This window comes from Glycine max, chromosome 12, assembly GCF_000004515.6.
Source record: "Glycine max cultivar Williams 82 chromosome 12, Glycine_max_v4.0, whole genome shotgun sequence".
Classification (NCBI taxonomy): Eukaryota; Viridiplantae; Streptophyta; class Magnoliopsida; order Fabales; family Fabaceae; genus Glycine; species Glycine max.
In genome coordinates, this window is record NC_038248.2 from 13,593,747 (window position 1) to 13,665,835 (window position 72,089).

Sequence of the window (72,089 nt, forward strand, 5' to 3'; positions counted from 1 at the left end):
GTATCAATCTCTGAATTTTAGAGTGAAATGCATAAATGTGGATATGATGAAGGCCATTATTGTTTTGAAAGCAATTTGACCAAAAAGCTTACCTGTTGATCAATGATAGTATCATTTGCACCCATCTGTGAACTGAATTGGAATTGTCAAATTGAACCTTAAGCTTTGAAATTGTCATCTCCATTTACCTTGCTTAGGTTTTATGAGAGCACATTGGGTTAAGACAATTTTGCTCCAAATTTGGGGGAGTTTGTTATATGGATAATTTAAAAGGTAAGAAACATTAGCACACACAGCAAATTAATAAAATGTTTTATGTGTTAAAAAAACAGAAATTCAAATAAGTGTGTGCTGTTAAAACAAAGTCAAGTGAAAGGCTAGTGAATGGGATAAGTGGATTGAAAAGACAAACTGGGTTAGTCTAGGATTTGTGCTCTCTTAGAACTCAAGCTTTTGCATCCTAGAAAACCAATATTTTTTTAGCCCAGCCTCATTACAAGCCAATAAAAGTCCTTCTGATTCAATTTGTGTATTTCTGACTTTATGGCATGAGATGATGTACAAAGATTGGACCTCTTGTTAGTTGTTATTGGTAAATAACTTAAACACTTATGCGTGAGTGATATAGTGGCCGTGAGAATTTGGTTAAATATCTTTCCATGAAATCTGTCTCTTGCCTAGCTTCATTTAGTTGTGTTGTTGACTAACATGTTCTTTTCTCTGAAAAACTGCATGTCTTGTGAAAAGCAATTGATAAAAGCATTTTTGTTTCATTTGTTATCATGTAATTAAAATTTTGTGAATCACACACCTTTGTACATAATCACTGCATGCTTTTCACTTGAGGAATAGTGAGTTGTTCTGTATTTGCTTGAGGACAAGCAAAACTGTAAATTTGGGGGAGTTTGTTAGTCGATAAAGACAACTAACTTTTGTGTAAGAAATTGTTGTAAATTGTATATGACTTCTCCCATTTATAGTTGTTTTTGGTAGTATTGTAATTACTTTTTGTTAATTTAAGTAATAGGTACTCAGTATCCCAATTTTGTATATTTAATGATCATTCCTTTTCAATTTCAAGCAAAATGGGCAAGATTGGTGAAGTGCAGAATTTATGAACTCGTTGAGCCAGGTCACGTGCTGGGCGAGCCATCCGCTAAGCGTACCATCCTCTGGCTAAGCGCACAGAAGAATCTGGAAGAAGGATGAGCGGCACAGAGGCGCTGAGCGAGTGTGAACTCGCTAAGCGCACCACCTTTAACCCTTAGCCTAAGCGAGAAGACTGGCGCTAAGCCAGAAGTCACTTACGTGCGCTAAGCGAGCTCATCTTCCGCTAAGTGTGCGCCCACCGACAGGAATGCCTATTTAAAGCTGAAATCTCGATTTTGGAGGGGTTGTTGAGTTTTTTGAGAGTTTTTGACTATGGAGAGACTGAGAGAGAGTTAAGCTGGATGAGGAAGCCATCTTGTGGAGCTTTGGATGAGATTTTGAGAGATTGTGAGGTTTCTAGAGGTGGAGGAGACATCCCCACTACTTGTATTTCTTATATCTTTCATCTTTTCTTCTCATTGTTGTAAAGGAAGCTTCCCTGCTATGGAGAGCTAAATCCTCAGTTGGTTCTTCCTATGGGGTACTTGATGTAAATATTTGTATATCTATCTAATGATGTTTTATGTGTTCACTGTGCTATCAGTACTTAATTCTAGTGTGTCTTTGCCTTGATCACGCAATTGCATGCTTAGTTAGGGTCACTCAACATTGGGAAATGGTTTGATCCTTAGAACCTGATAGGATAGGGCTAGCTTATCGTATTTTCACGAGACATCGGGGTACGATAACCTAGTTTTTGTTATGTTATGTCTTAATGCAGTTCTGGTTAAGTTTAGTGCAACAAGAGAAATCTGAGGACGATGCTTGATTAGGATTAGGCTAAACATGCACGAGACATCGGGGTTTAGTAGCCCAGGAGACAACATAGAACACATGAACATTGTTTTGTAGAGAACATCCTCAATAACATCAGTCACCCAGTACGAAGACCAACACGTTGTCTATCTGTCTTTACACACCACTACTCACGTGATTTGCTTTTGAATAGTTTAGTTTACATATTTGTCCATACCACACACCAAACTTTCATCCGAAGACACTCATTTATTGAACCATAGCTTACAAAGTAAAAAAAGTTTCCCGAGAGTTTGATACTCGGTATTCACTTACCGTTTTATACTACGTGCGCGATTCGGTGCACTTGTCGGCCGTCGAACACAGGGTTGCAATAGTTTTTCTTTATGTAGGCCATTTTAATAATAGGGCTTAGTGACTCATAGGTTAAGGTGTCAGAAACGACCCCCTGAGCATCAGACAATGCTGTGATCAACATTGGGAAATGAAGCTGCCCAAGTCCATGTCCATGTCCATCTTCATGAATAAGCCATAAATCAATCTTGCCCAGTCAACATTAAGATCAAAAGTGTGAGAGGTAGGGGCAAGGTTAAAATAAGAAAGTACGCTCCATATTTGATCGAGTGTAGTAAGATCCTTCCATAGATTCCATGGGGCCCCGTCGGCATTCAGGAAGAACCCTCTTCCGGGTGTGCATAAGGTTACCGCAATCGCTTGGTGGTCTGGGTATGTGTGCAAGTACTAGGAGTATGCCAAATGTTCCTCTCTGTCAACAAGGACGACCAGGGTGTTCAAGAAATCATTAATGGTCTCTGCATTGAACTTGATCACATGCCCCCGCACCTTGCAATATTTTGGAGCTCCATCCTCTGGGTCATAGATGTTTGAGTAGAATTCTTTGACCAGAGCGATGTCTATTTGCTTTTCCGAGAGTCTGGTGAGTACTCGGTGCCACTGCCTCTATTGTAGCTCTCTGTAAAATTCATCAAACATGCCCGTAGAGAGCTCAATGTTCCTCTCCAATAAAATGTTCTGGAGGTGAACATTGTCTTGATATATGTGACAAGTTGTCTCTGAAGTGAAGCTTGGCGTTTCCGTGAGGCCATTTGGAAAAAATAAAAACAAGACTGGGTTTAGTAAAAGTAAAAGTGCAAATAGTAAAAAAAATTAAATAACTAAATTAAATTAAAATGTCAGGCGCCAAGCCACCAGTGCGCGCTTAGCACCCAGTCTTGAGCTGGTGGGCTTAGCGCTGTAGTTTCGCTTAGCGCGAGCTACACGTTAAACTTGTTCTTCTATGTTCATGAGCGCGCTTAGCACGTAGTGGGGTGCTTAGCGAGCTCGTTATTCTTCATGGGTGCATTGAGCGCATGTTTGCTCACATAGAGCGCCTGACCAGGTTCATCAGTTGCTAAGAACTCACTCAGCATGCTATGTCGCGCTTAGCAAGTTCATTCCAAACCATCCATTTTTCCCATCCAAATTGCTCGTTCTTGCTAAGCCTAATGCGAGGCTTAGTGAGTTGGTACCTGCGAAGAAGACTATAGTGAACACAGAACAAAAGAAATTAGTGTACCTTAAAATAGCAAGGTTTGCGGATTTGAGTGAGAGAGGAGAAAAGAATGAGATTGGATTAAGGAAAATGAAAATGAAAATGAAAAATGAGTAAATAAGAGTAGCTAGAAGTTGGAGGGGTTGGGCAGTTTCGAAAACCATCAGTAGTTATGACACTTGCGCTTAGCGAGCAGTGGCCTCTAAGCGCGCCAAGGGCAACGTCCCTTGGTATTCCCTCCACAATTTCAAATTACCTACGTGCTTAGCGAGGATGTCTCACTTAGCGTAGGTCTCGCCAGATACGGGCTGAGCGCACAGATGGGTGCTTAGCGCTTTGCAAAGTCAGCCCAACATCTTTTTTACTTCCTGCACCCTTGAAATCAATATATAGAACTATTGGACTATTTTTTTATGAAGAGAAAAAAATTAACAAAAATGTTGGGTTGTCTCCAGTAAGCGCTTATTTTATCATCTTTAGCTAGACATCGTTCTTTATTTTATGGATCATTTAGGTAGACAACACTTGTTAATCATTCTAACTAGCCTCCATTGTAAATTTTTAAGCGTTGTCCGTTGACGATCCATCTTTTCTCCGGGGTGCTTGTTGTAGGGTCCACCAATTCCACAACTTCAAAGTCCAATCCTTTCTTGATGATGCGACGGTTTTATCAAGGATTCGCTTTAGCTCTCTATTTGAAACTTCTTGTTGACCATTTGTTTGGGGATGATAAGGTGTGGCTACCTTATGTCTGACATTGTAATGCTCCAGAACTTTCTTTAATAGTGAATTACAAAAGTGTGTTCCCCCATCACTAATTAGGGCTCGTGGTACTCCAAAATAGGAAAAAATGTTTTTCTTTAAGCATTTTATCACTACCCTCACATCATTCTTGGGAGTGGCTATGGCTTCCACCCACTTAGACACATAATCAACATATAACAGGATATACATATTCTTGTATGAAGATGGGAGAGACCCCGTAAATTCAATCCCCCATCAGTAAAAGATTTCTACCTTTATTATGTTTTTTCAGAGGCATCTCGTTCCTTTTGGAAATTCCCCCTGTTTTCTGGCATTTGTCACAGCGATGCACATAATCATGAGCATCTTTGAAGATTGTGGGCCAAAAGAAACCTGCTTGTAGCACCTTTGCTGTTGTTCTGTCTCTGCTATGGTGACTGCCATATGGTGAACTATGGCACTACCAAAGAATGCTTTGTGCTTCCTAACTTAAAATAGACGTGGATCATCCAATATATAGAAGCGGGCATCATGTAGAAATTTCTTCTGCTGATTCCAGTTAAGCTCTTCGGAAATTATTCTTGTGGCTTTGTAGTTGGCCACATCAGCAAACCAAGGTCTTGTGGTGGCTTGTAAGAGGAACTCATCTAGAAATTCTCCCTTTATCTCCGATTCTTCTTTAGTTACTTTTTCATTCTTCAACCGGGAAAGGTAGTCAGCCACCATATTCTTGGATCCCTTCTTGTCCTTGATGACTATATCAAATTCTTGTATGAGCAGGATCCATCTAATCAACCTTGGTTTTGAATCTGCCTTGGTGAGAAAGTGTTTGATGATAGCATGATCAGTGAAAATCACTACCTTTGACCCACCAAGTATTGCCTGAATTTTTCTAAGGCAAATACAATGGCTAACATCTCCTTCTCCGTAGTGGCATAATTCATTTGTGCTTCATTGAGAACTTTGCTAGCGTAATAAATGGCGTGGAATGTCTTGTCTTGCCTTTGTCCTAGGACTGCGCCCACTACATAATCACTAGCATCGCACATTAATTCAAACTCTTTACTCCAGTTAGGTGCGATCATCACTGGGGTAGTCTTGAGCTTGTCTTTCAGCGTCTGGAAGGCCGCTGAACATTCTTCATCAAATTTGAACACAACATCTTTCTTCAGCAGATTGCTCAACGGTCTTGCAATTTTGGAGAAGTCTTTGATGAATATCCTGTAAAACCTTGCATGTCCTAGGAAGCTACTGATGCCTTTAACATTTGATGGTAGTGGAAACTTCTAAATGACATCAATCTTGGCCCGGTCTACCTCAATCCCTCAGGCTGAAATTTTGTGGCCCAAGACTATGCCTTCTCAAACCATGAAATGACACTTCTCCTAGTTCAGAACTAGGTTTGTTTCCATGCATCTTTGTAGCACCATCTCCAAGTTCTTCAAGTAGCATTCAAATAAGGACCCAAATATCGTGAAGTTGTCCATGAATACATCAATACTTTTCTCCACCATATCTACAAAAAAGGCCAACATGCACGTCTGAAATGTGGTAGGTGCATCACATAACCCAAATGGCATTCGTCTATAGGAAAAGACACCAAAAGGGCATGTGAAGGCCGTCCTTTCCTGATCCTTGGGGTCCACAACAATTTGATTGTACCCAGAGTATCCATTCAAGAAGCAGTAATAAGCCTATCTCGCAAGCCTCTCCAACATCTGGTCCATGAACGGCAAAGGAAAATGATCTTTCCTTGTGGCTTCATTAAGCTTGCGGTAATTAATACACATTCTCCAGCCAATAATAGTCCTTGTTGGGATTAGGTCATTCTTTTCATTCCAAATGACTGTTATGCCCCATTTCTTTGGTACCACCTCGACTGGGCTTACCCAAGAACTGTCAGAAATGGGGTAGATAAGCCCAACCTCTAGAAGCTAAAGCACCTCTTGTTGGATTAAGTGGCCTCAGAATAATTAAGAAGGGGGGGGGGTTGAATTAATTATTCCTAAACCTTTACTAATTAAAAAATTACTCTTCTAAGGCTTTTACTAAATTGTTAAGAGAATGAGGAGTAGAAGAGAAACTTAACAGAAAGTAAAAGCGGAAATTAAATGCACAGCGGAAAGTAAAAGAGTAGGGAAGAAGGATACAAACACACGAGTTTTTATACTGGTTCGGCAACAACCCGTGCCTACATCCAGTCCCCAAGCGACCTGCGGTCCTTGAGATTTCTTTCAACCTTGTAAAAATCCTTTTACAAGCAAAGATCCACAAGGGATGTGCCCTCCCTTGTTCTCTTTGAAACCCTAGTGGATGTACCCTCCACTAGAACTGATCCAGAATAGATGTACCCTCTCTTGTTCTCAGTCAAACCCAAGTAGATGTACTCTCTACTTGTACCACAAAGGATGTATCCTCCAATGTGTTAAGACAAAGATCTCAGGCAGTTAAACCTTTGATACTTTGTGAATGGGGATACAAAAGAATTCTCAGGCGGTTAGTCCTTTGAACACTTTTGTATTAGGGAAAGGGAAGAATCAAAAGAATTCTCAGATTGTGTCATTTTGAATTCTTTGACAAGGGAGAAGGGAGACACAAAAGAATTCAGGCGGTTAGTCCTTCGTTCTTTTGGAAAAGGGAGAAGAGAGACACAAAAAGAATTCAGGCGGTTAGTCCTTGGCGAATTCTTTTTGGCAAAGGGAGAAGAGATGAAAAGAATGAATAACACAAGTTTCCAAGGTTTAGAAAACCAAAAAACTTTGGAAAGCTTTTTGCACAAAGAAGAAGAAGAAATTCAAAGAGATTCAAGGCTTGTAAAGGATTGTATAAGATTGATTGGAAAAGTGTATTGAAAAGCAAATCAAAGCCTTGCTTTTGTAGACTCTTCATGTCTGGCCAAAAGGACCATTTAGAAGAGTTATAACTTTTAGAAAAACTTAAAACCAATTTGAAAAGGTCAAAAACCATTTGAAGAGTTACATCTTTTGATTTATTCAGAAACAATCACTGGTAATCGATTACCAAATCAATGTAATCGATTACACAAAGCTTTTATGTGAAAGGATGTGACTCTTCACATTTGAATTTGAATTTCAACGTTCAAAAGCACTGGTAATCGATTACCAAAACATTGTAACCAATTACAGCTTTTTGAAATCAATTGGAATGTTGTAAATTCATTTGAAAACTTTTTTCAAATCCATTTTGCTACTAGTAATCGATTACAACAATCTGGTAGTCGATTACCAGAGAGTAAAAACTCTTTGGTAAACATGTTTTGAGAAAAATCCATGTGCTACTCAGTTTTTGAAAAAACCTTTTCATACTTATCTTGATTAAGCCTTTTCTTGATTCTTGAATCTTGAGTCTTGAATCTTGATCTCTTGAATCTTGATCCTTGATTCTTGAAATCAACTTTCCTCTTGAATCTTGAAGTGTTCTTGATTCTATCTTGAATATCTTGAACTCATTCTTTGATTGACCTTTGAGATTTTTGTCATCACCTTTGTCATCATATTTTGTTATCATCTTTGTTATCATCAAAACATCTTTGAATTAAATCAATCTTGATTCATCATGAAGCTTTGCTTCTACACCTCTTTCCCCATTTCTTCCTTAATTGATGGGTTGAGCCTTCTCTGGGGCTGCCTGACTGGTCTATAATCTTCTTCCATCATTATATTGTGCATGTAGTAAGCAGGGCTGATCCCTTTAAGATCTGATATGTAACACCCAATTTCTTCCATGTGTCTCTTGAGGACCTCTACTAACCTGTTCTCTTCTTCTACTGTTAGCTCACTGCTGATCACCATAGGCTTGGTCTCATTCTCCTCCAAGAACACATACTTCAGGTGGTTGGGTAGGATCTTTAGCTCTAACTTGGTTTTCTCGAATGGACTCCCGCTTTTTAATTCTTCAAAACTGGTCCCCTTGCATTAATGTTTTCTTCATCATCTAAGTCTTCCAAGCAAGCCCTTAGATCCTTCTCCTCTTCACTGGTTAGACAATCCACAACATAGATCAAAGCTTTCTCAAGTGAAGTTTGTGTGGTTTAGAGAGCACTGATGTCTTCTTTATTGACGCTCATTTCCAGATTACCATTCCTAATATCTATGATGCAGTTGGCAGTCAGCATGAAGGGTTTGCCTAGGACAAGAGGAATCTCTACATCTTCTTCTATGTCCATGATGAAAAAATCCACCGGGAAAGTAAAGTGACAGACTTTGACTAGGACATCTTCCACTACCCCGTACAGTCTTGTGATTGATTAGTCTGGGAGCTGGAGCGTCATCTTGGTAAGGTATGTCTTCTGGTTTCCAATGCCTCTACACATTGACAGGGGCGTCAAGTTCATGCTTGCCCCTAAGTCAATGAGAGCCTTCCCTATTGACTCATTCCCTATGGTGCAAGGGATTGTCACGCTCCCGGGGTCTTTTGAATTTCTTGGGCAACTTCCTTTGTATCACTGCACTGTTGTTGCCTCCCACCATAATGCTTTCATTGTCAATGTACTTTTCCTTCTTGGTAAGGATGTTCTTCATGAATTTGGTGTAGAGCGACATCTACTGCAAGGCTTCCCCAAATGGCATGGTTATCTCTAGCCCCTTGAATATCTCCAAGAAATGCTTGAAGTAGCACTCCTTATTCTTCTTTGATGGCACTAAAGGATATGGGAACTCCTTTAGAGGGGGTAGTGGCTCTTCTTTCCTAGCCTCTCGGGCTAGCTGACTTTTGTTCTTAGAAGTCAAGACCTTCTTCTCTTCCTCTTTCTCTTATTTCTTCTTCTCTTCTTCCTCTTTCTGTCCTTCTTTGTCTGCCCTTCCTTCCTCAAACTGGTTTTCTTCAACTTTCTCTTCTTCTCCTTGTGCTCTCCTCTAGCTTCTAGTCAACATTGCCTTGCTAATGGCGCTCTTCTTCTCTGTGTTGGCTCCAAAGCTGCTAGTGGGTCTTTCAGCCATTTGTTTGGCTAATTTTCCCACTTGTATCTCCAGGTTCTTGATGGATGACTCCGTGCTCTTGTAGTTGGACATGGATATCTGCATAAATTGAGACAGCGTCTCCTCAAGCTTGTTGGTCTTCTCATAAAGATCAATCCCTTGGTTGGAATTCTGGCCAGGTTGACTTCTTTGCTCATTGTTGAATTGGTTCCCCGGATGATTCCTCCAATTTGAGCCTTCTACGAAATTCCTCCCTTGGTTGAATCTCGGCGGTCCTCTTTGGTTGTATCCTTGGAATCCATGGCAATTATGAGCTCCCATGTAGTTCACCTCCCTAGAAGAATCTTCTTCGGCTATGCATTGCCCTGGCTTGTGTGCTCCACTGTAGATATGGCATCCCCTTATTTGCATCTTGAGCTGTGAGTTCTAGAAGACTCATTTTTGTTGGCGTGTATGCTCGATCATGAAGAATGGCATGATCACTGGCTGCCATGTTCTCTATCAGCTCCATTGCCTCCTCTGGTGTCTTCATCTTGATTTTACCCCCTGCGGATGCGTCATGAAGTTGCTTTGACTATGGTCACAGGCCATCTATGAAGATGTTTAGTTGCACCGGTTCGCTGTACCCATGTGTAGGCATCTTCCTGAGTAGTTCGAGGAAACGGTCGAGCGCCTCGCTAAGTGATTCATCGGAGAATTGATGGAATGAGGATATTTCCATCTTCCCCTCGGCAGTCTTTGACTCCGGGAAGTATTTCTTTAAGAATTTTTCTACAACTTCCCAGGTCTGCAAGCTATTGCCCTTGAATGAGTGTAGCCATCATTTTGCTTCCCTTGCCAAAGAAAAAGAGAAAAGATTGAGGCGTATGGCATTCTCATGAACACCAACTATCTTTACCGTGTTACAAATTTCTATGTAGGTGGCAAGATGAGTGTAAGGATCCTCATTCGGTAGACCGTGGAAGAGGTTTCCTTGTATCAGTTGTATGAGAGAGTGAGGATAAGATATGTTGGTTGCTTGAACCTTTGGCCTTGCAATACTGGGGAAAAACTATGGGGTAGTTGTACTAGAGTAGTCCTTTAGTGTCACTCATCGTGCATGCTCCTCTTCCTTTTGATAGTAGTTTTGTGGAGAGGGTGGAGGTGAGGGTTGACTGCTTCCTTGTATTTCTTGCTCTCTTCTTCTTCCTGCAGCATTGTTTCACCTACAAGTGGCTTCAATTTCTGAATTTAGTGGAGCTAAATCTTCGGTTACAGTTCTACCTCGCATACACAGAAACATGCAAAATTGAAAATATGTGGCAACCAAGTATGAAGAACAAAATCCCAAGCAATGGCGCCAAAAACTTGTTAACAGTTTGGCAAGTGTACCAAATGTCCAAGTAGTAAAGACTCGAAAGTCCGAGTGTCGATTTCCACAGGGACTTTGTTTTTTACTTGTGTTGGATAATTTCTAATTTATAAAGAAAGAAGATGAGATGAGGTATAAAAGATGAGTTTAAAAGAATAGGATATAAAATAATAGCTATTAATAAAAGACAAAAGAAATAATAGGGAATTCAATGAGATGAGAATGTTAAGACCTAGCATGCCTTATTTGCATAAGATGCATTATTTTATATTTTTCTCTACCACTTAGGCGAATTTTCTCTACCGACATCTATTAGAATAGTTGCCCTGGATGTCTCATAATGACAAGCCTATTTTACCTATCTATCACCCAAATGTCTTTGCAAAGACTCAATAAATAAAATGCATGAAGTTTTAATTTTAGATGCTTCATTTGATGCATGGACATAATGCAATCATTCCATGTCTAGCAATGATTTTATTAAGATACCCCTTTCTTTTAGTTCTATTAGGAATTACCCTTTGTCGAGCGACTAATCCCTAAAATTGATGCATGTAAGACCTTCCTTTTATTTCCATTAGGAATTACCCTTTGTCGAGCACCTAACCCCTAAAGATGATGCAAGGATGAATGATACATGAAATTAAAATAAGAAAGGATAATAGGAAAGCAAATACCTATTTGCATTGATAGATATGAAGCATACAATACATCTTTTGGCTTTTTAGGCCTATCAGGCCCTAACTAAGGGTTTAACCTCTCATAGCCATAAGGGGCCTTACACTTGAAAAGGGATATAGGAACTAATGGAGGAGAAGGGATGGAAAAAGGGAATAGAAAATAATGGAAGAGAAGAAAATATTCCCTAAGGGAGAGTTCTCAGGCTTTAGGTGTGTATTAGAGTGTTGTAAGACTCGGTGTGTCCTTTCTCTTTGGCTTGATCCTCTTTTTATAGTTGCTGGAGTGGACTTGGGCCTGCGCTAAGCTTGTGCTGCTCGCTTAGCGTGGGTGCTTGTTTTCACGCTTAGCGCGACTTTGCTCGCTTAGTGCCAATGCGTGTTTTCGTCGTGAGCATGTGATGCGCATTGAGCACGTCTTGGGCTGGGCCTTTTTGCTATTTTTTGCATCTTTTTGACTTTTTATTCCTCTTTTTCATATCTACAAGCCATGAATAAGAAAAACATCAATTCTTAACTTTTAAGCATAAATAATTGCTAAATAATTATTTTTAAGGTTATTTCCATTATATTTTTATCATAAAAAACAACTCATATTTAGCAATTATCAGTGATGCAGTGGGGAATATAGCAAAGATATGTTGGTGGGTGCCCAAGAAACCAACCTAATCTAATGCTATACCTCAAGCACCTGCAGCCCTCAATCACCTTAGACAACAATTGTTGAAACAAAGTGGACCTCCGACAATGGAGCCTCTAATCACATGATAAGTAAAACTAGTATGTTGAGTAACATTCAAGAATATTCAAGTACAAATTGTAAAGCATAATCCTAAGTTTGCCTTAATCACCATGCCGTGTGAAGACATCCTACGCAACCCACATAACATTCGCTTTGTATTATCACATCCTGGATGGAAGGCTGTCATGTGTGAAGAACTTGAGGCCCTACATAAGAATCAAACTTGGGAACTTGCCCCTTGCACCGTTAACTTGCATGTTATTGGCTCTAAATGGGTTTTCAAAACTCAAACCTGATGGGTCCATGGATCATCTCAAAGCTCACCTTGTTGAAAAGGGATACCACCAAGTCAATGGAGTGGATTATACTGAATCATTCTCTCCCGTAATCAAGCCAGGCATCATTAGACTAATAATCACTATAGCCCCTGTTCAGATATGGTCCATTTGACAACTTGATGAAAAAAACGTGTTTTTGTGTGGTGTGCTTTTTGAAAACATTTACATGGAGCAATCTCCTGGAATGACTAACCCTCAATTCCTAAACCATGTTTGCAAAATTCAAATGGCTCTATATGAACTTAAACAAGATCCACTAATTCTTCTCCTATATGTAGATGATATACTTCTCACAAGATCCACTACCACTCTGGCTTCATTCAAATTCTGCAACATGAATTTGCCATAAAGGATTTGGGATCTTTGATCATCACTTCTTCGGCATTGAGATACTCTCGAGAACTGATGACCTTCATCTATCCCAGTCACACTATGCTCTTACCATCCTTGAACGAGCTAACATGATTGATTGTAAGCCAATGCGCACACCACTTGAAGCTATGGCCAAGATGATGTCCAATAATACTCCCCTTGATGATCCATGTTACTTTTGTGGGCTTGTTGGTGCTCTACAATACCTCACTCTTATTCACTTCGATATTTCGTATAGTGGTAATCATGTGTCTCAATTTGTGCATTCTTTTACTATTGTGCATTCAAAAATGGTTCGTCATATCTTACAATATGTCTAAGAAACTATTGCAGGTCTCCACTTTACTTAAAACACTACACTTGATCTTTTTTCCTTTTTTGATGCAGATTAGGCAGGTTGTCCTACCACTCGGCACTCTACCACTGACTATTGTATCTTTCTTGGCAGAAATCCTATCTCATGGAGTGCAAAGAAACAACCAACAGTTTCTCACTCCAAGACTGAAGCTAAATATGAGGCCATGGAAAACATTGTAGCTGAATTGACTTTTCTCTTGAAAGACCTTTACATTTCACTTGCTTGCACTCCATTATTATTTTGTGACAGTATTAGTGCTCTTCACAAGACCATCAATCCAGTTTTTCAAGACCACAACAAACACATTGAATTGGATTGTCATTTCATTTGCAAAAGAGTTGCACTTGTCAATCTTGTCACTCACCACATTCCTACCAATGATCAAGTTGCTGACCAATTTTTAAGCCTGTGTCCAATCCTCGACCTCGTTTGAGTGAGGGTATTAACAATAACCAGTTGTCTATGGACAACTATTATGATAATTATGAATGAAAGGAAATTGAGAGATAGTGCAAGGAAAATCCCCATAATCGTGCCACCAATAATGAAGACCCTTGAAGGATTAAAGTGCATTTAAATGTCACAAATCAGTCCAGCAAATCTATCAGATTCTAGTTCTACACAGTAAGATAACTTAGCCTTTATTTGAAATCTATTAATATGCGATTATACTGAACCGTTATACACTCTGTTATATATGCACCTCCATAAAATCATTTGAAGTTTTTCACATCATAAAATAAAAATCAAACTTGTTATGCGTGTATAACTGTTTATATCATAAGTCATAATGACCATGACTAATTTTTCATTTCATAATAATCGATAGGTATAATGATTCATCCAGAGGATACACTGTTATATACACAACTTTAGAGAAGGTATTGAGACTTAAAAGGATATTTAGGACTGTATATAGTTTAGGAATGGTGGTGTCCAAATTTGATAATTATGCAGTGGGGTAAGATGCCATCATAGCTATGCCACAGAGTCCTTCCTGAGCTTTGACACCCCTCTGCATCATAATGTAGCCTTCTTCGCCCCATTCGGTTCCCCACGAGTTCTTAACCAACCAATATTGAGTTCCATCAGCGCTAACACCGTATCCCACGGCAGTGACACCGTGATCCAACTGGGTTCCACATGAACCGGTGAAAACACCAGTCTTGTAAAATTGAAAGTCAGAGCCACTGGCATCAATGGCTACAGAAACCGGTTGATTGGCCACAGCCTTTTGCAGTGCCTTCTCATTGTTAACAGGGACATCTTCATAGCCAGTGATGGTAGCAGCGTGGTTTGCTGCTTCATTTGCATTGCATTTTCCATCGACAGCCTTGTAGGGGTAATTGGCTTCAGTGTTGAGTCCATGGTTTTGGATGATGAATTTGAAAGCACCATCCATAAAACCACCCGCACAACCTTGGTCCTCACCCTTTGTGTCACAATCAACTACTTCTTGTTCGGACAAAGAGATCAATTTTCCAGAATTCAGTGCATGAATTCCTTCGGTTGCTGCAACAGCAGAAAACGCCCAACAACATCCTACAAGGCCAATTAAAAGTTATTAGATAACCATTCAATTGAATTTGATTTGTGAAACAAATTATCAAGCACTTACCACATTGGCCTTGGTCCTTGATGGGTGTCACTGCACCCTTTTGCCTCCAATCCACTGTGGATGGTAATGCAGTCACATTTTCATACTTAAAAGTGGTTGTTCTTGTGATTGAGGAACACATGTGCCCCTTGAATCTATTTCTTGGTGCAATGAACTCTTCATTGGTGAGGTCTGCAAATTGATTAATGCCTAGCTTGTAAGGTTTGTTGGCAGCATTGTTGAAGGCTTCAATGTAATTCACATTTTCCTTGAATATCTTGAAACGCTTTTCCCTTTCCTCAGGGTCTTTATACACTTTGGCATAGCGAGCCATCCATTCTTCGTGCCTCTCATACATGGATGCATCTTGGAGAGTGCGAGATGTGACTTGAAAAGCCCAGAATCCCAAACAAAAAAGCAATGCCAATGAAATATGATAGAATTGATTTTTGGCAACCATGGTAGCTACTAGCTAGTGTAGTGTAATGTGACAATAATTGGAACAATTAGTTCAGACTTGTTAGTGAAATGTGTGAAAGATGTGCTCTGCCGTGCTATTCATGATTATTTGTGGTCTTTATATAGGCATGTTAACGTTGAATTCTAAATTAGTCTTAGTTTTCAACTCAAATCTCAAAGACAAACAAATGTTTCTCTCTTGTATGTACCTGCCACATTTTTTCTGGATTAGAGCCTTGTTTCCGTATATTGGTGCTATAGACAAATTACTTGTCAAGTTTAACGTAGATGCTTCAATATACCGTGCCAAAGTACATTTCAATATAACGTAGATGCTTCAAATATAACGTATTGGAAAAGTTAGGAATTATAATAATGGAGGTTTGAAAACTTAATCAACTTCGTGCAGGCAAAATGCTAAATGAAAAGTCGTACTCTTCCAAATCAAATATATACATTTTATACAAAAACATATAATAATATATATTTGCCGTGAATCTTTTTTTACTCAATAGTAAATGGAACGTAGATTCTAGATAGTAGTAGTATTTAATTAAGTCTACGTCACAACAAAACGGAGCATAAGATGAAAACATGCAAGTACTAAATAAGGCCCTCTACTATTTAAGTACTTAAAAATATTCAAGTAATATCATAAAAAAATATACATTTTATTTCACTAAACAAATAACATAATTTAAATAAATATGGAAAAAATATATCATATTTTTTTTATAATTTAAGTTACTTTTATGTTATTGTCTATTATTCAATTTATATATCGAAAAAAATTAGATACATATAAATATGTATATATAAAGTAGGCATAACAAAGGGTACATCGGAAATAGGTTTGATTCTCCTTATTTCGGTTCGCAAAAAAGATAAGAATGATTTGAAAGAGGTGATATTATATTTTTGGAATGAATTCATACTTCCGTCCAATTTTATCGAGTTTGGAAAAACTTGCAGGAATATATATTTTTAAAATACTAATTATATTTATGATTTAATTTATTCTTTATATTTGGTCTCCTAAAGAAAATTCTCTAACTCCATCATTATCATCTATTATTACAAAATATCATTTCATATTAAAGTTTACATATATTTTGTCATTTATGAAAATACTAATTTTAGTTTGATTTCCTTTATAATTTTAATTTTTTGTGTTTTTTCAATAGGTTGATATATCATAGAGTTTAAAATTCATTGAATATGAATCTATGCTTGTAAAATGTTATGAAATTAATTTAAAGATTGGCACTTTTTAATAACATGTCACATTTTAAATTAAATAAAAAGAAAAACATGAAATAAATAACAACTTCCAATTTGTTTATAAAATCAAGAGAAAAAACTATTACAAACTATAAAAAAATTTTAAATTTTCAGTGTCGTCGCACCTTGGGACGACCCTCAGGGCCTTGGATTCACTCGGGATATTACATACAGCAACCTTTTTTATAGGAGTTATTAGTGTAATATATATTATGAGATGCGACGGTAAAGTATTCAAATATTAAGAGGACTAATGTAATATACAAGAAAATGTCTACATAATATTTTTAAACATTAAATGATTATAAGAAAATATTAAAAATGATTAATTTGTTTCAGAAAACTTTTTTCTTTTTAATAATTTACCATATGCGTTATAAAATGTCAATTATTTTTTAAATTTATTAATCTCCTTCAAATTCTGCTGGATTGGATTTAGTTAATCGGTATGTTTCTTTTTGAAAAAAAATATAATTTTGTCCCTAAAGTTTGAAAAAGTGTGATAAATACATCCTATTGTTAATTTTCTCCATTAACCCAAAGGGCTAATTAACCTAGCCTATGTGACATCAATGGACCTATTAGTCTTCTTAAATTTTGTTGTGTGTATTGTTGACATGAAAATTATCACCAAAATTTCGACCAACTAAATTAAAATCACCATCATCACCATAGGTTGTCACCACTACCGTTAATCATGCCTTCATAGATTCCTCTCGTTGAAAGGTAAAAACCACTATAAATCCATCAATCACCACCGGAGTCACCTCAAAACTCTCCAATAGCAACAAAATGACTATCTTTGTAAACAGTAACAACAAACCTCCATTGCAAATAACAACAACAACAACAAACCATAACGAACCACCATGAAAAGACTCATCTCGTTGGAGACTTGCAACCCTATAAACAAACAAGGAAAAAGGAAAGAGGAAAAAATCAAATTAAGCATGAAGCCCCTTTTCTTGTTCTCTTTTTTTCTCCTTTTGGTTCGATCCACCTCTCACGCATGCGAATTCATATTTCTCTTGTAGCTTAAACGTCACGGTTAAAATAAATTATCAAACTTGTGATAATCTCTGTGCTTGACATCTTGATGAATTTGTTGCTACATGATTTTAGAGGGGGGGGGGGGGGATGAAATTGTGTGGGGGTGGTGTTGGGTTTGTGGTAAGAGACTTAGACGCCATGGTGGTGGAGAGTGCGAAGGTGCAATGGAGGTGGAGAGGGAGAAGATGCAACGAAGAAGGAAAGGAGAAGAATGAAGGAGGAGAAAGAGAAAGACAAAAAGAAAATTATCTACAATTCTCCAAATTGAAAAAATAGTCCTCAGAAATTTTGATCACAATTTATTCCATCTACGTCAGTAACACATAACAAAATTTAGGATGACAAATAGGTTCAATAGTGCCACACAGGATTAGCTGTTTGGATTAACAAAAAAAATTGATTGTGAGATGAATTTAATGTATTTTTTGAAAATTTAGGGGTAATTTTATTTTCTATTTTTCAGGGATCAAAGTATTAACGCCTTACAAATTCAAGGACTAAATTTAATATTTACGGTTACTCTTATAATAATTCCAAACTTTTTAATAGGCACAACACAAGACATCCCTTTGAAAACTACTTTGCCACCGTATGCCAGTTAGTGCCTCTATGTACACTTGACAAATAATTTGTCCGGAGTACCTAACCTGCATATGCAAACAATACAAGAGTCATATTCCAAACATTCTCATTTGTACGTACATTTAGAGAAAGATGCTTTCGGATGTGAGTTGAAAACCAAGAAGATTAATTTACCATTCAACGTTCACTTTACTATAAATACCACAAATAATCTTGGGTACCAGCACAACACATCTTACATTTCACTAATCAACTTCAAGTAATTGTTCCATAATTGCCTCGCTCACTACGCTAGCTACCATGGTTGCCAAAAATCATTTCTGTCATATTTCATTGGCAATGCTTCTCTGCATGGCTTTCTTGGCTTTTCAAGTCACATGTCGCAGTCTCCAAGATGCATCCATGTATGAGAGGCATGAGCAATGGATGACTCGTTACGGCAAGGTGTATAAGGACCCTCAGGAACGGGAAAAGCGTTTCAGGATATTTAAGGAAAATGTGAATTACATTGAAGCTTTCAACAACGCTGCCAATAAACGTTACAAGCTAGCCATTAATCAATTTGCAGACCTCACTAACGAAGAGTTCATTGCACCCAGAAATAGATTCAAGGGGCATATGTGTTCCTCAATCATTAGGACAACCACTTTTAAGTATGAAAATGTGACAGCAGTACCATCCACAGTGGATTGGAGGCAAAAAGGAGCAGTTACACCCATCAAGGACCAAGGTCAATGTGGTAAGTGTATGATAATTCATTTACTAATTCAAATGATATTGAAGGATTTTCTAACTGTTGATTTACTTCGTAGGATGTTGTTGGGCCTTTTCTGCTGTTGCAGCAACTGAAGGAATTCATGCACTGACTTCTGGAAAATTGATATCTTTGTCGGAACAAGAACTTGTTGATTGTGACACAAAGGGTGTGGACCAAGGTTGTGAAGGTGGTCTTATGGATGATGCTTTTAAATTCGTCATCCAAAATCATGGACTCAATACCGAAGCCAACTACCCCTATAAGGGTGTTGATGGAAAGTGCAATGCAAATGAAGCAGCCAACGATGTTGTTACTATTACTGGGTATGAGGATGTCCCTGCCAACAATGAGAAGGCACTGCAAAAAGCTGTGGCCAATCAACCAGTTTCCGTAGCCATTGATGCCAGTGGCTCTGACTTTCAATTTTACAAGAGCGGTGTCTTCACTGGTTCATGTGGAACTGAGTTGGACCACGGTGTCACTGCTGTGGGATATGGTGTTAGTAATGATGGGACTGAATATTGGTTGGTTAAGAACTCATGGGGAACTGAGTGGGGTGAAGAAGGTTACATTAGGATGCAAAGGGGTGTGGATTCTGAGGAAGGACTCTGTGGCATAGCTATGCAAGCATCTTACCCTACTGCATAATTATAAAATCTGGACACCATTATACTATATGTTTACAATTCTACTTATCTTTTTAAGCATTGATTCCTCCTATAGGTCATGTATATCATTATATCCCCTGCGTGAACACAATATTGTACATTGTACTTGTATAAATTAAAATAATTACGATTGAATTAAAAATGAGTCATATATGGTTATGACTTATGAGTTATGGCTTATTAGATATAGGTATCAAAACCCCATAACATGAAGAAGAGAAAAGCAGTAAGGCGTGCATGCAGAGATCCTGAGAGAGAGACCTATGAAAGTATTGTTGCTTAGAACACTGATATTGAAGGGTATATGTGTATATATAGTATTGACAGTGTTAACAATAAAAAGAAATGTTCTAAGTAATATGAATTTTTCATTCTAATGGTCTTTCCCCGCTCTTTCTTGAGAAAAGGAGATCTTTAGATGTTGACAAAATGCCTATTGTACAAAATGTCTCCACTACTCTATGTCAGTCTCCTAAAGTGTGAGATTATTGTCAATTCAAGCAAGAAGTTATGCGTTGGAAGACATCAACGCATGGAATTTTGAGGCCACCCATGGGATGATTATATCCAAACTCCTCCTCAGCTTGACCCAACAAATCCTGGAATGAAGATTGGTTCAGGTATGATACAGGGATCAAAAACCTCTTCATTTTCTCTCCAACATAGACTGCAAGATGGCCCTTTGGCACATCCACAGCTTTTAAAGATGCTTGATTTGCTGCAAATAATGACTTTCTGATACCAGGTAAATGAAACCCATTTCTATATTGATTTGAGAGAGAATTCTTTAAGAAAAGTCTTGAGAATTTTGAATTTTGAATGCTTTAGGATGTGAATAATTTGTGTTGTTGGTAAATGCTTGTAGCCATGAATATATATAGAGAAAACGATATGTACAAAACCATTGGCTGCATGAATTATAGGTGAAGGGCGATGAGATAGGAGTAATGAGACCAACATAGAGACAAGGGCATATGGTGGTTGCTTGAGGACCTTCTCCAGAATCAACGTAACATGTTATAGTAGTTAAGATATTACTATTCCACCTACTCAAATGAAGGCCAACAGATTTCCCCGGTCGAAAAGAAGAAAATATATGAAAAAAAAAATATCAAAGGGGCATGTTGACCATTATTTAGGGGCCAGGGGAAATTAACTTAATGTGTGCAAATTCTAGGCTGGTGCTGGTTAGAATTTTTCCGTACATAAAAAAATGTGTTTCATAGTGCCTCATGGCCATGTACTCCGTATTGGTTTTCTTACCTCCAAAAAAATTATTCAGAGCTGTCAATCTGGTCTGTTTAAGTTTTACTGGTTGCTATCTGTCACTCTGATATTAGTTGGTACATGGTAGATATATATTGATAGAACTGTCAGCTTACAACTTGGTGAAACACGTGAGAATTGAGATGCCTTAAGCATATTCAAATTTTGGATTAGATATATCAAAATGCATGAACAAACATTCACTACAACACCAAAGTATGTCTTTTGCAACCTCCAAAAAATGTTGCCAAAACATGAATAAATGTTACTAATATATTCTTTGTAACATTTTCTCAAATGTTGTGTATATCCCTTGTTAAAGGCTTTTAGCAACATTTTTTCTAATTAATAGCAGTATTTATAAAATGTAACATTTTTTCTTGTAATGTTTTTTTAATACATAGGCAACATTCCAAAATTGTTAATATGTATGTTTTGCAACATTCATCAGATGTTACTAATTTGTTTCTTTAAAAATATAATATAATGTCATTTTTTGTGATATTTTAAAATTTGTAATTTTAAATACATGGTTCATACATTTTTTATTAGATATTTGGTAAAAAAAATTAACACCATAAAATATATTGTATAATGAGAAAAAAGTTATACTGTATTTTCAAAAACTTGTAAAATAAAAGGTCTAATAATTAGAAAATAAATATATGCATAAAGCTAAACCACATGGAATCATTCGTGAATATGCATATATGTAAGAATATTCATACACAAAGCATATCTAGTCCTAGTTGAATTGGGAGAGCCAAAATGCATTAGTAGAGTTGATCATCAACCTCAACAACAATTATATCTTGAAATAGCTATCAAATAAAAAACTGAGGATGTAGATCAACTTTGAAGAAGAACACTCTTAGATGTTTGCCAGTTGATTTGCGAAACTGCAGTAAGAAACCATTTTTTATCATCGTTGTTGACAAGTTACATACAAGTAAGCTATAATGATACATACAGATAAACAAATCCAGGTGAATAACTATTAACAACATGCAATAATCACACACAGATAATGTTATCATTCGATTCGTTGCCTTGCAATGCACAATATCTGTCACCAGAAGCTAATATAGGCAAAAGAAAAAAAACTTTTTAAAATCCATTCCTCTCATGGTAGACTCGTAGTTATTTAAATATCTTCAAGTAGCTTTTTAAATATGATAGTAGACACGTAGAATTGAAAGTTCTCAAAATATATGTTCAGGTGTTATATACATACCACCTCCGTTCAAACTATGTGCAAATCATGCGCCGGGAAGGCCAAAGGGGTATTATTTCCGTTTTTTCTGTAATGGTGTGGGAATGTCAAGATTTAAGTAGGAAAGTTCTGTTGGCAAAAAGCCTTTTCGGTGCAGGCATGAGAACTCGATCAGTCTATACTCTATCAGATTATATTAAAAGAAAATACAGAGTGCCTAACCAAAATATAGATTAAACCACAATTAAACTAATCACATTTTAAATCAAAGTAACTAAACATATTTATGAATCAATTATATATATATATATATATATATATATATATATATATATATATATATATATATATATATATATATATATATATAATATAGAAGGATAAAGTGCTTCCAATCAATTTTTTATTCTAAATGACAATTTAAAAACAAAAGCATGGGACTAAAATACAACTAAGAGACTTCACTGTACATTTTGGAGGAAAGTATCTCCATGTTCCGTGATCTTCAAAGAATATCACCATATCCTCTTCAAAAATAAAATACAACGAGTTAGTTATTTATGCAAATAAACAAATTCTTTCAATTAATTATTTCATTATAAAAAAATGAAAAATCAATCTACATCAAAGAATCACAGATGAACTATTTAATTAAAAAGATTAAAAAAAACAAATGAAATGCATAATAGGCCAGCTACTACTTTAGTTGATTAGTTCCTCCTAAATTCTAGCTTTGTCAGCATCAATTACTTTCTCTCTATTTCTTCTCCTTAACTCCCTTTCTATACTTCACAAAATGTTACTCGTATCATTAGGTTTATTCCACTTATACAATTTTGATAATGATGCAGCTATAATATGTACAATTATTACCATCTCTAAAACTAGAGTTCATAACAAGATGCTTAACCACTGCAGATACAGTACCCTTTGGCTAGCAATGTTGTCATCGTAACTCCACTTGACTTGATCTGAAATTTTGTGTAAAAAAAAAAAAAAAATCAATAGATAGATTTAACAAGTTTGAAAAAATGTAGGAAATTTTGACTCCCTTCAAGATAGCTTGTCTGTAACAGCCGTGCCTTTTAGATTTTCCATTTTAATAAATAAATAACTAAATAAATAAAATTAATTAGGTCATAAATTCTCCCACTATATAAATTAACTTTTAACCTAGAGCAGCTTTTACAAAAACACATTCTTTTCTCTTTTCTTCTTCTAACGCACAAGAATCCTAAGTGAACAATCGGAGGAGGAGTTCTAGAGAGTACCAGAAATGACATCATTACTAACGGAGAACACTTGAGCGACTACCTTGAGGTAAGGGATGCGTTACTCACGCTTGGTGATTAGAATGAACATGTGTAAGGATTCCTAGAGAATCAATTTTTGGATTATTTTGTGATGTTTATGAAGTTCAATTCTGTTTTGTTTTGTTTTAATCACGGATTGAATGTGTTTGATGGACCAATTGGTATTCCAATGTGAATTTATTGTAAAAATGATGTGTTCTTGTGTTGAGTGTGTACCTTAGGCATTACGATTCTTTATAAGGAGCATAAAAATTGTGTGGTAGTGATTTTGTTATACAGGATATGTTGGTCTTTCAATCTTGTTGATTCTTTTTCCTTTTTTTTTTTTTAATTTTTGACACTCCACTGTATACACTACACATATTGACACTTTTATTTCACAAACTTTATATTTTCTTCCGTGTAGGTAACTTCTCATCATGAAATTCATGTGCAGGGGCTATTGGATAATTGAATTGACTAAAATTATTTGAAGAAATTGATTGAAGTTTTATTCACATTTTAATTGGGAAACTTCTTAATGTATGTGACTTCATTGAAATATGTTTAGGATATAAGTATACATGTTTTTCATGCAAATCAATATGAATATATGATTTTTGATTCGTTATATACATATTATATTTATTTAATGATATGTTTGATATTATTGTTATAATTTTATATTAATATATATATATATATAATACATTTCTGATATGTATTTTATATGTTTGTTATATATATATATATATATATATATATATATATATATATATATATATATATATATATTAATTATGTTTATGTTAATATAATTTAATATTTATAATACATCTTTTTATTATAAATTTAATTAATGTTTTTTTATGCACTGATATGCACATAATATTTATCTAGTGATGTATATATTAAGTATTACATGTAATTATACAATGATATGTTAGATCTATTTGTTGATAAGTTTTGAAGTTAGATGTGTTATGTTATTATTTTTTTTTCTAATTATTAAGTATACTTTGTAATTAGTTAAATTGTGAAATGTTAAATTGTAGGCATGAGATATGGTTGTGAATTAGTGTGTGATTAATACTTGTAGTGATATTACTTATCTTGTGAGCTATGAGTTATACATAACCCGACCAGTGTTTACCTCAAGAAAATTTTTATGCATAGTGTTAAAGGAAAAGTGTAGGATTCCTAGTTAGGATCCTAAAGGATTAAACTGTAGCACAACTTGTTAAATATGTTTGAAATATAAGTGTGAGGTCGTGGGTATGGTATAATTCATGAACAGTGTTTGTGTGCAAAAAATTGTTTTAGGGGTTGAACCTAAATCAGGAAGGTGAAACACAAATGGATTCTTCAGAGTCTAAGCCTTGAGGGTAAAGATACTCGGTTTGAGTGCTCCTTTAAGTGTATGTTGATCCCATGTGGTTGAAGCATTCTCACAAAACAGAGTAGCCCTGACTGGTCACCTTATGATTTTACTTAGTGAGAGTGACCCGACATATCCATTATTTGATGTGTCTTGTTATGTACTTCTAAGCGCCCTAGTGTGGTTTTTCATTGATATGATACCACATTGCATATAGGCTTGGGTCTTAGTATAATTGTTGCATAATGCATGTGAATTGTTATTATGAAATCAGGGAGTGTTGTTATGCCATGATTGAGTGAGTGATTCATGAATAATGTGATTGGTGATTGAAATATGAAATTTAAATGATAAAGTGTTGAAATAACATGAATTGAATTAAGTTGAGTTATGTTATAAATAACTGTATAATGTATTTTTGATTATGCTTTTATTTATCTGTATTTTATTTAGAAATTTGATAACTCACTCCCGATGTGTGTTTGTGTTTAGGCTGATTGCCATTTTGTTTCAGGTTAGCCAGCATATGATGAGTTCCATGCTGAAGATAGAGATACTTAGTTTGTCATATGGATATGCTCAGATAAGTGTGACATTGGGGCATAGAATTTTATTTCATATGTTATAGTTCCGTGAATGATACAATTGTATTATATTTTCTGTTTTAGTTTTTTTTTTATATATTTATTCAGAATGGACGGTCTTGTTTTGAGTAGGGATAACTTTATCTTTTATTTGAACAATTTCTACTATGATTTCACTCAGTGGATGTGAACCTTTTACTATTTCGAATTGATTTAAATTAAATGTGTTTTAAAAAAAATTAAAAATTAATTCCTCATGGTTTTCTTTCCTTTTATTATTATGTCAATTAAAAACTTTTAAATAAATTTTGTATGATTTTATTTCTTTTATTTATTTATTTATATTTGTGAAGGTAGAGACTGTCACATTTAGTGGTATCAGAGCAGGTCGGACCTTTCGGCTATGTGTGTTATGAGCTTTTTGTGTTTCCTTGTGTACTCTGATGCGTTGTGTTTTGTTTTGTTTTATTATTTTTTTTTTTCAAAGTTTTGTTTCTTGTGTGACATAGGAAGTAATGGCTGCGAGAAATGAGCGAGAATGACTTCGTACGGAGGCCTTGAACAACTTGGCGCAAGTTATGGCCAATCAGGGAGGCAGTGGAGGAGCAACTGTGTATCATGGTTTAGATCGCTTTCAGAGGAACAACCCACCTACCTTCAAGGAGGGTTATGATCCTGAGGGTGTTGGGGCTTGGCTAAGGGAGATTGAGAAGATCTTCTAGGTGATGGAGTGTCAGGACCATCAGAAGGTGTTGTTTGCTACTCACATGCTAGCAGATGAGGCGGAGTACTGGTGGCAGAACACTCGCCCACGTGTAGAGGGAGCAGGTGGTGTTGTTGTTCCATGGGGGACCTTCAAATAGACTTTTCTGGAGAAGTATTTTCCAAAAGATGTGAAAAATAGAAAGGAGATGGAGTTCCTCGAGCTGAAACAGGGGAGTATGACGGTGGCAGAGTATGCAGCGAGGTTTGAGAACCTCTAAGGTATTTTCCTCATTATCAGGGGGAAGTTGGGGAGAGGTCCAAATGTGTGAAATTTATCAATGACCTCCGACTAGAAGTAAAGATGATGGTGAATTATCACAATATTCACAACTTTGCACAGTTGACCAACATGTGTAGGATCTTTGACAAGGATCAGCAGGAAAAGGTTGCATTTTACAGGAACGTTAGTGCCAGACATAGGAAAAAGAAGAAGCCAATGACCCAAAGTCATGCTAAGCCATATTCTGCCCTTCCTGGGCTATATGGCCATAGTTTTGGGGGACAGAGGACCAGTGGAGGACTTCAACCAGTTGGTGGGAGTTCTTAACCAATTAACAAGGTGTCTCAGCATGCTGGTAGAGGTAGTGGTGGAAGTGGTGCTCCTGTTATTGTTACTACACCACTCAGGTGTGGGAAGTGTGGTCGGCTTGGGCATATTGCTCGTGAGTGCACAATAGAGAGGTGACTTGCTTTAACTGCCAAGGTAAGGGCCACCTCAGTACCAGTTGCCCACATCCGAGGAGGGAGAAGAGGAGTGGAAGTCTGAATAACCAGAGCGGATGACCAAGGACCACAGGAAGAGTGTTTGCTCTTAGTGGTGTTGATGCCGCATAGTCTGATGATCTCATCCAAGGTATGTGTTTCATAAGTCAAGTTCCCTTGGTTGTATTGTATGACTCAGGTGTGACGCACTCATTTATTTTTCGTGTCTGTGTTGAAAAACTTGTCTTACCTGTGTCTTCTTTGAAATTTTACTTGATTGTGAATACACCTGCTAGTGGGTCTATTTTAACTTCTGATGTGTGCTTGCAATGTCCTGTCTTAATTTTGGATAGACAGTTTCTGATTGATTTAGTTGTTTTACCTTTGAGTCAGATTGATGTTATTCTGGGTAAGGACTGGTTATCTTCCAATCACGTCTTATTAAATTATTTTGAAAAATCTGTTGTCTTTCCTGAGTCTGGTGTGAGTGAAGGTGATATGTTTTTGTCTGCTAACCAAGTTGAGGCATCTTTGAGGGAGGATGCATGGGTATACATGATCTTAGCTAGTATGAGTGTCAAGACCAAAACCCCTGTGAGTGATATACCATTGGTGAGAGAGTTTCCAGAGGTGTTTGAAGAGGTGTCAGGGTTACTACCTGAGAGAGAGGTCGAGTTCTCTATAGACCTAATGCCCAGTACTAGACCTATATCCATAACACCTTATAGAATATCCCTTATAGAGTTGAGCGAGCTTAAGAAACAATTAGAAGAGCTCTTAGAGAACAATTTGTGAGGCCTAGTGTGTCACCCTAGGGAGCACCGATGTTGTTAGTTAAGAAGAAAGATGGGACTATGAGGCTATGTGTAGATTATCGTCAGCTGAATAAGATAACGATTAAGAATAGGTACCTTTACCTAGGATAAATGACCTGATGGACCAATTAGTAGGGGCTTGTGTGTTCAATAAGATAGATCTCAGGTCAGGTTACCACGAGATTAGAGTGAAGCCTGAGGATGTTCCGAAGACTACCTTTAGGACCCGTTATGGCCATTATGAGTACTTGGTTATGCCTTTTGGTGTGATCAATGCCCCTAGTGTGTTCATGGATTATATGAATAGGATCTTTCACCCCTACCTAGATAGCTTTGTAGTGGTCTTCATAGATGATATCTTGGTGTATTCTAAGACTAAAGAGGAACATGAGGAGCATCTGAGGGTTGTGTTGCAAACCCTCAAAGACAACAGATTGTATGCTAAGTTGTCCAAGTGTGATTTTTGGCTAGAGGAGGTGAGCTTCTTAAGGCACGTTATATCCAGGGGAGGGATAACAGTAGATCCTTTCAAGGTAGAGGCGGTGATGAGTTGGGAGAGTCCTAAGTCAGTGTTTGAGATTAGGAGTTTCCTCGGTTTAGCAGGATACTACTATAGATTCATAGAGGGTTTTTCTAAGCTAGCCTTACCTTTGACTAAGCTTATAAGTAAGGGTCAAGTTTTTGTGTGGGATGCCCAGTGTGAGAGTAGTTTCCGTACCTTTAAGGAAAGGTAGACCACTGCACCAGTTTTAGTGTTACCCGACCCGAGTGAACCCTTTGTGGGGTACTGTGATGCATTCAAGATGGGTTTGGGTGGAGTGCTTATGCAGCGGGGACAGGTAGTGGCCTATGCTTCTTGACAACTCAAAATTCATGAAAGGAATTATCCCACACACGATCTTGAGTTAGCATCCATAGGTTTTGCTCTTAAGCTTTGGAGGCATTACCATTATGGATCTAAATTTGAGGTGTTTAGTGACCATAAAAGCCTTAGATATTTGTTTGATCAAAGAGAGCTTAACATGGGGCAGAGGAGATGGTTATAGTTCCTTAAGGATTACGATTTTGAGCTTAGCTATCACCTAGGTAAAGCCAATATAGTAGTTGATGCCTTGAGTAGGAAATCCCTTCAAATGTCCGCTTTGATGGTTAGAGAGTTAGACCTCTTAGAGCAGTTTAGAGACAAGAGTTTGGCATGTGAGATCACCTCTGGTAACATTAAGTTGGGTATGTTGAGAGTCACCAGCGAACTCTTGAGCGAGATCCGTGAGGGTCAAAAGTCTGACCCATTCTTGTCAGCCCAATTAGAGTCCATAGTCGCAGGGAAAGAGAGTAGTTTTAGAGCGGGGCCTGATCGAGTCTTGAGATTCCAGGATAGGGTGTGTGTTCCTAGTGTACCCAAGCTTAGGAGAATGATCTTGGAAGAGGGCCATAGAAGTAGTTTGAGTATCCACCCGGGAGCGACTAAGATGTACCAGGACCTTAGACAGATGTTTTGGTGGCCGGGTATGAAGAGAGAGATTAATGAGTTTGTCCTTCCATGCCTAGTGTGTCAAAAAGCTAAGATAGAAAACCAGAAGCCGTCAGGGAAGTTGTAACCTTTAGAGATACCTGAGTGGAAATGGGATAGCATCTTCATGGATTTCGTGGTGGGGTTACCTAGGACCCCCAAAGGTTTAGATTCCATTTGGGTTATTGTAGACAGGTTGACCAAATCTGCTCACTTCATCCCAGTTAACATCAAATATTTCTTAGAGAGTTTGACTAGCTTGTATGTCAGTGAGATAGTTAGACTGCACGGTGTTCCCTCTAGCATAGTCTCTGATAGAGATCCCAGATTTACCTCTAGATTTTGGGAGAGTCTTCATAAAGCCTTGGGGACCAAACTTAGGTTAAGTTCTGCTTACCATCCACAGAGTGACGGTCAAACCGAGCGCACCATCCAATCCTTACAAGACCTCTTGAAAGCCTGTGTGTTAGAGCAGAGGGGTAGTTGGGATCACTTCTTACCCTTGATCTAGAATTTACATACAACAATAGTTTTCACTCTAGTATAAGTATAGCGCCTTACGAGGCATTGTATGGTAGGAGATGTAGGACACCTCTATGTTGGGTAGATCCCAGTGAGAGCATTGCCTTAGGACCTCAGGTGGTTCAGTAGATCACTGAAAAGGTCAAGTTAATCCAAGAAAGGATGAGAGTAGCACAAAGTAGGCAAAAGAGCTATTATGATAGGAGAAGAAAGGACCTTGAATTTGCTGTAAGTGATCATGTATTCCTGAGAGTCAGTCCGTGGACTGGGGTTGGCAGGATGTTGAAGTCCCGTAAGCTCACACCTAGATTCATTGGTCCCTTTGAAATCCTAAAGCATGTCGGCCCATTTCTGTATCAAGTGGCCTTACCACTATCTCTCTCAAATCTCTATAGTGTCTTCCACATCTCTAAGCTCAGAAAATATGTTCATGATCCATTGCACGTATGGACAACGTCCAAGTGAAAGAGAACTTGACATATGAAACACTGCCACTGAGAATCGACGACCGTATGGTCAAGCAACTAAGGGGGAAGGAGATTCCCTTGTTCAAAGTGATATGGGGGAGTGCTTCGGGCGAGGAATACATGATCATATGCAACACATTTTGTTCTCTTTTTTTTGTCTGACGCACAAGAACCCTAGTAGAGTAACCGGAGGAGGAGCTCTAGAGAGCACCAGAAACAACATCATTGCTAATAGAGAACGCTTGAGCGACTACCTTGAGATAAGGGATGAGTTACTCACGCTCGGGATTAGAATGAACATGTGTAGGGATTCCTAGAGAATCAATTTTTGGGTTATTTTGGGATGCTTATGAAGTTCAATTCTGTTTTGTTTTGTTTTAATCACAGATTGAATGTGTTTGATGGACCAATTGGTCTTCCGATGAGAATTTGTTGTAAAATTGATGTGTTCTTGTGTTGAGTGTGTACCTTAGGCATTAGGATTCTTTATAAGGAGCATAAAAATTGTGGAAGTGATTTTGTTATACAGGATATGTTGGCCTTTCAATCTTGTTGATTCTTTTTCTTTCTTTTTTTTCTTTTTTAATTTTCGACGCCCCACTATATACACTACACATATTGACAATTTTATTTCACAAACTTTATATTTTCTTCCGCGTAGGTGACTTCTCATCACGACATTCATATATGCAGGGGTTATTGGATAATTGAATTGACTAAAATTATTTGAAGAAATTGATTGAAGCTTTATTCACATTTTAATTAGGAAACTCCTTAAGGTATGTGACTTCATTGAAATATGTTTAGGATATAGGTATACATGTTTTTCATGCAAATCAATATGAGTATATAATTTTTGATTCGTTATATACATATTATATTTATTTAATGATATGTTTGATATTATTGTTATAATTTTATATTAATATATATATATATATATATATATATATATATATATATATTTATATTGATTATGTTATATATATATATTAGTTATGTTTATGTTAATATAATTTAATATTTATAATACATCTTTTTATTATAAATTTAATTAATGTTTTTTTAATGCAGTGATATGTTCATAATATTTATCTAGTGATGTATATATTAAGTATTATATGTAATTGTATAGTAATATGTTAGATCTATTTGTTGATAAGTTTTGATGTTAGATGTGTTATGTTATTATTATTATTTTTTTCTAATTGTTAAGTATACTTTGTAATTAGTTAAATTGTGAGATGTTAAATTGTAGGCATGAGATATGGTTATGAATGAGTGTGTGATTAATACTTGTAGTGATATTACTTATCTTGTGAGCTATGAGTTATACAATAGCCCGAGGAAATTTTTATGCCTAGTGTTAAAGGAAAAGTGTAGGATTCCTAGTTAGGATCCAAAAGGGTTAAACTGTAGCGCAACTTGTTAAATATGTTTGAAATATAAGTGTGAGGTCATGGGTATGGTATAATTCATGAATAGTGTTTGCGTGCAAAAAATTGTTTTAGAGGTTGGAGTTGAATCAGGAAGGTGAGGCCCAAACAGATTCTTCGGAGTCTAGGCCTTGCGGGTAAAGATACTCAGTTTGATTACTCCTTTAAGCCTATGTTAATCTCATGTGGTTGGAGCATTCTCGTAAAACAGAGTAACCCTGACTGGTCACCTTATGATTTTACTTAGTGAGAGTGACCCGACATACATATTGTGTGGTGTGTCTTGTTATGTACTTCTAAGCTCCCTAGTGTGTTTTTTCACTGATATGATACCACATTGCATATAGGCTTGATTTTTAGTATAGTTGTTGCATGATGCATGTGAATTGTTATTATGAAATCAATGAGTGTTGTTATGCCATGATTGAGTGGGTGATTCGTGAATAATGCAATGGTGATTGAAATATGAAATTTAAATGATAAAGTGTTGAAATAACGTGAATTGAATTAAGTTGAGTTATGTTATAAATAGTTGTATAATGTATTTTTGATTATGCTTTTATTTATTTGTATTTTATTTAGAAATGTGATAACTCACTCCCGGTGTGTGTTTATGTTTGGGCTGATTGCCATTTTGTTTCAGGTGAGCCAGCATATGATGAATTCCATGCTGGAGATAGAGATACTTAGTCTGTAATAAGGATATGCTCTGATAAGTGTGACATTGAGGCATAAAATTTTATTTCATATGTTATAATTTCGTGAATGATACAATTGTATTATGTTTTCTCTTTTAGTTTTTTTTTATATTTATTTAGAATGGACGATCTTGTTTTGAGTCGGGATAACTTTGTCTTTTATTTGAACAATTTCTACTATGATTTCACTCAGTGGATGTGAACCTTTTACTCTTTCGAATTGATTTAAATTAAATGTGTTTTTAAAAAAATTAAAAATTAATTCTGCATGGTTTTCTTTCCTTTTATTATTATGTCAATTAAAAACTTTTAAATAAATTTTGTATGATTTTATTTCTTTTATTTATTTATTTATTTATTTATTTATATTTGTGAGGGTAGAGGGTGTCACATTGTCTTCAAGGAAACCCTCCCCAAATGTCTCTTAAAAAAATTAGGAATCTACACTTTGGGTAAACACAAAGGCCTTTTCATAACAATTTCTTAAAGTTGGACAAAAGCATAACAGAAAATTGCATTCCTTGTAGATCTCAAAATGTTAATCAATCACACATGACATTCTTCCCCTCATTCCGCTGAATCATCCCTAAGTTCATATGTTAATTTGATATATATATATATATATATATATATATATATATATATATATATATATATATATATATATAACTTATATGAAAATAAACTAAAATAGTTTGTAAAAATTACAAGTTCAAGATGCAGAGAAATCATAAAAGAGACTACTACATAAAAGAGCTTTAACATCGATTCTGGACGAGTTTCAACATGGGTTCTTGAACAGATGTTGAAACTGTTGTCGCTGAAAATAGACATTTTTAACTTTAAAAATGATGTTGAAAATCATTATTTACATCGTTTCTGACTGAAAACCGATGTAGAAATGTGAACAAAATTATGTATTATAAAATGTTTTTTACATTGGTTCTAAAAACCTGATGTTGAAAGTAGTATACAACATCGATTTTTAGCCACAATCGATGTCGAAAGTGTCTTTATAACATCGATTTTGGTTAAAACTGATTGTTTAAAAACACTTTTTACATCGGTTTTACATCAACCGATATTGTATTTGCAAAATTTTATGACATAATCTTTGTTCCTTAAATTTTTAAAATTACATATGGCATTTGTAGTATCACATAAAAAGGACATGTTATATTTATAAACTAATAGACACTTGTGGAGTCTAACATTGTTCTTTTATTTTAGAGTGGATTTGTTTGACCAAAAATATACACAAAAAAAGAAAAAAAGGTAAAAGGGTGGGAAAATAGTGGCTTTCTTACCTTGCCTTCCTTTCCTTCCTTGGCCTTCTTTTTACAACTGTTTCCCCATAAATGAGGTTTATGTCTACCAATCTAACTATGCCTGATGAACAAACATTCCTTAGAAATTAAAGCAAAACATAAATTAAAAAAATAAAAATAAATAGTCAAATATATGTTGTTGGAATTTCTCTTACATGGACACTTAACTTCTTAAACAAAGAGAGCAACATAAGAGTTAGAAAGTTATTATGCAAAATAGTGAACATTAATGTTCAACAATATTTATAATGTGCTAGAAGTACTAGTAAGATTTAGAAATGAGTAGAGGAGAACAAACCTTGTTACACCTCTATGTTGAGATGTTATTTGCCCAAAGGTATCTGTGGATTTCCTATGACCTATTTGCTTCTAATTCTGGTCTACCATTTCAAGCCCCCTTTTCTTGGTATCAGTGGCAACAATAGTAGTGAGAGTAAGTGAAATTGTAACACAATTGATGCACCCAAAATATTCGCAATTAGTTTAGATATGACTATATAAAGGAACAAAAAAATGTTTAAGGCATGCATAAATATATATACCTGGGAGGTATGACTTTGTGATTAACTTGTAGTTAGAGCTTTTCTTTTTTCTTTAATTGGAACTCCACCCAACTTCTATGCCGTGTTTGCTTGTTCCTTTTTGTGCTAGGTCAGCACTTGAACCCCTTAGGTTGTGTACCATCATTAACCACCAATGTGGGAGCATTATCATTGTGCTTGTCAATGTTTTGTACTCGTAAGCAAAGCTCCTTTATTTTTTTGCTTTCGGCTTCTATACTTTCATCTATACTTTCTCTTGTCCACCTCTTGATCATGAGAATGTATTTCTTAGGAACAACCTTTACATCATTTGCTTCAAACACTTTTAAAGAATGGGAACAAAGTAGACCAAATGTTTCAAATTTTTTAGAACTACAATGTATAGACATTGAAGCACGATCAAATAGTACTTTCCAAGATCTTTCATTGTTGAATATTGTGATGCTATATTCAATGGGAGAGATTCATTTCTCTGCGATGTGCAACAAGCTAAGAATGATGCAAACTCTTTCTAAAACAAATCAAACACGATGTATGTCCATAAACTTTATCCATTTGTATCAATATTGGAGACATCTCATATAACAACATCACTAGCTTATGGAGAGAGTCACACTCACAATGTAGCTCATTCTTGCGCTTCTCCTCAACAGCTTGTTCAAAGCGTTTTAAGAATTGCTTTATAACAAGATCTAACTTCATACATGCTTTGAAATTAGAATTTGAGTTCTCACTTAATTGGGTACTTTGTATCCCAAGAGTCAATGCTTCCTTCATGTAGCAAGCGACCAATTTTGCTTTTGAGGCATAAGTTGATTTAAGCCAATTGTTTTCCTGGACATTGTAGTTTGCAATCAAGTTGGTCCAAGCCTCCTCAAACTCAACATCAATATCAAATTCATACATACATTTGATGAATTCTTTTAAGAAATGACTTCCTTAATTCATTAAATTGCCAAGGTGTTTAACTCCATTTTGATTCTAGTGCCATATACTTAACCCATGGTGTGTCTCGAGCATTACTTCAACAAGTGCCTTAGCCATTGCTTGGTCTTGGTCGGTGAAAATAGTTCGTGGCTTCTTTTGACTGTGTGCTTCTAGGAATGTCTTAAATAATCATACCAATGATTTTTGTTGTTTCATCACACAACAAAGTTGTGTTGGTTAATTTGAAAATCGAGATAATACTGGATAAATCTGAAGTTGTGTATAACACTTTCAGATTGAATCAAATTTCGGGGTTCAACCAAAATTGTTCAATCGGATAAAATCAGAAGATTATAATTCAAGAGTTTTGTTTTGGTCTTTAATGTTTTGTCACCCATTATGCTTTCTGAACCAGAATGATTATTTATGATCAAAGAACAGGTGGTTTTTGGCGGTTGATGAACATGTGGTTTTTGGCGGCTGATGGAAGCTTTATCTTTTTTTTAAAAACTGCCTTTTCCTGAAAGTCACTTCCATGTAATTTCCAAAATTTGCCTAAACCGAACATCTCGTTATTACATTAAAACAAGCGTGCACTCTTATTTTAACATAATAAAGAGATCAATTACACTAAAATGTCCAACAAACCTCCCCCATTTTAGGGTAATTACCGATCAAATCACCAAAGTCATAACATACCACAAACTACTGCATAGATGAAATATCGTGACGATTGAATTTCATCTTAGCAAATTACACGTTTCAAATATTCGAATATCAGGGTGTCACTAAGGATTGAACCCTTTCAATTCATAATGAATACATGAAGATAATCTGCACAATAGTTTATAACATTACTCTTGCTCGACACTAGTTTACTAGCCTGTGTCCCTATCCTTCATAAGCATATCAAAGCCAAGTCCTAGCTTCTTGAAGCGGCTAAACTTCATGCTTATATAGGTAGTCCTTTTGTTTCTTGCACCTGCAAATGCAATTTTTCAAAAGAACCATTGAGAAGTTATACTTCAACCTCCTTAACTTACAGAACCAAACACATACCTTTTGGGATACTTTCGATGATGTGTTCCAATCTCTACATGTTAAGCTTTCCACATTGAATTCAGCACCTAATGTCATATTAGATGGGAATTGGGTATCTTAACATAAGAGATTTCAGATGGACTTTAATCCTAATCCCACAGCCGACCTTTTCACGAGATCTCTACTTAACCCTTTGGTTAAATGATCGGCCAAATTATGCTGAGTTCTCACAAACTCCACTGATATCACACCATGCATGATTAACTCCCGAACCATGTTGTGTCTAACACCCAAGTGTCTAGACTTCCCATTATACACTTGACTATATGCCTTAGCCAAAGTAGCCCGACTATCGCACCTGATAGACATGAGAGGTATAGGTTTGGGCCACAATGGAATCTCATAGATCAGATTTCTTAGCCACTCAGCTTCTTTACCAGCTGCTGCTAAAGCTACAAATTCAGATTCCATTGTTGAATTTGTAATGCAGGTCTATTTCTTGGATGCCCAAGAGATAGCACCTCCTCCAAGGAGGAATACCCAACCACTTGTGGATGAATAATCTACCATATTGGTTATCCAACTTGCATCATAGTAACCTTCAATAACCGAAGGAAATCCAGTATATGTCAAACCATAGTCAATGGTTCCCTTTAAGTACTTGAATACTCTATTCATAGCTTGCCAATGATGAGAACTGAGATTACTTGTAAACCTACTAAGTTTAGCAACAACATAAGCTATATCAGGCCTAGTACTAATCATTGCATACATGAGTGATCCTATCGCCCTTGAGTATTCAAGTTGAGACACTGCTACACCTTTATTAGGTAATAGCTTCAGGTTAGGATCAATGGGAGTACTTACCGGAGAACAATCTTTAAAATTAAATTTCTCCAATATCTTCTCAATATAATGTGATTGAGAGATGGAAATGCCATTATTTCCACGTTTGATCTTTATTCCTAAGATCACATCCGCCTCCCCCATATCTTTCATATCAAACTTAGAAGACAAAAATGCCTTAATTTCATCAACTTGATCTTGGTCGGTACCAAAGATCAACATGTCGTCTACATACAGACAAATGATAACTCCTTTGCCATGAGTATCAAACTTGCTGTATAGACATTTATCTGCTTGGTTTAGAACAAAACCACTAGACAACACAACCTCATCAAATTTTTGATGCCATTGTTTAGGCGCTTGTCTCAAGCCATAAAGAGATTTCATCAGTTTACACACCTTATTTTCATTTCCTGGCATAACAAACCCTTCAGGTTGTTTCATGTATATCTCTTCATCCAATTCACCATTTAAGAATGCAGTTTTCACATCCATTTGGTGAATCACCAGATTGTGGATAGCAGCAAGTGCTAACAACAGTCTAATAGTGGATATCCTAGCAACAGGAGCATATGTATCGAAAAAATCAATACCCTCCTTTTGCCTAAAGCCTTGGATAACCAATCTGGCTTTGTACTTGTCAACAGTACCTTCCACTTTCATCTTTCTCCTAAAGATCATCTTACAACCTAATGGCTTACATCCAGGAGGTAAGTCAACCAATTTCCAGGTATTATTTTGCATGATGGAATCCATCTCACTTTGGATTGCTTCTTTCCAGAATACAACATCCCTTGGAGCCATTGCTTCACTAAAAGTCTTTGGGTCTTCCTCAACATTAAGGCAATATTGATATTGAAATTCAATATCATTCGTTGACCCTTCAACCAAATAGAGTTGAAAGTCATCACCAAATGACTTAGCCTTTCTTACTCTCGTACTCTTTCTAGTTTCAGTACTAGTTAAGGTATATCCTCAATATTAACTGAGACTTTCGACATGGAATTCATGTCCTTTGGCCTAGGTATAGATGTAAACCTTTGTTCATCAAAGATAGCATCTTGTGACTCTATAACCGAGTTCATAGTAACAGAATCATTAGATTCTAGCACATAGAATCTATATGCTTTAGAATGTTCAGCATATCCAATAAATATGCAATATATACCTCTTTCACCTATGGTTATCCTTTTAGGTTCTGTAAGCCTGACTACAGCCCTACATCCCCAAATTTTGAGATAACTCAAATTTGGTGTCTTTTTGTGCCAAAGTTCATATGGGGTAACCTTATTCCTTTTGTTAGGAATTCGGTTCAACAAGTAACAGGCTGTCAACATAGCCTCACCCCAAAATCCTTCACTTAAACCCGAATAGGATAACATGGAATTCACCATTTCTTTCAAGGTTCTATTCATCCTTTCGGCTACACCATTTTGTTGTGGTGTATAAGGAGTTGTAGTTTGATGTATTATTCCAGTAGATTGAAAATAAACCGGATCATAATACTCACCTCCCCTATCCGTACGAAGAGTTTTGATTAGCCCATTTTGATGAAGTTCTACCTCTTTCTTATAAATTTTAAATTTATCAAGAGCTTCATCTTTTGTATTTAATAAATATACATAACAATACCTTGATGCATCATCAATAAAAGTAACAAGATATTTTTTTATGACCTAATGATGGAGTAGCATGCAAATCACACAAATCACTATGAATAAGGTCTAAGACTTTAGTCTCACTTTTAACATCCTTAAAAGGTTTCCTAGTGATCTTGGTCAACGTGCAAGTTTTGCATTTTTCAATGTTCATATCAAAAGGAGGAATCATACTTGTTTTTGACATATCTTTTAATCTTTTGTAATGAACATGTCCTAATCTAGCATGCCAAATTTCTGATTTTGTCATATTAGTTATAGAACTACACGAGGCCATACAAACAAATTCATGAACAAAAGGAACATCAATGTTTAATTTAAACATTCCATTACAACGATAACCAAATCCAACAAACGAACCATGTCTTGACAAGATGTACTTGTCACTTTCAAGTACTTGCTTGAAACCACAATTATTTAAAACCATACCAGACAATAAGTTCTTACGAATACCAGGTACAAATAAGACATTATCCAAATACAAACTTTTTCCGGAAGTAAAAACTAAATTCACACAACCTAATCCTAGGATTGGTTCAGTTGCAACATTGTCCATCTTCACAATAGAGTCATCATCGATTGGTCTAAATTCCTTGAACCAACGACGATCTTTGCACACATGGCTTGTTGCTCCCGAATCAAACCACCAAGCAACGTCATCATCCTGCACATAGAATGCATCATATATTAGTGATACATAATTTGAATTCGTATTCGAATTAAAATTATTCACTACAATCTGACCTTGTTGCTTTTCAGGATCATTAGACCCACTTGGACCAGCCTTGTTCTTTCCTTTGAACACCCGGCAATCCCTCTTTAAATGACCAGGTTTCCCACACTTCCAACATGACAATTTTGTCTGTTTGTTTGGACCTTTGTTCTTATTTCCTTGAAATTTTTGTTTGTTACCTTTAGCATTGTAATTTTGCTTAACTGTTCCACTTTCCTCTACCATATTAACGGAAGAGGAACCTGCTACATTTTTATCATTGACTTTGTCAATTTCCTGAGCCCTCAGCGGCTCCTCAATCATGAAATGACTACCGAGTTGAACCAGAGTCAACTCTTCCTTCTTATGTTTCAAGGTATACTTGAAGTCTTTCCAAGAAGAAGGCAGTTTATCAATTATAGATGAAATTGCAATGGATTCATCCATTTTCAAATCATGTTGAGTAAACTGACCCAAAATCCGCAGCAGTTCATTATATTGTTCCATAACAGGCCTCGAATCAATCATTTTGTAATTAAAGAAATTACTAACTAAGAATTTGTTACTTGAGGCATCTTCTGCCATATACTTGGATTCAAGAGAGTCCCATAATTTCTTAGCAGACTCAACATTTTGATAAATATCAAAGAGAGAGTCAGACATACCGTTCAGAATGTGTCCACGATAAATGTAATCGTCATTCTCCCATTTCGAACGCTTCCTTGTTTGATCCAGAGTTTCGTCTTCCATAAACACCGGCATCGGTGTACTCAGCATGTACACCACCTTCAATGTTGTCAAGAGAAAGTGCATCTTCTTCTGCCATCTTCTGAAATCCTGCCCTTCAAACTTTTCCAACTTTGCAAACTTGCTTGTCATCTTCGAACTATCGCTCGTCATCTCAAAAAATTTGATTCAATCTTTTGTTGGTTAATTTGAAAATCGAGATAATACTGGATAAATCTGAAGTCGTGTATAACACTTTCAGATTGAATCAAATTTCGGGGTTCAACCAAAATTATTCAATCGGATAAAATCAGAAGATTATAATTCAAGAGTTTTGTTTTGGTCTTGTATGTTTTGTCACCCGTTATGCTTTCTGAACCAGAATGATTATTTATGATCAAAGAACAGGTGGTTTTTGGCGGTTGATGAACAGGTGGTTTTTGGCGGTTGATGGAAGTTTTATCTTTTTTTAAAAAACTGCCTTTTCCTGAAAGTCACTTCCATGTAATTAACAAAATTTGCCTAAACCGAACATCTCGTTATTACATTAAAACAAGCGTGCACTTTTATTTTAACATAATAAAGAGATCAATTACACTAAAATGTCCAACAAGTTGCACCAAAGATCAATGAACTCCTATAATGGTTAAGACCCAAAAATAAGGCAAGCAACCTATTTGCTTTATTTGTACAATATGTAGTATCTAGATAGACAACATCACCAAATATCCATAATCCAAAACCATCTTTGCATCTGCCCATAATACATTTGTCATTTCTCATCGATGTTCATCTAGTGTGCATGGAAAAATGAAGGATTCTCTAACAAGTGCTGCTGGAAGTATTGCATCAGACAACCAACATCCCCATACATCATACTTCTTTGTCTTTTTGCTTTAAGGTAATTCTTTGCATCTAACCGAGTATAACCAACATGAGATACATGCCCTGCTTGTGTGCTCATAATCCAAAATGCTTCCTTTTGTCGCAGTCCAGCACTATCAGCTACATCAATCTCAAAAGCTTGAGCTTTCATTATTTTACGGTGCAAAGAAAGCATGTGCGTAGTCTCTGACAGTTGTAATGGGTTATTATGCTCTTCTACAAAGTCATGTATTGCATATTTTAGATTTTTCCCCAAGGCCACTCCAATTCTTGCATAACAATTACTTCTAGTTTCAGCTCTGCGCTTGGTAAATTGTCCATCTCTTTTGCCTAGTTTCAAAGTTTCTCTTTACAACAAACATATCTTCAAGAGGTTATAACACCATCTTCTTTTGGCTTGTTTTGGAGCTTTCTTCTCTAACTCAGAAACCTACTTTCCTACCATACTTATTCCAAAATTACCATGCTTCTTCTACATTTACAAACTCTAAACCAACTCTCGGCTTCCAATCAACATTTTTTGGCATCATATTTAGTATCCTAATTCAAAATAAAAAATAAGAAATAAGAAAAAACTCAACATATATATATATATATATATATATATATATATATATATTAGTTAGTTAAAATAAAATTATGTAAAATTAATTATCTATGTTATTATTACAATAATTATAATAATAGTTAGATTAGATAGTGTAAAATTAGTTGTGTTTGTTATTATTACTGTAATGGTTAAGCTAATAGTTAGAATAAAATTGTGTAAAACTAATTGTATAGTAGTTATTTCTATGATAATAGTTAAGGTTATTATTATTTTAAATAAATATTAAATTTATTTTATGTGTAAAAATAGTAAATCTTTTTTAAAAATATTAGTTATTAAAAGTTATACATTTAAACAATTTCAACGAAAAATATTTAACCCGTTTAATAGTCTTATGGATCAATCCTTAATTGCATGTTCGTTTTTTTTTTTAAAATAATAGGTACCAAAATATGTAAAAAAAAAGTATGATAACAAAAAGTTATTTAAGTTTAGTTTAACAAAATAAAAAATCATTTATTTAAACAATTACAACACACTCTGCGACATTATTTCCTATTTGACAACGACAACGCACTCTGCAACGTTATTTCCTACTCACTCGCCTGAATTGAATTCTTCCAACTCATAGTTACCTCCGTAATCTTTCAAGAGCTGCCAATGATGAGGTCACTGGAGAAGCCATTGGAAGTTTGAGGAGTATCACGCTAGGGAAAATGAAGAAGAAGGAAGTGAAAGCATTCACATGATATAATAACGATGATAATTAACTTTTTTTTTCTTGAATAACTTTTTGGACTTCAAAAATAGAGGTATTTTGATTTTGTTACCTAATAAATTTTTATTTTCAGAAAGGTTATGATGTAAATAAGTTGGTTGCTAAGTCAAAATATTTAAATGACTTGGACTTGGGCTTACTGACGTGACATTTAACATTACCTGGCTCATATCGAGAGAAGACAGGAATGAAACTAATGAACATAAAGTAAAGAGAAGCAGAACTGGAGTTGTTGAAATCATTGTAATTAAACAAAAAAACTAATATATTATGTTTTTTTCCATCTCTCGTGACAAAGGGGGATCTATACGTTTTCAGAACACGCCTATTGTACAAAATGTCTCCTCTAAGCAAAGTCAGTACTCCTAAAGTATGAGAATTATGGTCAATTCAAGAAAGAAGTTATACATTGGAAGGTATCTTCACTGCAAGGAATTGTGAGGCCACCCATGGGATGATCATAGCCAAACTCTTCCTCAGCTTCACTCAACAAGTCCTGGAATAAAGGTTGGTTCAAGAATGAAACAGGAATCACAAACCACTTCATTTTCTCTCCAACATAGACTGCAAGATAGCCCTTTGGTGCATCCACCGCTTTTGAAGATGCTTGTTTGCTGCAAATAATGACTTTCTGATACCAGGTAAGCGAAAACCCATTGTAGTATTGATTTGAGAAGAGAATAGTTTAAGTTTCCTTAGAATTTTGAATGCCTTAGGATGTGAATGATTTGGGTTGCTCTAAAACGCTTGCAGCCATGAATATATATAGATAGAAAGATTTGCAAGAAACCATTAATTGGGTACTTGAATTATTACTGAAGACGGGATACGAGATCGGAGTCATGGGACCGAATGAGAGACATGGCATGTGGTGTTGTCTTAGAGAACTTTCCAAAGAATTAACGAAACATTATATTGTAGATAATTCAAGTCCCAGCTTCTGCTTCTAGGAAAAAAGAAAATGTAATATGATCTTGTCGACACTAGCTTATTCAGTGTGGTGGGGGCCAGAAGTTTCATTTATGCAAAGTTCATGTAGTGTTGCTTAGTATTTGACGTGCAAAAAAATGTGGTTCACGATGCCTGATGATATGATGATGCATTCAATGTTGGTCCTCATCTTATTTCCACTGTTTTGGATCTATGAAATCCTTTAGGACAGCTCCATATGCCCTTGTCCTTTGCTAAAGTTGTGTAGACGTGTGTAACATCACCTTATCAAACAATGGGCAACTTAAAGCCTCAACTTGAAACTAAATGAGACGTGCCTAAGTGAATCCTAACTTTTTTTAATGCATTAATTGGTATTCCATACTTTTGAAGACATGCTTTGGACATGTTTTCATCACGTTAGCTATACTAGAGTACAGGCTGTGAAAATAGACAGCTGGAAGAAATTTCCAGGATGATGAATTATAAGGCAACACATAGCGAAAGATCATAGACCATTATATTTCTAGGGTTTGACATTATACATACTATAACATGTTAGGTAATTCATGAGAAAGTCCTCTAAGGCAACACCATATGCCCCTGCTGTCTCCATGTCGGTCCCATGACACATCTGATTGCCTTCCCCCCACAATCATACATCTAGCCAACGATTTCTTACATATTCTCTCTTCTATATATATTTATGTCTTCAAGGATTTAGCACAACAACAATCATTTACATCCTATAGAATTTAGAGTTCAAAAACATCCATCTTCTTTAGAAGTCTTATTTGACACTCTCTTCACAAGTTTCAACACATACAACAATGGGTTTTCGTCTACCTAGAATCAGGAAGACATCATTTTCTGCAAACAAATTTGCATCTTCAAAAGTCATTGATTTGCCGAAGGGCAACCTTGCAGTCTATGTTGGAGAGAAAATGAGGCGGTTTGTGATTCCTGTATCATACTTGAACCAACCTTCATTCCAGGACTTGTTAAGTCAAGCTGAGGAAGATTTTGGATATCATCATCCAATGGGCGGTCTCACAATTCCTTGCAGTGAAGATGTATTCCGACATATAACTTCTTGCTTGAATTGACAACAAAGCTCACACTAGGAAAGTGACATAAATTAGTGAAGACGTTTTGTACAATAGGGTCTTCTCAACTTGTAAATATATCCGTTTCTCGAAAAAGAGGGAAAAGAAAGATTATAGAATGACAAAAGCCACAGTATTTCATTTTTTTTTTTTGTTGTGACAATGAATTCAACTACTCAAGTAAATCCTGTGTTTTCTGTTATTGTTACAATGTTAACTTTACCCCGTATGAGCAAGGTTGATTTCTCTAAAAAAAAAAAAAAAAGGTGCTGACAATCCATGCTTTTCCGCCCAAGTAACAATTAATAATTTTTGTTTGGGAAAATGGAAAAATAAATGACCCTTGGAAAATGGATAAATGATAATGCTGTTGGAGTGATGATAGAATGGAAGGGAGTACTAAATTAACTAGAGATATATAGTCACTTTGTGTTGCTTAAAGCATGAACTGAATGAGCCACATATCATATAGAAAATAAAGCGAAAACTGTTTCAGGACAAATGTGATGTGGACATATATTGAAAAATAAAAAAAGGGAAGCATTAACAGAATTATCCAGGTTGGTCAATATCTCCAACACAATTGCTGTACTTAATCCCTAATATTAGCTGATAGCTTGATGCTGATATATATCAAGTTAAATATGGTAATGTTACGCACTGTTATATATATAATCGAGATTTGGCAAAAGAAAAAAGTTCTTAAACAATGTCTTGTGCTGCATTCTCATTCAGGCAACAGGTTTTAAATTATGTACAAATACAAGAAAAATGACCTATACCTACAGACAAAAATTGTCACTGTAAATAAAAAATCCGTAGGTAAATGTATGATAGACTTTATTCTACGGACGTTTCTTCTGTTAACTTTGAGGAGACGTATAATGACGGCTAATTGTCTGTCACTATAGGTTTTATCTACTATGTATAGTGTGTAGGTAAAAGTCTCTTCTACTTACATTTCTTAACTGTAGGTAAAAGTCTTTAATATGTACCTATCATCTTCAACTGTAAGTAAAAGTCATTAACTTCTACTTACATTTTCTAATTGTAGGTAAAAGTCTTTGATATGAACATCACTTGAGACCGCAAGAACCTTCTTTCCCATTAACTGATGCCACAAAACTGCACTGTTTAGAAACAAGGCCAGAACCAAAGATTAGATATGTTCAAACATGATGTAATAATCACCAGAAATCTTCAAGTAACCTTCAAGGAAAAAAAAGTATTCTCTTTTCGTTTGTTGCAATTTTCAATTAGTACTTACATGTAGTAGTCAGGATTGGGAGCAAAGGTGGTGGTATTGAGAAGGCCATAGTTCCCTCAAATTAAAGTCTGCCTGCAATAGACTTTAGTGCTGTAGTAGGATGCTATTCCAAGTTGATCTAAGTACCTGAGCCATTTAAATTTCAAAACTTACAATAAATCACAACCAATTTAAAAGAGAACCAATTATGTGGCTCACCATCTCTACTCCTACACTAAAAATTAGAATCCCTAATTTGGAGTGAAGCTTTCACTCTCTTCACTCTCTTAACTAGAGATTCTCAATACTCTCTCTCTTCTCTGCTTGGGAGGTGCTTCTCACACTATCCCCATAATTAGCCAAAAAATATCTCAATCATCTCAAACTATTCTTCTTTTATCTTTATCTGTTATATTTAATTTTCTTAACCACTTATCCATTTCAATTTAAAAATAATCTTATACCACAATTTAAATTATTTATTATGAATCCAAAAGAAATTGTATATATTTAAAAATATTTTTTTATTATAATTATAATTTATATAAATTTAAAAATATTTATTTATTATGAATTATCATTATAATTATATACAAATAAAATTTGTCCTTTGCAATGCACATACTAAAATACTGTTTCTGTATATAAATGTATATGTACCCTCAGATTATAATCAGAATACAGATTACATACATCTCCCAATTTTGTTTTCTGTCGCAAATTCTATCAACCATAGTTTTCTCACACTTTTTGCAGTATAAACAATGGAATCTAATCTGCATATATGCATGGCTGAAATGTTTGAAGATTGAAAACCAATTTTCATGAAAATATAATAACAAACAAAATGTACTTGAAAAAATCCAAGACTATACTCACTATGGGTATTTTAACATAGCCACTGGGAGCCAGATTTTGCTGCAGCAAAGTATTGGACAAAGAAATAAGGGAAGTAAGCCATCTGTTTAATAGATTGAAAAGGAAAATATTTAAAAAATGAACGTAAGACATGCAAACATCCATTTTTCTGAAGACCATAATTATGATCTGAATACAATAAAAAGAGTGAAAAATTGAAGTCGAAACTTGGGCAAACCGGCTGTAGATCCCTAATTGGAGTACAACATCAATAAGGGTGCATAATGACTCAGACTGGGAAAGAAAAAAGAAACAAAATCATGTTAGAACATCATGCTAAGACAACTCTCTGTAACAAAATTACAGATAATTAACAGCTTAATTATTTTAATGTTTTTACTCAATCACAGATATGACGAACATTAAAAATATTTGATTGATTGGTCTGGAGTTATCAACAAAATTTTTTTGTCTAAGTCACTTTGTTTCTTTTTTTCCAAGTTACTTCTTTTTTTGCACAGATCGATATTTCATGGTCTACCACATGCAGTAAAAAGGACTTGCCAAGCAAATAAAATAATTTTGAAAATGAGAATGGAGTACCTACCATTGGATAGGGTATAAATTACTTATTGCAATAGTATGCTTATTATTTATTGACATAGTATAATAAAAAGATCATGTTGATTCCATATAAAATTATAATGCAGGGTAGCAAGCCAAAAAATTTTGCACCTGATTTCAATCTATAGATTAACATCATGTGGCCCAACAATGGATCTAGGATAAGCTTACACACCATCTTAAAATTTGGGATTACGGGCTAACTCGATCCTACAAAACCAGCTTGTAAGGTGAGAATTGTTCAAGCTTTATAATCTCTATTTAAGCCATATCTCTAATCTTTGTGGGACTAAGCACCACCCTTGAGGCTACAATTTAAAGCAACGCCCAAAGTGAATGCAATTAAGGCGAGCTAGGTGTGACCGCAATTAAGGCAAGTTAAGGGTAACTACAATTAAGGCGACTCTCCAACAAATACAAATTTCCTTGGTTACATAGTTTTTAGTCATGTGAGAAGGCCAGGAGAGGAACCAACAATGAGAATATAGATTGCATATTTTAGTCCCATGAAAAAAAGGAGGCCAAGAAGGACTTTGAAGTCATCAAGTGAGATCTCATGGTAAACAATAATCTTGAACCTTTGTTTTTTAACCAAACCGAATGACATCATTGATCCATGTAGCCGATGACACCTATTGGGATGAGGCTTTGCTGTTGTTGTAATACTAACTTCCTTGATGAATCTAGCTGCCATATGGAGGCATCGGCTAAAGTATCAAGATATACAGAAATGTCATCTCTCAAGTGTCTGAACTGACAAAAGATTATTTTTTATTTGGAAACGTAGGTGTTGGTGTTGGAAACATGATCGACATCTCAAGCAGGAGTGTCCATGCTTCAAAACTCAAAAGTAACTCCAAGTCATCCATCATGGTCCTTCTAAAAAACTCCAAACCAAAAAACTATAGATCTTTCCCTTGTTTCCTCTTAAATCATCCGCAACACCATTGGCTGTAAACACTGCATTCAAAGTTTGTCATCCAATAATAGAAGCACTCTAAGCCTAAAACTAACTTTCCTACAAAATTCCCCACAAGAAAAATATAAGATCCTATCAAAATCTTGTAATCAATTAAAACCAATCTAAGGGGGGCAGCAAAACCATCCTAAACCTTTTATAGAGCTGCCCATTTTAGGAACCCAGGTAATGAAGGTTTCTTGCCAAGAATGGAAAGGGAGAATAAAATGATCTCCATTCTGAGATTTAAAAAAAATGCAGGAGAGTGGGCAGACTATGGGAAACTAGCTTTGAAGGGTTTGGTTCCCTGGCATATAGGGGAAAAAGTAAAGATGTACAAAGCAGGAGGCAACAACCAAAGCAACTGCTGATTCAATTAAATGCAGTTCAACAAAAATATGCAGGATCAAGCCACATGCTCACATTCCAACCTCACTCATTTTGTTGTTCACAAAATATTATTTCATTTTATCCTTCCAAAGGACATTAAAAACAAGTATATCCTCCCATTCTTTGTTATTAATTTACATATTCATTGAGATCCATTCTAAACATGCAATTTCCTGATTGATAGCAATGTCTATGACAAATAGAATAATTTGAAAACTGCTGCTTATTTATCTGGTCAGGCAACTTTGTCTATTACACTTAATAATAAAACATATTGATGAAAGAATGCTTCATTAGTATCGGCATTTCTATATAAAAAGCCAACATCTGCTGAATGAAGTTCATCTACGATGTTTACCCAACTTAACCTTAACAAAAGACAAATAGAATATAGAGGAATTGCAGAGACTTTCTAAGCGCAGTAGTAGAACAAGCACATACTCCACATAATGGAATAGAAGCGGTACCAGCATGTGGACCTCCCAGCGATATAAAATTCTTAACCTGTATCACAAACAAAGAATAAAAATATAATACACTACATTGAATTAAAATATGGTACAAATAGAATAATAAATAAGAGCTACAAAAACATAAAGAATGTATTCAAGGAAAAAGAGTTCTCCATAAAAGAACCACACTAAAATGCAATGTCAAGATTTCTTCTAACTTTAAAAGTAATAAAAATGCAATATCATATGATCATAAAGTTAGTTCTTACAGGAGGTGCTCCATCACAAAATTCAATTATTCCTCTACCAATCAAGTTTCCCTGACAACCAAAAGAACCAATATGCTGTTAATATAGGAAAAACTAAGTCAAAAACTGAAAGTTCACTAACACGGTATTAAAAGTTATAAAACAGAAGTAAAAACATACAGGTGGAGAAATTAAGATCAGAAATATTTCCTTATCGGAAAAAAACCAGAAATATTTATATTTAAAATCCCAAATTTTAGAATAAGAATTAATAGGCTAAAATCAGTGCAATAATTTTGAAAATTTGTTTCTGTTTCTAAGGCCCACACATGTCCATGTTAATAACAGAAAGTTCTAATGAATACATGTGGTGGAAAGATCAAGCTACATGGTCAAAGAAATATGTCATTAATATTCAGAAGCAATCACTTAGATGTGTTTGTGGAAGTTAAAACAAAAAATGCCATGAGCGTTGACCCGTATCAAAAGCCAAGAACACAAATGTACTTTTTTTATAATTTGGGCTAAAATATATTCTTGGTCTTCTATCTTCTTAAAAACTCATTTTGGTCCTTTAACTCTCAAATTTCACTTAATGTTGTCCTTATGAAACAATGACCATTTTTGTTTTGGGGCACGATTTTGAACCCTTTCTTTTACTTATTCAAGACATTAAACTTGTTCCATTTGATTCTTCTACATGAAAACACCCAACTAATGTTTGAGCCAAAAAGGGCTACAAACATGGTGAAAATTGTGTGAAAAATTAGTAACATGAGCAGCCAAAAAACTGAAAAATTTAATATAAAATTATTTTCTAGTTACTCAGGAGACTCACTTTTCATGTGATTTTCTCCATAGTATGACCTTTTTGATTAGGTTCCATAGTTTCCATGAAGGTATTAGGTGAATCTAATAGGACAAGTTTCACGTCTTGAATTAATAAAAAAAAGGTTACAAATTGTGCCCAAAATAAAAAATGACTATTGTTTCGGAACGACAACATTAACTCAAATTTGACATTTAAAGGATCAAAATAAATCTTTTAAAATATAAAGGACCAAAACAAGTTTTAGTTAAAAAAAAATAAAGGACAAAAAATATTATTTCATCAACAATTTATTTGTATCTCTTTTCTTTATGTATCAAACAAATATTCCTTATTTTATTTCAATGTAGCCAGTTTTGCGCAGATAAAATGAAATGCATGGTCATCACACCTTTCCTAATGGAAGTTCTTCACTGCCTAAGGTTAGATCGCAACAGGTTTTCATGGCTCATCTTCCTTTCCATCTTTGCCATATATTTCAAAATACTAATTATGTATAAAAACAAATACTCGAAAGAATCTGGAATTTCTACATATAGAAACATAAATATATACATAGATCTGTCAATTTAACCCCTGTAAATATTAGATTCTTGCAAGCTTTCACTGTTCCCCGAAAAAAGCATATGTAATATAGCATCGTTGTATTTTACAAAGTTCACAGAAAAAATGGCATTGGTTACAGAAACATCAAAGGGTAAATCAACATCATCACAATCACAACACCAATTGCAAGAAAATGTCTAAATTAAAATAAAATTACTATTGCATAGTATTTACTTACCTGAGAAAGTCCCACAATGTTGTAACCCTGACCTAGATCACTCATCTTCTTTACCTATAGAATAAGATGGATGTTGGAAATAAGGCTTTTTATGTTTAGGAAAAGTGTTTAGGAATATTGGAGACTTTGAATAGAAACTTGATAGGAAAGAGAATTCTTTATGGAGGAGAGAACTTTGTATTTTTGCTTGATACAAATGTATAGGATTACATCTCTATTTATACTACTCTAAGGAGAACTCTAGACACACTAATTCTAGAGAGTTCTCAACTCTAGAGATCCAAAGAGTATTCTAGAGAATATTACAACCATAAGAAATATCTAGACACTCCAAACACTACAAGAATTCTCTAGAAACATGACCCATAATTACTTAAGCCCAAAATAACTAAGTCCAAGGAACCAAATAATTAATTTAGGCCCAAATCAAGTTTATATTTCAACATCCCCCCTTAAACTTGATTTGTTACTCCAAGCATACTCCTTAGCTTCACGAAAGTTTCCAACTTGAGTGGCTTTGTGAAAATGTTGGCAGCTTGATCTTGAGACATCACATACTTCAACTTTACCTCTTTCTTCTCAATGCATTCTCTTATGAAGTGGTAACGGGTGTCGATGTGCTTACTTCTTTCATGAAAGACTGGATTATTTGCCAAAGCGAGTGCTGATTTATTGTCAACACATATTTCCATAGGTTTTTCTTGTGGCATTTTTAACTCTTTCAACAAGTTCCTTAGCCAAATTGCATGACAAACGCATGATGTGGCAGCGACATACTCGGCTTCACAAGTTGATAGTGTGACTATTGGTTGCTTCTTTGACATCCAAGTGAAAGCAGTATCTCCCATAAAGAATACAAAACCAGTAGTGCTCTTTCTATCATTCAAGTCTCCACTCCAATCGCTGTCAGAAGAGTAATAGTGCAAGCCAAAGTTTGTTGTACCTTTGATGTATCGAAGGATTCTCTTTTCCGCCTTGAAGTGAGTTGTGGTTGGAGCTTCCATGTAGCGACTTACTACTCCTACAGCATAGAGAATATCCGGCCTTGTACATGTCAAGTAACGTAAACTTCCAACCAAACTTTTGTAAAGAGTTGGATCCACATTCTCTCATTTTTCATGCTTGCTCAACTTGCTGCCACATTCCATCGGGGTGCCAACTGGATTGGTGTCATCCATCTTGAACATCTTAAAGACTTCTTTGGCATAGCCTTCTTGGGTGATGAAAATTCCTTTGTCTTCTTGTTTTACTTCAATGTTGAGATATTATGCCATGAGCCCCATATCCGTCATCTTAAATTCATTTGACATATCTTTCTTGAACTCTTCGAACATGCTTGGATTGTTCCCTGTAAAGATCAAGTCATCTACATACAAACACACAATCAAAATATCTCCACTTTGCGCTTTGATATAGAGTGCATGCTCATATGGACACTTGATGAAGTTCTTGTCTTGAAAGTACTTGTCGATTCGAACATTCCAAGCTCTCAGTGCTTGCTTGAGACCGTACAACGCCTTCTTCAACTTCAAGACTTTTTCTTCTTGCCCTTTTACTTCATAGCCCAGTGGTTGCTCAATATAGACTTCTTCTTCGAGAAAATCATTCAAGAAGGCTGACTTCACATACATTTGATAGATCTTCCATTTATTTTGGGCTTCCAAAGAAATGATCAGTCTAATAGTTTCAAGACGAGCAACAGGAGCAAATACCTCATCATAGTCAATTCCTTGTCTTTGACTATAGCCTTTAGCCACCAATCTTGCTTTGTATCTCTCCACATCTCCTTTAGCATTCTTCTTTGCCTTGTACACCCATCTTACTCCGGTTGCTTTGTGTCCTCGTGGAAGTGTAGTAAGTTCCCACGTATCATTCTTCGTGATTGACTTGATTTCTTCGTCCATGGCGTCTTTCCACTTTATGTTTTCCGCTGCTTCTTGATAGCTTAGAGGCTCACAATCACCAAAAAGACAAAAGAGGTTAATGTCGTTTAGGTTTTTGGTTACCTCATAAATCTCTTCAATGCTCCTTAGTCGCGGTGTCCTCTCACTTGAACTTGTTTCATCCAGCCTTGGTGTCGTTGAGGCAGGTGGTGTAATATGTTCCTCTATGATTGGTTGTTCAATTTCATCATTTTCTTCAAAATAAGGAATAAAATCATACTTATCTTCTTGAACACTCCAATCCCAACAATCTTCTTCGTCGAACTCCACGTCGCGACTTATGACGATCTTTCTACTATTTGGATTATAGAGCTTGTATCCCTTGGATCTTGAGTCGTAACCCACAAACACGTACTTCTCACTTTTATCATCGAGCTTTGTCCTCTTTTCGTCTGGAACATGGGTATAGGCAATGCTTCCAAACACTTTGAGGTGAGAGATCCCGGGCTTCCTTCCACTCCATGCTTCTTGTGGTGTCTTCTCATGCACGCTTCTTGTTGGGGAACGGTTTGTTAGGTAAACTGCACATGCCACTGCTTTAGCCCAAAACTCCTTCGGCATCTTCTTGCTCTTGAGCATGCTTCGCACCATGTTAAGTATGGTCCGGTTCTTTCTCTCTGCTACTCCATTTTGTTGTGGCGATCTTGGCACTGTCAGTGGGCGACGGATTCCATGGTCTTCACAATATTTGTTGAACTTATTTGAAGTGAACTCTCCTCCTCGATCAGATCTCATGGCCTTGATGGAAAGACCACTTTCTTTCTCCACGAGGGCTTCGAACTTCTTAAAGTTTCCAAACACTTCTGATTTCTCCTTCAAGAAATAGACCAAGGTTTTTCTGGAATAATCATCAATAAAGAGGAGAAAGTACTTATTCTTACCAAATGAATTAGGTTTGATTGGTCCACAGACATCGGTGTGTATGAGCTCTAGCGGCTTTGTTGCTCTTGTTGTTGATTCCTTTGGAAAACTTTTACGAAATTGCTTCCCAATTAGACATCCTTCGCAAAGTTGGTCTGGGTGGTTGATGCTAGGCAAGCCTGTCACCATCTCCTTCTTTGCTAAACGTTCTAGACCGTCGAAGTTGAGGTGCCCGAATCGTAGATGCCATAGCCACGAAGAGTCGGTATAGCAAGCCTTGAGACACTTTGCCACATCATTTTGAATGTTCAAGAGGAACATTCTATTCTTTGACATAGGCACCTTAGCAATCAAGTTATGTCTACAATCTCTTAAGAAAAGACTATGTTCTTTCAAATGGATGTCATAGCCTTTCTCTAATAATTGTCCCAAGCTCAAAATATTATTCTTCATGTTGGGCACATAGTAGACATTGGATATGAATTGATGACTCCCATTCTTCAAACGTATGAGAATTTTACCTTTGTCTTTGACTGGTATCTTTGAGTCGTCTCCAAATAAGACATCGCCAGTTGCCGCTTCATTGATCTCCACGAACAAGCTTTGATCGCCGCACATGTGGTTGCTTGCGCCGGTGTCGAGGTACCACTTGTTTCTTTTCCCTTGAAATTTGTTTTGGCACGCGAGTAGCAAAGTTTCTTCTTCTCCGCCTTTTTCTTCTACAAAGTTAGCTTTCTCTTCAACCTTCTTCGAGAATCTACACTCGGATGCGTAGTGACCAATCTTGTTGCAATTGAAGCACTTGATTTGTGATTTGTCATACCTCGACCATGAATTTCCTCTTCCACGACCTCTTGTTACTTGTGGATTCCAACTTCTTTCTCCATTGTTGAATTTGTTGGAGTGGTTGTTGTAACCACCTCTTCCTTCTCCTCCATGTCCTCGTCCACGTCCACGATCTTGGCCGCGACCTCGTCCTCTTTGACTCTTGTAATTTGCATAGTTTGCTTCCTTTACGTTGAGTTGTAGTAGTTGCTCCGTAGCCTCCTTTTGTTTAATTTTTCTCTTTTGTTTTTCTTCGTATGCTTGTAAGGAACCCATGAGTTGCTCAATAGTCATGGTCTTTAAATCCTTGTTTTCTTCAATGTTGGTAACAATGAAGTCAAAACTTGGATTTAAAGTTCGAAGTATTTTTTCCATGACCTTCACCTCATCAACATCTTCACCATTTCTTTTAAGTTGATTGACTATGGCCAATACTCGAGAAAAATAATCAGAAATTGACTCGGACTCCTCCATAAACAAACGCTCAAAGTCACCTCTAAGAGTTTGAAGACGAATCTTTTTTACCTGCTCAACTCCTTTGTTGCAAGTTTGAAGCTTATCCCATGCTTCTTTGGCCGTCGTTGTGTTGAATATCTTCTCAAATGTATCTTCATCCACCAATTGATAAATGAGAAAGAGAGCTTTCTTGTTTCTCTTTCTTGACTCCTTCAACGTCTCCTTTACACCTTGGCTTAGCGAGGCTTCATCTTGCTCCTCGAAGCCATTCTCTACGATATCCCACACATCTTGAGCTCCTAGTAGCGCCTTCATCTTGATACTCCAAATATCATAGTTGTTCTTTGTGAGCATCGGCATTTGGAAAGGAAAACCTCCATTCGCCATCTTTTGAGGATCTTGAAGCTCTGATACCAATTTGTTGGAAATAAGGCTTTTTATGTTTAGGAAAAGTGTTTAGGAATATTGGAGACTTTGAATAGAAACTTGATAGGAAGGAGAATTCTTTATGGAGGAGAGAACTTTGTATTTTTGCTTGATACAAATGTGTAGGATTACATCTCTATTTATACTACTCTAAGGAGAACTCTAGACACACTAATTCTAGAGAGTTCTCAACTCTAGAGATCCAAAGAGTATTCTAGAGAATATTACAACCATAAGAAATATCTAGACACTCCAAACACTACAAGAATTCTCTAGAAACATGACCCATAATTACTTAAGCCCAAAATAACTAAGTCCAAGGAACCAAATAACTAATTTAGGCCCAAATCAAGTTTATATTTCAACAATGGAAACAAAAACTCATGCAAAAGCAAATTATGATTAAACTACTGGAACAGAAAATTACCAAACAAGTTCACCACCTTCTCACAGGCAATAGATGTCTGCATGGACAGAGTAAATAGATGGTTACTAAATTGTCAAACACCAAACATCAGCATCATGGAAACACAACATTCAAGAATCACCTGTTTTAATAGAGGCTTAGTCCAAGAATCCCAGGATCCATTTCCAATTTCTCTACAGATAGATCAAGTACATATAACATTAAGGATTTATTATTATCTTTAATGAAATATTCTTTCAGGGTAAAAGAAGTGCTCAAGTAAAATATCTACTTTTCAGGTTATTAAAGAACAAAGGTGATAAAATTTGTTATATATATATATATATATATATATAATTATTTTCAGATGTATTCCAAAATATTTTGCACAACTTCCTCCTACCCCTAACAGATAGGAACCAAGATTACTATTTACTAGGCCCTTATTATGATTTAGGATAAGGACTTACAACCAAATGGTAAATACTGCTCAAACAAATGTAATAAATATCAAGAAATTTAGCAAAAACGTACAAGCAGTATCCTGGTGAACCAGACCACTTGCTTAGTTCCTTAATAAAGTTTCTAATGCCCGAATGTTTGCATGCATCTCCAATACCTGACACAAAGTTTAACCACAAAATTAGTATCTTATGGCTAAGCATCCGACAAATTTGTGTCGATAGATTTGTTTTTGCTATACTAAGCTTTAAGATGTACAAAAAAAAAAAGCATTGACATTTGACACCAATCTTGGATCTTTAGCCTATGTCACAATAACAAAAGATAATTTACTTTTTTGTACCTCATGACAATAAGCATTTCTCTCTCTTATACAAAAAAAAATCATTATTTATTAATTACTCTTTCCTAGGTTTGTTTTCTCCACTCCTTCATTAAAAAATATGTTCACCTTGTGTCACCCCCTCCCAAGAATCAAACCCGAACAAAGAACCTTCTCCAAAAGAAAATTTCACATCCATATTCTCTCCCACTGTTAATTCATCAACATGAATCATAGTTTTTTCTTAGACTTCATTTTCAAAAGGATAAACTATGACATCTTTTTTCTGAATTTGAAAAGCAGTAGAATACATGAAATACAACTAATTTTCCAAATCCAAATAATCTGATACGCATGAACATGACTAGACTAGAAGCAAAATTTTCAGGAAAGAAGAAAAAGTTACATGGATCCATTGGGCATCAGTAACTGAATGCCCATTTCAGTATGATAACAAAATGATCAAATTAGAAAGCATGCGACAGAATATTTCATAAGGAATGAAATAAGTGACAACTAATAATAATGACAATTCTACAGCATAATTCCGTGAATTCTTTTCTTGCTCACATTCTTAAACATAAAAAGATTGAACAACCAGCATATGGACAGAGTTATATGACAATTAAAGAAGCATGCAATTGCCCACCATTTCTGATATATAGATTGGTAGAAGACAAGCTTCTTACTTCCTATCTATTGTCTGCAGAAAAGAATTATTCTATCATTTTGTGATTCTGAAGAAAGGAACACATGGAGAAATGCAAGAGATAATAGGCTCCAATCTAGTGTCTACAGAAAGGTATTACACTAACACACAGTAATACCAAACCAGTAATTCTGAAGACCTAATATGATTTCCAAAAAATCCAAGAAGACTAAAAATTAAATTTAAGGATAGGCTGGCTAAAAGACAATGGCAAGGTGATATAATATTCTTATTGCAAAGAATTGTAGCCAAATGGAGTCTGAAAAAATATCTATCCACTTCTCCATATCTCATTAGTAAGTAAACAGAATCTAATAAATGGATCAATGTGCTCCATTTTTCATTTGTATTAGTATTTAGTATCAATCAGGCATTTACTGATTTACAGTTAGTAATTTAAGTCCATTATTTCATCCTCTACCACTCTCCTGAATCAGAGAGGAGGGCTCAAACCCAAATTTTGACAAATGTAGACAAATTTTTTTGTTTCCTGAAGATCAGAAATAAAGGGTAAGGAAAAAATAAAGCTTGATGTTTCCTCTTAGTTATGATCTCAGCTTTAACTAGGATTTTCCTTCAATTATGTTATTTCCAATTTCAACTATGGTTCTTAGCCTAATATTCTATCACAACATCAACTCATTACAACATCTTCCAACATAAACAATCAACAATGAAGAACGAAAGCATGGATCGAGTTGACCGAATTCAACAATCAGTGATACGAGATAAATAACTCAAGCAGCAAAATAACAAAACCAAAGTCAAATGCCACATCGATTCTACACCAAAAATCAAAAACCCTAATTAGAAAGAGAGAAACAAAACCCCTAACTTCAACATTAAGGAAACCCTAACAGAACGGAAAGAAGAGAGAAACAGACCTTCGAGACCAGTGTCAGTGCCCGGTGAGCGCCATTCAGGTTGGTTCACTGGGTTGTGTACATTTCTCGCGTTCATTTGAAGCGGAATCAGCGCTGGAGGATCACACCTTCCGTACACGTGCGGTTGGTAGCTCGGGATGTCGGGGTTGTCTACGATCCCTGGATCGGAGATCACCGCGTAGACCATCGGCGCCGAGGGGAGGAACGCGGTGGCCGAGCGTGCCATCGGCGGCGGGTGCTTCGGCTGGGACACCACCCAGTCCTTCCCGAAGTATATGCGCTTAGAGAGCTTCAGCCCGTCATCGACCACTTTGGAGAAATCCTCAGACCATCGCAGAGAGAAGAAAATAAAATGTGCTTTGGAATGTAAAGACTTTGAAATTGCAGTTTTGGTGAGTCAGAAAACTTTTATATTACAGAAAAAATATGGTTGTGGTTGTATTGTAGTGTGTCAAAAGACATTTAATGTGTTAAGAAAACTATTATCATATATTTGCTATAAAAAATAATTTTATTTATATAATAAGAGTAATTTTAGCTACACCAAATGATTGTAGGTATAAGTTTTTCAAGATTTTACTTACACAGTTTTTTACATACACTCATTATTTGTAGGTTGATTTTTTTTATTGAGTTTTTCCTACACCAAACAACTATAGGTATAAGTCTTTGATTTTACTTACTATGAGTATTTGTAGGTAAAAGTTTTTCCTAGGCTTTACCTACACTAGATTAAACATGTAGGTAGAAGTGTTTGTAGGCATATGTCATTTTTCTTGTAGTGAAAGTAGAAAATCCTCACAATAAAAGAAAATATCATACGTCTGTACAAATTTGCCTTATCTAATCTATCTCAGTCTACATTAGCATGAGTTACAGCTCATTCAAGTGAGAAGTAACGTTTAGGAACTCATCCTCCTCACATGGTATTGTTAGACCACCCATTGGATGATCATATCCAAATTGCTCTTCTGCATGACTAAGTTATTGTTGAAATAATTAAAGGTTGGTTCAAGTATGATATTGGAATCATGAACTGTCTCATCTTATCTCCAACATAGACTGCAAGATAGCCTTTTGTAGTTCAAAACTTTTCGAGGCTGCTTGGGGTTGTAGAAAACGAAGCCCACCTAATAATACCATGTATGCGGAAACCTATTGTTTTCAGTTGCTCCACACAACAAATAATATAATGACTATAAAGGTCTTGAACATGAAAGAAATATTTGAGTTCAGATACTTCAGGAATGGGATGGCTTTTGTTGCTTGGGAACCCAAGAAATTGTGTATATATAATGTATAAGACCTATGCAATCCAATTCCACAGTTGGTCGCCGTGATGTTGAGGGAGAAAGAATCAAATGGTATTGTCTCAGATGTCTCTTTCAAGGATTAGGAAGATTAATAGGAATCCATACCTCACCTTCAGAGATAATGGCCAACAAATTACCACATGAGAACCTAATGTTTGTTCATGCATTGTGATGTAGCTAATCCAATGGTCGATATGCTTAGGACATCTCACATGTTTCATCAAATAATTGTAAGCTGACAGTTCTATTGATATATATATCTACCATGTACTAAATATTACAGTGACAGATTGACAGCTCTGAATAAGTTTTGGGAGGCAAAAAGAAAACCAATACCAAATACATGATCATGAGGCCCTATGAACCACATTTTTTATGTACGGAAAATTCTAACCGGCACCAGCCTAAAATTTGCACGCATTAAGTTCATTGCCCCTACCCCGTTAATAATTGTTAATATGATCCACTTTGATTTCTTTTTATATACTTTATCTTAACTACTATCTTATCTCATAGCCCTCATTCACCAACAATTCATGCAGCCATTGGTTTCTTACATATTCCTTTGTCTATATATATTCATGGCTACAAGCACTAGCACCAACACATAACATTCAAACCCTAAAGCATTCAAAATTGTCAATACTTTTCTTAAACAGTTCTCTCCTTAAAGCAATACAACAATGGGTTTTTGTTAGCACCAGAAATGAAGGCATCCCGACAGAGCAACCACGAAGAGAAGTCTCGCGCCCTAAACACCTTGAAGACTACGTGTGAGCTGGTACCATGCAGGGTCATGCATGCGTATGCATGGATACCAGTTAGTTAGGGATACCGTTTGTTAGTTACAATAGGGCCGTTATTCTGTTATCGCAAGGTAGTTGCTGCCATTGCAAGCCATAGCAATGTAAGACCCGTGTATAAAAGGAAAGCTCACTCATGAATAAAGCAGAGAAATCATTTCCCAGTATTAGCTTAGTGTAGTTATCTCTCTCTCTCTCCTCTGCTCTTAACAGCTGGTCCGACCTACTACCATGGCGGAACACGGAACCCGCCGTACCACCACTGATCGACTCGAAGAAGCCATCTCCACCCTCGCCATGAAACACTCCGAGCTGGCCAGCAAAGTTGACGCCATGTGTGAGCGTTTTTCTAACATGGCTCCACCTCCATCCCCATCTCATCATCCTCACCAACGTCCCCCAGTCAAGCTTGACGTCCCACGGTTCAACAGCCATGATCCATTAGGGTGGATCTTCAAAATCTCTCGATTCTTTGATTATCAAGGGACACCGGAGGAAGAATACATCACCATCGCATCATTTTATCTCGACGGAGCAGCACTTAGTTGGTTCCAATGGATGTATAGGAATGGCTTTATCACGTCATGGTCGGCGTTACTTCAGGCTATCGAGACTCGCTTTGCACCGTCGTTCTACGACGACCCCCGCAGCGCATTGTTCAAATTAATACAGAGAACCTCAGTCACGGAGTACCTGATGGAGTTCGAAAGGTTAGCAAATCGCATCGTTGGACTCTCTCCCCCCATGTTATTGAGTTGTTTCCTTTTTGGCCTGAATCCTGAGATTCGACGCGAGGTGCAAGCGTTTCAACCAGTATCCTTGCTTGTCTCCAAGTATCCTGATATTCCTTTGTCTATATATATTCATGGCTACAAGCACTAGCACCAACACATAACATTCAAAACCTAAAGCATTCAAAATTGTCAATACTTTTCTTAAACAGTTCTCTCCTCAAAGCAATACAACAATGGGTTTTTGTTAGCACCAGAAATGAAGGCACCCCCACAGAGCGACCACGAAGAGAAGTCTCGTGCCCTAAACACCTTGAAGACTATGTGTGAGCTGGTACCATGCAGGGTCATGCATGCGTATGCATGGATACCAGTTAGTTAGGGATACCGTTAGATAGTTACAATAGGGCCATTATTCTGTTATCGCAAGGTAGTTGCTACCATTGCAGGCCATAGCAATGTAAGACCCGTGTATAAAAGGAAAGCTCACTCATGAATATATCAGAGAAATCATTTCCCAGTATTAGCTTAGTGTAGTTATCTCTCTCTCTCTCTCCTCTGCTCTTAATAGTTTTCGTTTACCTGGTATCAGAACTGCATTATTTGCAGCAAATCAAGCATCTTCAAAAGTGGTGGATCCATCAAGGGCTATCTTGCAGTCTATGTCGATGAGAAAATGAAGCAGTTCGTTATCCCGGTATCACACTTGAACCAACCTTCATTCCAGGAATTGTTGAGTAGAGCTGAGGTAGAGTTTGGATATTATCATCCCATGGGTGGCCTCACAATTCCTTGCAGTGAGGATGTCTTCCAACGTATAACTTCTTGCTTGAATTGACGATAAATCTCACACTCTTGGAGTCTAACACAGATTACTGAACCAGTGTAGATAGACACCACTCTTGTAAAACTGAAAGTCAGAGCCACACGCATCAATAGCTACAGAAACTGGTTGATTGGCACAACTTTTTGCAGTGCCTTCTCATTGCTGGAAGGGATATCCTCATACCCAATAATAGTAGCAGAAGGGTTGGCTTCTTCATTTGCATTGCACTTTCCATCAACACCCTTATAAGGGTAATTGGGGTCTTGAGTCCATGATTTTGAATGATGAATTTGAAAGCATCATCCATAAGACCACCCTCACAACCTTGGTCCACGCCCAGTGTCAATCAACAAGCTCTTGTTCTGCAAAAGAGATCAATTTTCCAGCCATCAGTGCATGAATTCCATTGTACAGCTCACAGATTGAGATGTACCAGAGATACATGTTCATGTAGTACTATTATTTGATAATTCATCTGTTTCCGTAAAAGGTGTACCATTGGGACAATGAATTTAATTTTTGGGTGATAGTATGATAAAAAATACCACTAGCTCTGTCATTAGTCCCATCCCAAATTAATATATTCAAGTTCCTCTTTGTTCCTTGAAAAATACCACTAGCTCTTTCGAGCCGTGTATTTGAAGCACCGTGCGTGTAAGCTATTATATGCTGTGAAATAATAAAAATCAAGTCTTTTTTTTTTCAGCAGCCAAACTCCTACTAGTGTCTATAGTTCTTATTGCAGAGAAAAGTAAACAATGTAATTGACAAACAAACAAATAGCAATTGAATTCAATGTCATTAATCAAAAATTGGTTGTTGGTAGTTGATTAGATGATAGTTGATAGTTGATAGTTTTAGAGAATTGTTTTAGAAAGAAGGCTATGTCATTGATTTCTTGGATTATCAATTACAACATACCAATTGCCTATTTATAGGCTCAAGTCACCAACCTCTCAATGGTGGTGAATGTTTCTACATTACTTTATGTCTTTCTAGAGTTTTCATGATAGATTAGTATAATGATAGTTCTAGATTCTTCTATCTTATACATACACTTATAGTTCTAGATTGTTCTACCATATTCATACACATTATAGTTCTAGATTGTTCTACCATATTCATATACACTATAGTTCTAGATTGTTCTACCATATTCATACATATTATATTTAAGAATATTCTAGAAATTTGTAGCAATTTCAACACTCCTCCTTGATGCAAATTTCTGTGACTCCGAGCATAGCTCGTAATTCTTCAAATCTTGGTCGCGGCAAAGCCTTCGTGAATATGTCTGCAATTTGATCTTCTGTTCTGCAGTAGTCGAGTTTGATCTCTTTAGTTGCTTCAGCTTCTCTGATAAAGTGATATTTGATTGTTATGTGTTTTGTTTTGTTGTGATGAACTGGATTCTTCGCCATTGCAATTGCTGATTTGTTGGCGCAGTTGATTTTAGTAGGCTCATCTTGTTTTTCTCCCATGTCTTCAAGTATCCTACGAAGCCATATAGCTTAACTCGTTGCTTCAACAGCTACCACGTACTCTGCTTCTACTGTTGATTGTGCTACTGTAGCTTGCTTCTTCGACGTCCAAGAGAACATTCCCGATCGTAGTGAGAAAGCATAGCCAGAGGTACTCTTCATGTCATATGCTGAACCTGCCCAATCACTATCGGTGTAGCCAAGTAATTCTGAGTTGGTTTCGGTTGTATACCATATACCGAACTCTTTTGTTCCTTGTAGATACTTTAAAATTCTTTTTCCTGCTCCAAAGTGTATTTGACTTGGGCTTTGCATGAATCTTGATAGAAGACTTGTAGCATACATTATGTCAGGTCGTGTAGCTGTCAAATATAGGAGACTTCCAATTAGACTTCGGTATTTGGATGCATCAGCTTTTGGTGCTCCATCATTCTTCTGTAGTTTCTCATTTGTTATGAGTGGAGTAGCAACAGGTTTGCACCCATACATCTTGAATTTCTTAAGTAAGCCTTTTGTGTATTTCTTTTGCGAGATGAATATCCCTTCATTTCTCTGACTTACCTCTATGCCGAGGATGTAACTCATCAAACCAAGGTCGGTCATCTCAAAGGTCTTCATCATGTCTTCTTTAAACTCCATCATTATCTTAGTATTGTTTCCCGTGTAGATAAGATCATCTACATATAGAGAGAGTAAGAGAGTGTACTGACCTTGAGACTTGATGTAAAGTGTAGGCTCACTCTTGCTCCTCCTGAATCCTCGATCCATGAAATACTGATCGATTCTGCTATACCATGCTCGAGGTGCTTGCTTCAAATCGTAGAGTGTTTTTCTTAGTCTTAACACTTTGCTTTCTTTGCCTTCAGACACGAATCCTTGTGGCTGCTCCACATAGATCTCTTATTCAAGTACACCGTTAAGGAAGGCGGATTTGACATCTAGTTGATGGATATTCCATCCTTTTTGTGACGTAATAGCTATTAGAGCTCTTATGGTATCAAGACGAGCTACTGGTGCAAATGTCTCATTGTAGTCAATTCTGGATTGCTGTGAGTAACCCCTTAGCTACTAGCCTCACCTTGTGTTTCTGTATGGTGCCATCAGGGTTTAGCTTTGTCTTATAGACCCACTTAACCCCAATGATATCTTTTCCATGGGGACGATTTACTAACTCCCATGTGTTGTTTTTCTCGATCATCTGTATCTCTTCTTCCATTGCCTTGACCCATACTTCCTGCTTTGACGCTTCTTCAAAGCTTCCAGGTTCAAGTATGGCCAAGTTACGAGCGGGGGTGCAAGTACCGCATGTAGCTAGAGCATGTAGGCTCTAATGGCTATACTCGTGGATGATGACTTTCGCTCGAAGGGGGAGGCTACCATGTGGAAGAGACTCACACTTGAGGGGGAGATGTGTTGGATTACAAGTGTGAGGTGAAGTCCCACATTAGGAATCTCCCCGGTATTTCCTCCCATCGAGTTTTTCCCAACATTGGTAATCTTTACAATTAGGTTGAGAAGATGCCTATTGTATAAAATGTCTATTAAATAAGTCAGTGTCTGCAACAGTGCGAGATTTATTGTACATTCAAGTGATAAGTTATATGTTGGAAAACATCTTCACTCTAAGGAATTGTGAGGCCACCCATGGAATGATCATATCCAAACTCTTCCTCAGCTTGACTCAACAAGTCCTGGAATGAAGGTAGGTTCAAGTATGGTATGGCAATGATGAACCACTTTTGGTGCCCGTCAAATAGAAGGTAAACGGAAACCCATTTTTCTGCTTGATTGGAGGAAGAAGAACAATCACAAATTTTCTAAAAATGAATATCATTGTTGAAGCTTGAGGATTGCAACTGCTTGTGTTGTTTGTGAAGACCGAGGATAGTGTATATATAGTTTCTAAGATTCAGTGGAAACCCAATTCCCATAGAAAATGACAGGTAAAGGAAGGAGGGCATACACATGAGATATCACATGGTGTTGTCTTCAGTAACTCTATTAAGGATAAGAGGTGAAGACGTGTGTAACCAAATGAGACGTGCCTAATTGAAACCTAATGTTAATTCATGCATTAATTGATAGTCCATATTTTTGTAAACATGCTGGGAACATGTTTTTCTTCTTATTATGTTGAAGTACTGGTGGAAAGTAATTTCAGGCTGATGAATTATAAGGCAATGGATAGTGAGAGATCCTATATCATTTTATTTCTGTGGTTTGAGATTACACATCTATTTATTTCAAGTGGAACCAGTGAGAAAGTCCTCCAAGGCAATACAATATGCCCTTTATGAGTCATTCACGTCCTAAAGCATTTAGAGTTCAAAAACTTGCAACATCTTATTCACAAGTCTTTTCTCACTTTCTCTTCCCAAGTCTCAACTCATAAAACAACAGAGGGTTTTTGCTTACCTGGCATCAGGAAGACATCGGTTGCTGCAAACAAATTAGCACCTTCAAAAGCCGTGGAGGTGCCAAAGGCTACCTTGCAGTCTATGTTGGAGTGAAAATGAAGCGGTTTGTTATCCCATATCATGCTTGAGCAAACCTTCCTTTCAAGATATGTTGAATCAAGCTGAGGAAGAATTTGGGTATGAGCACCCAATAGGTGGTCTCACAATACCATGTAAGAAGGATGAGTTCTTAACTGTCACCTGTCACTTGAATGACCTGTAAATTTGTACAGAAGCCGTTTTCTTTTATTGTAAGGATTTTCTGTTTTCTACAGAAGTTGAAACCTGTTTCCTGAATGAGAATGCAACACAAGACATTGTTTAATAGCTTTTTGCTTTTGCCAAATCTCAATGTAGTTTAATATATACAACAGTATCACTATCAAATTTAACTTATTGATATATATCAGCATGATCAGACAGTCAGCTACTTATAAACATTAGGGATTAACTGCAGTAATTTTGTTGGAGATATTGCGCAATCTTGATAATCTTGTTAATTACTAGTTCCCTAATGTATTTCCCATGTGTGTCCATGATCCGAACAAGAAATCCGCAACGTATTTTTATGCTATGCTTTATGCATTGTATGGTCACAGTTTCAACTTATCTAATTGAAAGAAGTTATGTAAAATCGCTCGTTCGTTCACTTCTACCCATATAGGGTTAGAGATAATGAGCCATACCATTTGTGAGTCGTGTAAGAGAAAGCTTTTGTCACAAGAGTAGTCTACGTCGATTCAAGGAAGAAAATAAACCTTGAAGTTAAGTACAATTTTATTTTGCACTTTCTTTGTCAGGAAAATTTCCTTGTGTTTATAGGGCAATGCACAGATGAAAATTTTAATTAGATATGTATAATTACATATGAATATGTTCTGTTTCTCCTAAGTAATTTTATCTGTCTATGGTCCTAGGGAAAATACTTCTCCTAAGTCTCGTGTTTTAACAGAATTCAACCTACCTGGCTCATACAGAGAGAAGGCAAGATTGAAACTAATAAACATAAAGTAAAGACAAGCAGAGCTCGAGTTGTTGAAATTATTGTAATTAAACAAAAAACTAATATATTCTGATTTTCCATCTCTCGTGACAAAGGGGGATCTATACATTTTCAGAACACGCCTATTGTACAAAATGTCTCCTCTAAGCTATGTCAGTACTCCTAAAGTATGAGAATTATGGTCAGTTCAAGAAAGAAGTTATATGTTGGAAGGTATCTTCACTGCAAGGAATTGTGAGGCCACCCATGGGATGATCATAGCCAAACTCTTCCTCAGCTTCACTCAACAAGTCCTGGAATAAAGGTTGGTTCAAGTATGAAACAGGAATCACAAACCGCTTCATTTTCTCTCCAACATAGACTGCAAGATAGCCCTTTGGTGCATCCACCGCTTTTGAAGATGCTTGATTTGCTGCAAATAATGACTTTCTGATACCAGGTAAGCGAAAACCCATTGTAGTATTGATTTGAGAAGAGAATAGTTTTAAGTTTCCTTAGAATTTTGAATGCCTTAGGATGTGAATGATTTGGGTTGCTCTAAAACGCTTGCAGCCATGAATATATATAGATAGAAAGATTTGCAAGAAACCATTAATTGGGTACTTGAATTATTGCTGAAGATGGGATATGAGATGGGAGCGATGGGACCGAATGAGAGACATGGCATGTGGTGTTGTCTTAGAGAACTTTCCAAAGAATTAACGAAACATTATATTGTAGATAATTCAAGTCCCAGCTTCTGCTTCTAGGAAAAAAGAAAATGTAATATGATTTTGTCGACACTAGCTTATTCAGTGTGGTGCGGGCCAGAAGTTTCATTTATGCAAAGTTGATGTAATGTTGCTTGGTATTTGACGTGCAGAAAAATGTGGTTCACGATGCCAGATGATATGATGATGCATTCAATGTTCGTCCTCATCTTATTTCCACTGTTTTGGATCTATGAAGTCCTTTAGGACAGCTCCATATGCCCTTGTCCTTTGCTAAAGTTGTGTAGACGTGTGTAACACCACCTTATCAACCAATGGCCAACTTAAAGCCTCAACTTGTAACTAAACGAGGCGTGCCTAAGTGAATCCTAACTTTTTTTAATGCATTAATTGGTATTCCATACTTTTGAAGACATGCTTTGGACATGTTTTCATCACGTTAGTTATGCTAGAGTACAGGCTGTGAAAATATAGACAGCTGGAAGTAATATCCTGGATGATGAATTATAAGGCAACACATAGCGAAAGATCATAGACCATTATATTTCTAGGGTTTGACATTATACATACTATAACATGTTAGGTAATTCATGAGAAAGTCCTTTAAGGCAACACCATATGCCCCTGTCTCCCTGTCGGTCCCATGGGTTATCTGATTGCCTTCCCCCCTCAATCATACATCTAGCCAACGATTTTTGACAAACTCTTCGTTCTATATATATTCATGGCTGCAAGGATTTAGCACAACAAAAATCATTTACATCCTAAAGAATTTGGAGCTCAAAAACTTCCATCTTCTTTACAAGTCTTATTTGACACTCTCTTCATAAGTTTGAACACATACAACAATGGGTTTTCGCTTACCTGGAATCAGGAAGACATCGTTTTCTGCAAACAAATTTGCATCTTCAAAAGTCATGGATGTGCCGAAGGGCTACCTTGCAGTCTATGTTGGAGAGAAAATGAGGCGGTTTGTGATTCCAGTATCATACTTGAACCAACCATTATTCCAGGACTTGTTAAGTCAAGCTGAGGAAGATTTTGGATATCATCATCCAATGGGCGGCCTCACAATTCCTTGCAGTGAAGATGTATTCCAACATATAACTTCTTGCTTGAATTGACAACAAAGCTCACACTAGGAGACTGACATAGATTAATTAAGACATTTTGTACACAATAGGGTGTTGTCAACTTGTAAAGATATTCCTTTCTCGAGAAAGAGGGAAAAGAAACATTATAGAATGACAAAAGTTACAGTATTTCTTAATTTTTTTGTGTAGTGACAATGAATTCAACTACTCAAGCAAATCCTCTGTGTTTTCTGTTAATTGCTACAATGTTAACTTGACCCTGTCTTGTGTGACATTCTCATTCAGGCAACAGGTTTTAAATTCTGTACAGAATAGAAAATATCATACGCGTGTACAAATTTGGCTCAATTAATCTATCCAGTCTACATTAGCATGAGTTACAGCTTATTCAAGTGATAGGTAACGTTTAGGAACTCATCCTCCTCGCATTGTATTGCTAGACCACCCATTGGATGAACATATCCAAATTGTTCTTCTGCTTCACTAAGTTATTCTTGAAATAATTAAAGGTTGGTTCAAGCATGATACTGGAATCCTGAACCGTCTCATCTTATCTCCAACATAGACTGCAAGATAGCCTTTTGGCAACCCTTGATGAGGTTGCTTGGGACGAAGCCCACCTAATAATACCATGTATGCGGAAACCCATGGTATTCTGTTGCTCCACACAACAAATAATCTCACATATTTCATCAAATAATTGTAAGCTGATCAGCCTAAAATTCCAACCGCTAAAATTTTTACCCATTAGTTCATTGCCCCTGCCCCCTTAATGATTGTCAGTATTATCTACTTTGATTTTTTTTCATATACTTTATCTTAACTACTGTAACATGTTACACTGATTCTTGAGAAAGTCCCTAAGACAACACCACATGCCAGTGAAACTGAAAGTCAGAGTCACACGCATCAATAGCTACAGAAACTGGTTGATTGGCCACAACTTTTTGCAGTGCCTTCTCATTGTTGGCAGGAACATCCTCTTACCCAGTAATAGTAGCAGCAGGGTTGGCTTCTTCATTTGCATTGCATTTTCCATCAACACCCTTATAAGGGTAATTGGCATCTTGACTCCATGATTTTGAATGATGAATTTGAAAGCATCATCCATAAGGCCACCCTCACAACCTTGGTCCACACCCTCTGTCACAATCAACAAGTTCTTGTTCTGACAAAGAGATCAATTTTCCAGCCGTCAGTGCAAGAATTCCTTCAGTCGAAGCAACATCATAAAACGCCCAACAAAATCCTACAATACAAGGTATATTAGTAGTAAGAGAATCATTCAATTTAATTTGATTTGGTAAATCAATTATCATGCACTAACCACAATGACCTTGGTCCTTGACAGGTGTAACTGCTCCTTTCTTGTGACTGAGGAACGCATATGTGGGTGATTTTTTTTTTTTTTGTAAATACACCTTTCCTCTTCTACTTTTTTCCAATCTCCACTACTTTGCAATTTAATTTTCAGGACTTTCTCTCTCTTTCTTGTTTTTTTTAATTAAAAATATTATAAAATATAAATATTATATTATTTAATTTTTTTAATTGGTTTTAAATTACTTATTTATTAAATTAATTTTATAATTTTGTTTTTATTTTTTTAAAGAAAAAATATATAGATAAAAAAAATTAAAAAATTGGATAAAATTAGAGTATAATTTTTTAGTTACTTTGTATGTACTTTTGTAGTTAAATTTATGTGTTGTTGATATTTTTTTTTGTTATGTTTGTTAATTAAAAGAATAAGAAAATTAGTTAGTTGTATTAAAATAAATTAAAAAACACAGTAAAAAAAATTGATACATTATTCTTATACAATAGACATAAAATTTCAAATAGTAGTAACTGCTATATTGAAAATATCTTTAAAAATATTTATTGAAAATATCTTTGAATAAAAATATATTAAAAATATCTGTAAAAATATTTATTTAGCAATTATTTTTTTATGCCACCCGAATCAATCAATGTGGCAAGAAAATGAACGAGATTAGTGGGGTCCTGATCCAAGGAGAAAGAAGATGACAAAAGATCATTCCGTTTCAACTCGCATTCCTACTTAGATGGACGAAGAAGAAAATGAATGAAAAAGAGAAGGTGTGTTTACGAGAAAGAGAGGACGACAAAGGATCATCCCCTTGAATATATTTTTGGGTGCAATGAACTCCTCGTTGTTGAGGTCTGCAAATTGATTAATGACTAGCTTGTAAGGTTTAATGGCGGCATTCTTGGAGGTTTCAATGTAATTCATATTTTCCTTGAATATCCTGAAACGCTTTTCCCGTTCCCGAGGGTCCTTATACACCTTGCCATAACAACTCATCCATTCCTCGTGCCTCTCATACATGGATGCATCTTGGAGAGTGCGACATGTGACTTGAGAAGCCAAGAAAGCCATTCAGGGAAGCATTGTAAATGAAATATGATAGAAATGATTTTTTGCCACCATGGTATGGTAGCTATAGCGTAGTGTGTGTGACAATTATGGAACAATTACTTGAATTTGGTTAGTGAAATGTGAGAAAGATGTGCTGTGTTGGTACCAAGATTATTTAATTTGTTGTATTAATAGGAAAGTTAACTTGAATGGTAAATTCATGTTTCTTGTTTTCAACTCAAACCTGAAAGCACCTTTCTCTACATGTAGCAATGAGAGCTTTTTGAATATGACTCTTGTATTGTATTTGTATGCATATGCAGGTGTAGGTACTCCGGACAAATTATTTGTCACCGTAATGTATTGGAAAACATTGGAATTATAAAAATTGAGGTTTGAAAATATTATTGTTTCATGTGCATGCATATTTCTAAGGCATACACGAATAAAAAGGTTGCACTTCTTCCAGCTTTCCAAAATCGAGTTTCAACACGATGATAAAGGGACTTGTTATAGTTCGTTATTGTTCAAATTGCTAGAAAGTTTTAGAATATTCTTAATTATAATATGTATGAAAATGGTAGAATATCCTAGAACTATAGTGTGTATGAATATGGCAGAACAATCTAGAACTATAAGTGTATGTATAAGATAGAAGAATCTAGAACTATCATGATACTAATCTATCATGAAAACTCTAGAAAGACCTAAAGTAATGTAGAAACATTCATCACCATTGAGAGGTTGATGACTTGAGCCTATAAATAGGCAATTGGTATGTTGTAATTGATCATCCAAGAAATCAATGACATAACCTTCTTTCTAAAACAATTCTCTAAAACTATCAACTATCAATTATCATCTAATCAACTACCAACAGTGGTATCAGAGCTACGTTCGGTCATACATTAGGCGTAGTTATATTACCTATCTACTATTCCAAAATCCTCCCAACTACTTCAAAAATTTCCTTTGTACTATTAACCCACTCCAATAATATTTTTTCTAAGCTATGGATAACACTACTCAATCGTCAACTATTTCTGTCCCTATCTTCAATGGTGAAAATTATGATTTTTGGCGTGTTAAAATGGAAATATATTTTTCATCTCAAGATTTATGGGACATAGTAGAAGAAGGATTCACCGTTCCTGCAGATACTTTAGCTCTTAATGCATCTCTAGAAAAAGAGTTGAAGAAAAATAAACAGAAAAATTCAAAGGCGTTGTTCACCTTGCAACAAACGGTGAATGATCCAATTTTCCCAAGAATTATGGGAGCTAAGACTGCCAAAGAAGCATGGAACACATTGCAGGAGGAGTTTCAAGGAAGTGTTAAGGTACGTGTCGTTAAACTTCAATCTCCAAGAAGAGATTTTGAACTATTGATGATGATGCAGTCTGAGACAGTTAAAGACTATTATTCTAAAGTTAAAAAAAATAGTTAATCAAATGAGAGCTTTTGGGGAAGATATTCTTGAAAAGAAAATTATTGAGAAAATTCTAATTACTATGCCCCAAAAGTTTGACCCAATCGTGACAATGATTGAGGAAACCAAA

General features: G+C 36.0%; 6 protein-coding genes and 1 pseudogene across 6 annotated transcripts; 3 read left to right on the forward strand and 4 right to left on the reverse strand.

Moving 5' to 3' along the window:
* Positions 1-12,707: 12,707 nt before the first annotated feature.
* Positions 12,708-13,155, forward strand: LOC102659355 (uncharacterized mitochondrial protein AtMg00810-like). The gene is made up of 2 exons (XM_006593042.1): positions 12,708-12,911; positions 13,006-13,155. The coding sequence occupies exons 1-2, from the start codon at positions 12,708-12,710 to the stop codon at positions 13,153-13,155; spliced, it is 354 nt and encodes a 117-aa protein (XP_006593105.1).
* A 770-nt stretch (positions 13,156-13,925) lies between these two features.
* Positions 13,926-15,033, reverse strand: LOC100791826 (senescence-specific cysteine protease SAG39). The gene is made up of 2 exons (XM_003539922.1): positions 14,595-15,033; positions 13,926-14,518 (listed from the first exon to the last, which is right to left on the reverse strand). Exons 1-2 carry the CDS (start codon positions 15,031-15,033, stop codon positions 13,926-13,928), a joined length of 1,032 nt encoding a protein of 343 aa, XP_003539970.1.
* A 3,212-nt stretch (positions 15,034-18,245) lies between these two features.
* Positions 18,246-19,350, forward strand: LOC100778521 (senescence-specific cysteine protease SAG39). The gene is made up of 2 exons (XM_006592402.3): positions 18,246-18,684; positions 18,758-19,350. The coding sequence occupies exons 1-2, from the start codon at positions 18,246-18,248 to the stop codon at positions 19,348-19,350; spliced, it is 1,032 nt and encodes a 343-aa protein (XP_006592465.1).
* Positions 19,351-19,861: 511 nt separating this feature from the next.
* LOC121173116 (auxin-induced protein 6B-like) lies at positions 19,862-42,985 on the reverse strand (annotated as a pseudogene).
* A 2,138-nt stretch (positions 42,986-45,123) lies between these two features.
* On the reverse strand, positions 45,124-57,956 carry LOC102659903 (uncharacterized). The gene is made up of 10 exons (XM_041007207.1): positions 57,699-57,956; positions 56,787-56,829; positions 55,888-55,972; positions 55,496-55,547; positions 55,391-55,411; positions 50,437-50,490; positions 48,845-48,895; positions 48,565-48,627; positions 46,173-46,445; positions 45,124-45,177 (listed from the first exon to the last, which is right to left on the reverse strand). The coding sequence occupies exons 1-10, from the start codon at positions 57,954-57,956 to the stop codon at positions 45,124-45,126; spliced, it is 954 nt and encodes a 317-aa protein (XP_040863141.1).
* An 8,434-nt stretch (positions 57,957-66,390) lies between these two features.
* On the reverse strand, positions 66,391-66,897 carry LOC100793401 (indole-3-acetic acid-induced protein ARG7). The gene has a single exon (XM_003539925.4). It carries the CDS (start codon positions 66,796-66,798, stop codon positions 66,526-66,528), a length of 273 nt encoding a protein of 90 aa, XP_003539973.1. The 5' UTR covers positions 66,799-66,897; the 3' UTR covers positions 66,391-66,525.
* Positions 66,898-67,811: 914 nt separating this feature from the next.
* Positions 67,812-68,523, forward strand: LOC112998537 (auxin-induced protein 6B-like). The gene has a single exon (XM_026124601.2). The coding sequence runs from the start codon at positions 67,902-67,904 to the stop codon at positions 68,175-68,177; it is 276 nt and encodes a 91-aa protein (XP_025980386.1). The 5' UTR covers positions 67,812-67,901; the 3' UTR covers positions 68,178-68,523.
* The last annotated feature ends 3,566 nt before the right edge of the window (positions 68,524-72,089 follow it).

Excerpts from the sequence above, each read along its gene's own strand:
- LOC102659355 (XM_006593042.1), top strand. The coding sequence starts at position 12,708 with ATGATTGATTGTAAGCCAATGCGCACACCACTTGAAGCTATGGCCAAG. Across the intron at positions 12,912-13,005 it reads CTATTGTGCATTCAAAAATG|ATTAGGCAGGTTGTCCTACC; the intron begins GTTCGTCATATC and ends TTTTTGATGCAG.
- LOC100791826 (XM_003539922.1), bottom strand. The coding sequence starts at position 15,033 with ATGGTTGCCAAAAATCAATTCTATCATATTTCATTGGCATTGCTTTTT. Across the intron at positions 14,519-14,594 it reads CAAGGACCAAGGCCAATGTG|GATGTTGTTGGGCGTTTTCT; the intron begins GTAAGTGCTTGA and ends TTGGCCTTGTAG.
- LOC100778521 (XM_006592402.3), top strand. The coding sequence starts at position 18,246 with ATGGTTGCCAAAAATCATTTCTGTCATATTTCATTGGCAATGCTTCTC. Across the intron at positions 18,685-18,757 it reads CAAGGACCAAGGTCAATGTG|GATGTTGTTGGGCCTTTTCT; the intron begins GTAAGTGTATGA and ends TTTACTTCGTAG.
- LOC102659903 (XM_041007207.1), bottom strand. The coding sequence starts at position 57,956 with ATGGCACGCTCGGCCACCGCGTTCCTCCCCTCGGCGCCGATGGTCTAC. Across the intron at positions 48,896-50,436 it reads ACATTGTGGGACTTTCTCAG|GGAAACTTGATTGGTAGAGG; the intron begins GTAAGTAAATAC and ends TTTGGTTGTCAG. Across the intron at positions 48,628-48,844 it reads TTTGTGATGGAGCACCTCCT|GTTAAGAATTTTATATCGCT; the intron begins GTAAGAACTAAC and ends TTTGTGATACAG.
- LOC100793401 (XM_003539925.4), bottom strand. The coding sequence starts at position 66,798 with ATGGGTTTTCGCTTACCTGGTATCAGAAAGTCATTATTTGCAGCAAAT.
- LOC112998537 (XM_026124601.2), top strand. The coding sequence starts at position 67,902 with ATGGGTTTTCGCTTACCTGGAATCAGGAAGACATCGTTTTCTGCAAAC.